Raw genomic sequence first — 72,089 nt, 5'->3', positions numbered from 1 at the left:
CGCCACTTTATGCTTATACCGGGGGTCTAGTAGCGTGGCCACCCAGTACAGGTCGTTCTCCTTCATCCTTTTTATACGAGGGTCCCTCAACAGACATGACAGCATGAAAGACCCCATTTGCACAAGGTTGGATGCCGAGCTACTCATTTCCCGTTCCTCCTCCTCACTGATGTCATTGACGGTCTGTTCTTCCCCCCAGCCATGTACAAGACCACGGGTCCCAGATAGGTGACAACAACGAGCACCCTGGGATGCCTGCTGTGGTTGGTCTTCCTCCTCCTCAAAGCCACATTCCTCCTCTGACTCCTCTTCCTCATACTCCTCTTGCAGCGTTGCAGCAAGTCCGGCAAGCGATGATGACAAGGCTGTTTCTGGTGGTGATGGTGACCACAACTCTTCCTCTTCCTCTTCATGCTCATCTACAGCCTGATCCAGCACTCTTCGCAGGGCACGCTCCAGGAAGAAAACAAATGGGATGAGGTCGCTGATGGTGCCTTCGGTGCGACTGACTAGGTTTGTCACCTCCTCAAAAGGACGCATGAGCCTACAGGCATTGCGCATGAGCGTCCAGTAACGTGGCAAAAAAATTCCCAGCTCCGCAGAGGCTGTCCTAGCACCCTGGTCATACAAATACTCGTTGATGGCTTTTTCTTGTTGGAGCAGGCGGTCGAACATTAGGAATGTTGAATTCCAACGTGTCGGGCTGTCGCAAATCAAGCGCCTCACTGGCATGTTGTTTTGTCGCTGAATGTCTGCAAAGTAGGAACACCTGAAATGGCCACACCTTCCTGGCCTGCTTGAGGACGTCCTGTAAGCCAGGGTACTTAGACACAAAGCATTGTACGATGAGATTCAACACATGTGCCATGCACGGCACATGTGACAACTTGCCTAAATTCCATGCCGCCAACAAATTGCTTCCATTGTCACACACCACTTTGCCGATCTCCAGTTGGTGCGGGGTCAGCCACTGATACACCTGTGCGTTCAGGGCAGACAGGAGTGCTGGTCCGGTGTGGCTCTCTGCTTTCAGGCAAGTCAACCCCAAGACAGCATGACACTGTCGTATCCGGGATGTGGAATAGCCCCTGGGGAGCTGGGGGGTTCAGTTGATGTGCAGCCAGACGCCGCAGCAGAAGAGGACTCAGCCGAGGAGGTTATGGAAGAGGATGGAGTAGGAGGAGTAGAGGAGGTGGCAGTAGGCCTGCCTGCAAGTCGTGGCGGTGTCACCAACTCCGCTGCAGAGCCACGCATTCCATGCTTGGCAGCCGTCAGCAGGTTGACCCAATGCGCAGTGTAGGTGATATACCTGCCCTGACCGTGCTTTGCAGACCAGGTATCAGTGGTCAGATGGACCCTTGCCCCAACACTGTATGCCAGAGATGCCATGACTTCCTTTTCAATCACCGAGTAGAGGTTTGGGATTGCCTTATTAGAAAAAAAAATGTGTCCGGGTACCTTCCACTGTGGTGTCCCAATAGCGACAAATTTTTTGAAGGCCTCAGACTCCACCAGCTGGTATGGTAAAAGCTGGCGGGCTAAGAGTTCCGTCAAGCCAGCTGTCAGACGCCGGGCAAGGGGGTGACTCTGTGACATTGGCTTCTTACGCTCAAACATTTCCTTAACAGACACCTGACTGTGGGCAGATGAGATGGAACTGCTCAAGGTGAGAGGCGGAGTGGCGGGTGGTTGAGAGGGGGCAAGGAGGACAGCAGTGGTTGACGTGGCTGAAGATGCTGGACCAGGAGGAGGATGGTGGCTTTGAGCTTGTGTGCTGCTTCTACTCATCATCATGTGTTGATCCCATAGGCGTTTGTGATGTGCGATCATGTGCCTTCGCAAAGCAGTTGTACCTAGGTGGGTGTTGGATTTCCCACGACTCAGTTTCTTTTGGCACAGGTTGCAAATGGCATCGCTGTTGTCAGAGGCAGACACACAAAAAAAATGCCACACTGCTGAGCTTTGCAATGACGGCATTCTGGTGGTGGCAACAGCATGCGTTGATTGGCGTGCTGTCTGGCTGACCCCAGGTGCCGATACATGCTGTCTGACTATGCCACTAGCTCCTTGCGACGACCTCCCCCTGCTTCCAACTCGTCTCCTCCTTCTCTCTGTCTCCCCTTCTGAACTTTCCCCCTCTTCTTCTTCTTCTCTTCGAGCAGGCACCCACGTGGCATCCATGGACACATCGTCATCATCAACCGCTTCACTTGTATCTGACACCTCAGCAAAGGAAGCAGCAGCGGGTACAACATCATCATCATCATCACCACACTGTACGTCCATGTGTGTAATGCTGCCTGACTGAGACATATCCCTGTTATCTACATCCCCTGGCAATAATGGTTGTGCATCACTAATTTCATCCAACTGATGTGTAAATAACTCCTCTGAGGGATCAAGTGAAGCGGCTGTGGTGGCTGTGGTGGTAGTGGTGGTGGTGGCAGCGGGCGGGAGAGTGGTGACCAAAGCTGAGCTGGAGGAGGATGGTGCGTCAAGGTTCTTAGTGGAAGCTGTTGAAGATTGGGTGTCCTGTGTAAGCCAGTCAACTATTTTCTCAGAATTTTTTGGGTTCAGGGTACGTGGCCTCTGAACACTGGGCATTATTCCAGGGCCAGTGGAAATCACAGCACCACGAACACGACGGCCCCTGCGGCGTGGCCTGCCTCTGCCTGTCATTTTTTATTAGATAAGTGTTACTATGCGTGCAAGGTACTGTGCCACTCTATATAAGTGGTGGGCAGTGGGCACAGTGCAGTCTGTGTGGGCCTGGCTGACACACACGGGCTTGCAAATGTGATTAGATCACAGTTAAATTTTAAATATGATTTTTTTTTTCTGAAAGGCATTTGTGCGAATGACACCCTGTAGCGGTATGAGTGCAGGCCGAACCAGCCACTAGCCAGTGGACACAATACAGTATGTGTGGGGGCCTGACACACATGGGCTTGCAAATGTGATTAGATCACAGTTACATTTTAAATAGAATATTTTTTTCTGAAAGGTATTTGGGCGAATGACACCCTGTAACGGTATGAGTGCAGGCTGAACCAGCCACTAGCCAGTGGACACAATACAGTATGTGTGGGGGCCTGACACACATGGGCTTGCAAATGTGATTAGATCACAGTTACATTTTAAATAGAATTTTTTTTTCTGAAAGGTATTTGGGCGAATGACACCCTGTAACGATATGAGTGCAGGCCGAACCAGCCACTAGCCAGTGGCCACAATATAGTATGTGTGGGCGCCTGACACAAACGGGCTTGCAAATGTGATTAGATCACAGAAAAATATTAAATATTATTTTTTTTTATCTGCAAGGTATTTTCTGTCACACCCTGCATGAATGGTGTGCACACGGTGCTGTCTATGACTGAGCCTGCAGCCTCTCACACACGGGCAGCCAGGCAACTGCAATATATATATATATATATATATATATATATATAAAAATCCTATCGATATGCCTCCATTGTCTGAGATGGAAATACCCCTTTAATTGTACAAAGTGTAAATGTATTTTATATACTGTATGTTGTGTGCAAAATATATAAAAGGAAATAGCTTTGCATACACTATGGCTCAATGTGATGACAATTAGTTGAGTTGTGTCTAACTATAGTTTATTATAAGGCTGGGTTTACACATTCAGGCAGTGGCGTACCGTCATTAGCAGCAGACCACGCAGTTGCTATGGGGCCCGTGAACTTCGGGGCCCGGCCAGGTTAAATGGCCCTGCCCCCTTTCCAACCTGAATACATGCCACATACAGATGCTGGACAGATAAATGCCAGCCCTCCTGAGTACTCCTCCTGAAGCCCCCTGCTACTTGGCCACTAAGCAGGGAGATGCCACCTACCCTCCACTCTTGGCTCTGCTTCTACCTTTGCCTACGGATGTGCCTCAGTCCAGCATCATTACAGGAGTAATGAGAGCACCGTGTGAAGGCTGTTCCTGCTCCAGAGTGGCCTTCAGCTCTGTGTAACTGATTAAGGGTCCATTCGCACGTCTGTGGAATGGGTCCGCATCCGTTCCGCACTATCCGGAACGGGTGCGGACCTATTCATTCTCAATGGGGCAGGAATGGATGCGGAGAGCACACAGTGTGCTCTCCACATCCGCATTTCCAGAGCGCGGCCCCGATCTTCTGGTCCGCTGCCCTGGAAAAAAATAGAACATGTCCTATTCTTGTCTGCAATTGCACACAACAATAGGCAGTTCTACGGGGGTGCTGGCCGGGTGTATTGCGGATCCGCAATACACCACGGACGTGTGAATGGAGCTTAAGGGTACCTTCACACTAGCGTTTTTCTTTTCCGGTATTGAGTTCCGTCCTAGGGGCTCAATACCGGAAAAAACTGATCAGTTTTGGGCCTCATGCACACATTGTTGTGTTCCGTTGTTCCGTGATCCGTTTCCGTTTTTGTTTCCGTGTGTCTTCCTTTATTTTTGGAGGCTCACGAGACATGAAGCAAAGTAAAAAAAAGTCTAAGTCAAGTTTGCCATGCAAATGATATGAAAAAAACGGACACGGATGACAATCTTGTGTGCCTCCGCGTTTTTTCACGGGCCCATTGACTTGAATGGGTTCACTAACCGTTTTCCTTGAAAAAAATAGGACAGGTTATATTTTTTGGGCGGACTGGAACCACGGATCACGGACGCGGATGACAAAAGGTGCATTAGCCGAGTTTTCAACGGACCCATGTCCTATTGCAGACAAGAAAAGGCATTTTCTATGAGAGTGCCGGCGATGTGCGGTCCGCAAAATGAGGAACGTACACTGCCGGTGTCCGTGCTTTGCGGATCCGCTAAACACATAGGGACGTGTGAATGGATCCTAATCTGGTTACATATCCACTGATACTGCTAGCTACACTGAACTGGAAGCAGACACCTAAAACTTACTAACCGCCCCCCGACATGTTTCACCAGCTAGACTGGCTTCATCAGGGGTTTGGGCAGCAATGTTGGTAGTATTGGAGGGATAGTGCACATCGCTGCAGGCTATCACTCCAGTGTTCTACGAATACAAACAGCACACGGACTCGTTACAGCTGATTTTTAATTCCTTCTTGCTCACACAAGGATTTTAATAATCAGTAAAGGTTATGTTTTATAGGGGTAGATTATCTGGGTCAAGTTTGGGTAATTAGCCTTCTGGCTTATTTCGTTGGTAGTATGCACGTACCCATGCCCTGGTGGGGTCCGTTAGGGATTTTCTGGTCGTTCCAGTTCTGCCATTGTAACACTTTAGATGCTGCGGGCTGACATAACAAACATAATACACATACAATTTAATTAAAAGTAAAAAAAAAGACTCACGAAAAACACTTCACAAGCTTTTTTTTTTCTCATCAATATCAGATTAAACCCCACACCCCAAAAGATCAGCTACAATTATTCTATTTTTTATTTATATAAGGGGGGGGGGTCGCCAATTCTGAGTTTTGCTATGGGGCCCCATGCGTTCTATGTACGCCCCTTCATTCAGGTGTTGTTTTTGAAGCCTAAACGAGGGGTGTGGATCAAAAAGGGCGAGAAAGTTAGGCTTCAGGCCTAGTTCACACGATCGTTTTTTTTTGCGAGTGTACGGGCCGTTTTTTTGTGTTCCATATACGGAACCATTCATTTCAATGGTTCCGCATTAAAAACTGAATCTGTTCCGTAAGCATTCCGTTTCCGTATTTCCGTTTTTCCGTTCTGTTGAAAGATAGAACATGTCCTATTATTGCCCGCAAATCACGTTCCGTGGCTCCATTCAAGTCAATGGGTCCGCCAAAAAAACTGAACACATACGGAAATGCATCCGTATGTCTTCCGTATCCGTTCCGTTTTTGCGGAACCATCTATTGAAAATGTTATGCCCAGCCCAATTTTTTCTATGTAATTACTGTATACTGTATATGCCATACTGAAAAACAGAATGGAAAAACAGAACGGAAACGGAAACACAACGGAACTCAAAAACGGAACAACGGATCCGTAAAAAACGGACCGCAAAAAACTATAAAAGCCATACGTTTGTGTAAACTAGGCCTCATGCTCACAGCTGTGTCCATATTTAAGGCCGAATGCACATGGCCGTGAACGGTCCATGGTATCCCGGCCTGGATTCCTGCTGACAGCAGGAGCGCACGGCGTCATTGGTTGCTATGACGCAGTGTGCTTTATGCCGCCGCTGCACTACAGTAATACTATCGTATGATCTATATGAGTGTATTACTGTAGTGCAGCGGCGGCATAAAGCACACTGCGTCATAGCAACCAATGACGCCGTGTGCTCCTGCTGTCAGCAGGAATCCAGGCCGGGATACCGCGGACCGCTCACGTGTGCATTCGGCCTAAGTCTGCAAACAATGGATCCACAAAACCTCTATACCTTCCGTGTGCATTTTGCATTTTTCTCACTCCCCTCAATAGAAATGCCTATTCACGTTCCCAATACAGACAAGAATAGGACATGTTCTGTGATTTACACAGCGGCCACATGGATCAGGAAAAAAAATATAAGGCGTGCATGGCTCCATAGAAATGAATGCACCCGTGTGCTATCCTCCAAAAATACAGATAGCACCTGGATGAAAAATATAGTTGTGTGCATGAAGCTTTAAAGGGGTTGTCCCACAAAAAATATTCTACAGTTTTCAAACCAGCACCTGGATCTGAATTCTTTTGCAATTGCATGTAAATAAAATTTCTGGATAGCCACTGAGTTTTTCAATTAAATGCATCTGGATAGCGCCACCTGCTGTTTTTTTCTTCTTCTTCTTTGTCCGGCTCATTGAGAAGGCCGTAGATGCGCCGTTTTATCCTTCAACTGCCTCCTAAGGCTACTTTCACACTCGCGTTTGGTGCGGATCCGTCATGGATCTGCACAGACGGATCCGTTCAGATAATACAACCGCATGCATCCGTTCAGAACGGATCCGTTTGTATTATCTTTAACATAGCCAAGATGGATCCGTCTTGAACACCATTGAAAGTCAATGGGGGACGGATCCGTTTTCTATTGTGTCATAGAAAACGGATCCGTCCCCATTGACTTACATTGTGTGTCAGAAAGGATCCGTTTGGCTCAGTTCGGTCAGACTGACACCAAAACGCTGCAGTGTTTTGGTGTCCGCCTCCAGAGCGGAATGGAGACGGAACGGAGGCAAACTGATGCATTCTGAGCGGATCCTTTTCCATTCAGAATGCATTAGGGCAAAACTGATCCGTTTTGGACCGGTTGTGAGAGCCCTGAACGGATCTCAGAAATGGAAACCAAAACGCGAGTGTGAAAGTAGCCTGAGCTGTGATGGGGAGAGAGATCCGGCAGAATGGACCCTCCCCTGAGCTGTGATGGGGAGAGAGATCCGGCAGAATGGACCCTCCCCTGAGCTGTGATGGGGAGAGAGATCCGGCAGAATGGACCCTCCCCTGAGCTGAGGCAGAAAAGAGCTGTCAGCTTGATGTAAATCTAGCAGAGCACTGAAGGGGGAGATCCATGGATCCATGTGAGGGACAAGGCTGGTTCTTGCATTGTTGGAAAGAGATTATCATGTACTATATCCGGGATGCTCAACCTGCGGCCCTCCAGCTTTTATAAAACTACAACTCCCAGCATGCCCTAAAAGCTTTAAGCTGTGCAGGCATGCTGGGAATTGTAGTTTTGCAGCAGCTGGAAATCCGCAGGTTGGGCATCCCTGTACTATATGATCTCTGATTTTAATTTTTCACATAAATCATGGGATAACCCCTTTAAGGACATATATTATCAGTTCTCTTCTTTTTTTCCAAACCCCACTCCTGGTTTTGACTTCAAAAACTTCATCTAAAAACTTGACCATGTAAACCCATCCTGCGGTGGAAAATGACAAACCTGTGACATCTGCTGATTACGTATGAGGGTAAACAGACATGGTAAAAAGTAGACATTAGAATTTGAAAGCACCCTAATGACGATGGTCACCTCTAATGAAGCAGCCTGCCATCTCTAGAGGCCCCCCAAGCCCTTGAGATCATACAACTCAAGGCTTCTGGGTATTCCTACTTGCTTGGCACTAATGTTTTTACACTATGTGGATTTCCAGATGATTTGTTGTGTCAACAGAGTGAACATTTTATCTCAATAAGTATGCACAAAGTAATCACACGGTATAGACAGGGAATGGGAAGCAGATGGGAGCACGGAGCTCCTTGTAAGAAATGTGGATTGCATGCAATAGTACTCTAATTTCCCCATCTGCCTCGTTCTCCTCATCATTTTCTCTTTTTGCTTCACTCACTCTATCCATGGGGACATAAACACCTATTAGTGAACTGTTCATAATGAGCTTGTAAGTCCCTAGGGGAATGTGACAAGGTTACACAAGTGTGTATGATGTAACCTGCTTTATATCACAAAAGGCCAACTTTGAGTCTAAAGCTAGCCGTACCTCTACCGAGGTTTTCCTGCTTCTTCCTACAAACATTTTCCACTTTTTACAAACATGAAGTTCTTTGCGTTCTGTTGTCCGAATAGCCACATTCAGCGATTTCTACCATTAGCTCTAGATTACCACCTAGTATGGACCAAAGTAATTCAATAGAGCAGCCCGACAGTCTTCTGTTAAGGCCGAGTGTATTACTGTAGTGCAGCGGCGGCATGAAGAGCACGGCATCATAGCAACCAATGACGCCGTGCGCTCCTGCTCTCAGCAGAAATCCAGGCCGAGTTACCACGGACCGCTCACGGACGTGTGCATTCGGCCTAAGAGTCTAAATCTTAGGCACATGATCAAAAATACAATAAGAATTTTCAGGGACTGTATCAACAAACATGTTTTTTTAATTTATATGTGACTAACCATGTAACAGAAATCATGCAAAATTGCACATTTAACACTGGCATTTCCCTGTTTTGCAGTTGTTTGCTTTACTGTATAGACTGGGACATTGTAACCGGTCATTTCATTATCATAAAAGGACACAGGGGGTTATTGACAGATGTTTTGCTTGAAGCCTAGATAATCCAGCATAGCAGCACTATACCCACAGGCAAGGTGCTGTATTAATCTCTTCTGCCCTACCACATGCCCCTGCTGAGAGGCTGTACTCTATCACTGTATATACTCTCTATAGGCTGTATTAGTCTATTAGGCCTCCTGCACACGACCGTATGGCTTTTTCATTGTTTTGCAGTCACTTTTTTATGGATCCGTTGTTCCGTTTCTTGTTTCCGTTGTGTTTCCGTTCCGTTTTTTGCGGAACCATTGAAATGAATCGTTCCGTATACAGACCGTATACGGCACACAAAAAACGCCCCGTGAACGGAAAAAATAAACGTTTGTGTGCAGGAAGCCTTAGACTGAATCAAAACGCCACGCACTTCAAAGGACAGTTGAACTTTCTTTGGTATCAGTTTATTAAAGCTCCTGTTCATTGTAGCTGCCGTAAAGCGCACATACTACTGCGCTGTCTATACAGACAATATTAGAGAGAAAAGGCTGTTTACAATATTCTTCAGGAAAGTTTTTTTTAATTAAAAAACAGCATTGTTTAAAAGAAATAATAAATATATTACTTTTCTTTTACATACATAATTAGTAAAGGAGTTTTCCAGGCTCTTGATATTGATGACCAGTCTTCAGGATAGGTCATCTATATCCGATCGGTGGGAGTTTGGCACCCCCACCTCCTTCAGTCAGCCGTTTCTTGCAGCCTCCAGCATCAGCACTTTGAATGGAGCCAGAATAACAGCTCCGTGCAAAGTGTAGTGGCCATGCCTGCTTACTGTAGCTCCTCTTCCACTGTAGAAGATACGTAATATAGTTATTTCCAGTACTACCCAGAAAAGTGTTTTTTAAAGAAATAAGAAACATTAACAGCATTTAAAAGAAATAATAAAGATATTACTTATCTTTTACTTACATAAAAATATTTATTAAAAGTGTTTTTAAGGCTCCTGATATTGATGATCTATCTTCAGGATAGGTCATTAATATCTCATTGGTTGGGGCTCAGGATCCTGCACCCCCACTGATCCGCTGTTTCCAAACAAGCACTTTGAATAGAGCCAGAACCACTCCATTCAAAGTGTAGTGGTCATGCTGGGGTACTGCAGCACAACTTCTATTCATTTTAATGGAAGCTGAGCTTCAGTAACCTGGTTACTGGTTGTCTGGTTACTGTAGCTTAGCTCCTATTGAAACAAATAGGCGTTGTGCTGTATTAACCCAGCACAGGCCTTTAGGCTTTGAATAGAGCTGTGGAGTAAACAACTGATCGGTGGGGGGTGCTGGGTGTTGGACTCTCCCCAACTTTTGCTATCCTGAGAATGAGATATCCCCCCCCCCCCCGAGTCCCCTCTCTATGGGATAATTCTCATGGGATAAGCCCTTTAAATACTAGTCACTATACATTTTCAGAGAAGCATCATGGTCCTCCTAAACTTTGATATCAGGCATTTGCGAGTCATTTTCTTTTTTAATAATCTTCATCGCCAAATGCTGTTTCTAATCACCTTGATTGATTAGTATTTCAAATCTGATCTCTAGATTTGCTGGTAAGATGCATTGCAGGGGTTCAGAATGCTAAATGTACACCATTAGTTGTGCTCATTCCAATACTAATAAAAATTATCAAGAAGCTTCATGAAGAATTTATAATCTATTCACCATATCATTTTAAAAAGTGCTACTGAAGACTAGCAGGGTTTGTACTAAGGGCTCCACAACTTCCCCGGCTTCCCCGAGTATTTGTGCAGGAAAGATTGATGGACAAAGACTTATTAGAATACTACTATGGGTGGGCACTATGGGGAAAAAGACACATAAACTGAAATTAATTGTGAAGCTGAACTGATATGGCATGTGACCAATCATATTCCATCTCTTAGGTTAGGAATGCTCAACCTGTGGCCCTCCAGCTGTTGTAAAACTACAACTCCCACCATGCCCTGCTGCAGACTGATAGCTGTAGACTGTCTGGGAATGCTGGGAGTTGTAATTTAACAACAGTTGGAAGGCCGGAGGTTGAGCATGTCTCAGGCCCTTTCAAGACTAAAAGCTGAAACCTGATTGGTAGGTTTGGACAAACGCTCCATCTCTTCCACATCTCCGCCAAAATTCATATGAATTGTGTGTGTGTAAAAATGAAAAATGTATATCAAAATAAATAATTAAAATGGGTTTCCAATGTTGCATTGGTTATATACACAAGAAAAGAGAAGCCTTCTCCTCGTGGACCTGACCTTCTCCTGCTAGACTGCAGGAGAAAAAGCTTTAATCCTGCCTATACATGTAGGGAGAGAAACTATAATCAGAAAGTGATATTTTTTTTAAAAAACTGACAAGAAATATTTTTTCAATTTATTAGAGATACCGGTATATATATATTTTTTATTTGCAGCATCTATGTAAAATGCGTTCAGTTTTCTCCTGCATCTAGAAGCAAAAGAGACTACACTGGAGAAAGAAAGCATTTCATTTTACAGCCTTTGTTATTACTAGTAGGCAGACATTTAAAGGGGTTGTCCAGCATTGGGTAAAAAGATTTTTCCTGGGCTACGTCTGGTATTGCAGCTCTATTGTATCGCTTCAGATACAAAAGGAAGGGAGTACAGGCACAGAGCAGTGAGAGGGCAGGCAATGTCACTGTCCATCTCAGATCCACGTTCCTTGACTGTAAAGCATCTCACTGTTGCTGTGCAGAAAGCATGGCTTCTTATGGAAATGAAGAATCAAAGTCCAATATTAAACACTAGTAAGCTCTTTTAAATAAAACTAATTATTTTTTGTGATTGTGTTCCATTAAGCCCACAAGCCACAATGAATATCATACAATGGGAAAAATATTATTAAATTAATATCATCTATTTATACTGTATGTCAATCTGAAGTGGTGTAGCTGGTCACTGCCTCCTGATGCAGCAAGATCTTGTGACTTCTCGCAAGACCGCACTGTACCATAGGTTCCTACAGGACAGCATTGCACTCACACCAGAATAAGACGCACAAACGCTGCAGAGCGGGCCTTTCTCACTTTGGTCTGAGTGAGATGTTGTCCTGTCGGAAGCTGTGGCACAGAGTGGTTGCGAGATCACTCTGCATCAGGAGAAGAGAAACCTCCCCTAGCAAAGATGAGAAGTGACTACCACACCTAGTCACTTCAGATTGACACGCCTGGTTCCTGAAATCTTGGGGGACATTATTGCAGAAGGGGACAGGGAGCCAGTGTCGGATTGGGGTGCCTAGGGCCCACCGGTAAAATTTATTTTGGGGGTCTACCAAACGGATACAATCAAATATTACCTGCTCACGCAGCAGCAAGATGCTACCAGATGATTGAATATGGGGGTCCCTGCAGCAACTTTGAGAAGGTAGGTCCTGGGGAGAAGAGGACACTGGCAGCTTTCCTCTATACCTAGAAGTCATCTCAGCTCTGGTCAGGTCTATAATAATAAACTGGGGAGTTTCTTATATAATCTATCAAGTTTTTTATATGAACATAGGCTGGTTGAGGTGCTGTACAGTGAATATATGTATGTAGTGCGATAAGTCTACTGTGTTATGTGCCACTTGTGCAGGGGGTGGGAGACTAGGGGCCCATCTTGCTCAGGGGCCCACCGGGGGATTCACCTGTACCCCTGTGGGCCAGTACGAGCCTGGGGGGGGGGGGTGAAACTATGCTCAGGGAAGCCTGGCGAACTAGAATATACAAATATCTCACTTTTTGTGGACTGATGACGGGTCCTCTTTAAGGCTCAGCTGCTAGCGCATTACGTTTATGGTCCAGTGCATTAAGGGGTTACGCATACAATAGCATAATTTTATTAGGCACGGAGGATAAAGGGGGATAGGTCATATCAAGTTCCAGTGCAGCTATTATCTGCGGCTCAAGTGACAACTTGGAATGTTTACTACAAGATGCAGTGGAACAAGATTGCTGGCAGGATAATCTGCCTAATCCTTTTAATGCGGTACATTCATTATACACGCATAGCCTAGTGCTGCATTCATTTTAATATTTTAAGATATTTGAGAATTTTCATAAGCTTCTCACTTCACTAAAGTTCATTTACTGTATTTACACATTGATTCACAGTAATCAGATTTTAGCACAATGTAAATGTATTCAGATTTAAAGTCCATTGAAGCCTAACCATACAAGTCTTCAATATTTCTATTTGATTTTCTTGAGCGAAATTGATCCAGGGCGTCATACTTCTAGGGGTCCAGGAAGGCTAGAAATGTGGTGTTGTTCTTGTCGGCTTTGCTCTAAAACACAACTATACAGTAGCTTTCCCTTTGACTACTGACATAAAAAAGCCTCAGTGCCACATAAATTGACACCGGTATTATAAATGACACATAATGGCTTGCTTTACAATATGTATATCTCCAGAATGCCAGTTTACGGTATGTTGCAAATTTCCACTGTGACGTTCACCCTTTTCAATGCATAGGGTGAAAACCACAGCAAATTGTGCTGCTGAAAATCTGCACAGTTTGCCCATACCCTCACAGTATTTTATTGCACAGTACAGGGAGTGCAGAATTATTAGGCAACTTCCTTTCCTTTGGCAAAATGGGTCAAAAGAAGGACTTGACAGGCTCAGAAAAGTCTAAAATAGTGAGATATCTTGCAGAGGGATGCAGCACTCTTAAAATTGCAAAGCTTCTGAAGCGTGATCATCGAACAATCAAGCGTTTCATTCAAAATAGTCAACAGGGTCGCAAGAAGTGTGTGGAAAAACCAAGGCGCAAAATAACTGCCCATGAACTGAGAAAAGTCAAGCGTGCAGCTACCAAGATGCCACTTGCCACCAGTTTGGCCATATTACGCACCTATCCATATCTCGAGGATTGCAGACCTATTCAAGTCAATGGGTCCGCATCCGTGATACGGAGTGCACGCGGCCAGTACCTGTAAATTGTGGACCCGCTGTTTGCGGTCTGCAATATGGGCACACCGGCTCGTGTGTATGCGCCCTTAAACGTAACATTTTTGTCTAGAAAAGCTACTCCAGTTTTTAAAAAAAGAGACAATGATAAATCTGGGCCAAAACTCAATAACATAGTTAACCATGCCCACTTTTTTACTCACATTTTAAAACTGGAGTGAGCGCAAGTGAGACCAAAAAGTCACAAAAGCTCTATTTTGCAACTTTTTGAAGTCAGAATTCTGGAGTGAAGGCATAATAAATCAGGACCAATGGATTTTTGAGTAATTACTAACTCACAGCCCCCACTGAGTCCCGGGTTTCTTAATCCCGGTGGTATAGACCTACCTCTCTTCTTCCCGGTGGGCCCAGCCACCAAGGTTGTTTAGTTCCTACATGCAGGGTGCCTCCTTGCTGCCAGCAAAGCCTATCCTCATCTGCCTATAGTGAAAGCCAGATATCCCTCAAAGGAAGGAAAACCGAGCAAAGTGGTGTCCCCATTACAGAGATCACCAAATCCACCATATTAAGTGGCCCCTATGTCAAGATCCCACTCTTTTACAAGCTTTAAGGATGTGACAGGAAAGACCTAAGCCAGTTATCCATCCACAGACAGCTGTTTCGGGGTGTTGCCCCTCATCAGTGTGGAGTAGGATTCTGGCTAACCGGGAGCAATGCCTTGGAGACTACTCAAACAAAACAATAGCTGATCTTAGGGAGACCATCCTATTGTTTTGTTTGAGTTCCTCTGCCTATAGGGCAGAGCCACCACACGCTCACCCTAATCTGCTCCAGCCTATGGCTGGCTGCCTTGAGGTACTTAAGGCATCTTCCCCTGTGGAAGGGTGCCTGAACAATAGATTCATAGTTCGCTAATTTCCTGCAAAAGTGTGCTGCTATTGTCGGTCTGCCCCTGTACCGACTTCTGACTCTCTGCTGCCTAATCCTCACTTTGTATTGACCCTTCTTTGCCTGAATTGCACGTACTCAGCCAGCCCTGACCTCAGTCTGTCCCTGACTACTCTCCAGCCATGTCTCTGACTCCCGTGGGTCAGCTTTCAGTCATACAGGGACTACTCCAGGAGGTATATGCATGTACAGGTGTAAAAGGGTAAAAACCAGAGGACTGCCAAGATTGCCCTTAGAAGTAACCCAAAGTGAAATCTGTTGGTTGACACAGTGGTTCCACACTCCCTGCCATAACAGATACAGAGATGCCAGAAGTCCTCCAGGACACAACTGCGTATTGCAGTGTCTCTCTGCACAACAGTAACAGAATGAGGAAGGGGGCGGGGGGGGGGGGGGGGGTATTTATTTATCTCCATATAGTCCATTAGGACATATGAAAGGGTTTGTTCATGGTGTTTTCTTCCCTCATTGGAAAGACTTGAGACTCAAATGGGGCCCTGAGCAACAAAATGTGAACACTATTAGCACATCAAATGACTGGTCAGGTGTGAACTGTCTCTATCACGTCATTACAGCGTCTGCAGCAGGATGTGCAGTTTTCATTCACATAACCAGCCACATTCTATATTTAGAGCAAAAGGTCGTCTTGGATCAGAAGACATTTATAATACCAGTTAAACAAAAATAGCTGTACCAGGACACAGAATGCTTTAGCAGAGAGTCCATCCTGCAAGTTAAGAAGGAGCATGTAGTCTTATTAACATAAATTCATATACAGCAATCATTTTAAATATTGAAATATCACCAAAATGCCATCCATGTTTTATAGGTTCTTCAGGATTCCCTTCATATTTAGATCGTGACTAGAGACCGCGGACTAATTATAGCAGAACAGACGTGATGTACCGCATGTCCTAAGGACAACTCAACGTCATTGTCAGTGATTTCTCTCATTTGTCCTTAGTGCTAAGCTTCATTAACAATTGCCAATATCTAGGACAAGCCACATATTTCACAGCAGTAACACTGATTAGGAAAACTAGTTTGCATATGTCTAAATGTCAGATTGACTCCATGTGAGCAGGATGTGGTCTTAGGTTGAAGTTCCTTTGATTTTTAAGGTTGTGACATTCACATTGTTTACAGCACTAAGCATCAATTTGTCAAGGGACTATTAACACATAGGTGCAAGGCAGTACTTGTCTGGAGCATGGTGTCATTTCATGAAGGTCAAGCTACAGTTTGGTTCAGTGGAACCTAGAGGGTCCAGGTGCAATCTGAAATTGTCTTTAGAGGATTTTCTTGGAAGAACATTAATGGTCTACAGTATGTCATGTATGTCTAGCCTGTGACATGAGTGTGATTCTCAGGGCTTAATTCACTCCGCTCCCTCAATCTTGCACTCACCTTCCAATCAAGCTGCAAATTGAGTATAAAACAACAGAGTCAATGCACCCAAAATCACATCATCTATTGAATTACGGGCCAACATGTAGGTCTTTATTCATATTAACATCTTTTTTTCAACATTTTCCTTTTTTGTTCCCTGAAGAAGTCCTTTAAATGGTGATAAGTAAGACACTCATTACTTTATAAAAAGATTGAACCTGGATAAAACCAATGTAAGACACACTATGGTTGTCACTTTATGAGGCTGAAGAGGGAAAAACTGAAATGACATTAAAGGGGGTTATACAAGCCTGGAAATGTCCCCCCATTTGCCCGGCGCCGCACACTAATTCAACTTACCTAGCGCCCCACTCCCCGCACTGCTCCTCGTCCCCGCATGGCCGCCGCTGCTTCTCCCCGTGTGTGGATGAATACATCCGGTGTCGGGGGGGGGGGGGGTGCAGCTAATGGCAGGCGGTGATGGAGGCGAGCCTTCCTAGCGTCACCCGCAATGCTAGGGAGGCTCATCCCCGTCACCTCCTGCTCGTCCCCGTCACCTCCTGCCTCCAGCCCCACCCTCCCTTCCTGACACTGGCTGTTTTCATCCGCGCATGGGAAGAAGCAGCAGCGGCCGTGTGGGGAGCCACCAGGCAAGTAGAATCAGTTTGAGGGGCCCGGGCATATGGGGGGGCATTTCGTTCGGATAACCCCTTTAAGAAACACCTGGACAGAATATTTAACTTTTGACAGAAGGGGACAACTGTAGGACTGCAGACTATGTGCAGCGATCCGCAGGGGAGGTGGTGGTGGTGGCGAGAATTCTGTATCTGCTCGCACTGATGCAATCTTATCAAATTATCCAAATGTTTTTATCAGTTTATGTGCTCACACTTTGTACCGAAAACTTACATTAGTGTAGAACCCGGTTTTATGGAGTAATGTCATGTGTTTTTATTTAGGGGCAGAATTAGAAAAACATAGATGCTTTCTTCCAAAAACAACACAACAACCATCAAGTTGTGTGTGGTAGTGCAGCTCAGCCTCCTTCATTCTCAATCTGCTACCTCCTTATCTCTATCAGGAGCAGTACTACATGAATGGTATTGCTCCTCTGGAGCCTTTATTGATATTGCATGTGTATATTCTCCTTGTTCCTCTATTGTGCTCCTGCAAATTGGTGCAGTAGTACATTAGGAGGACTTCTGAGTTCGCATTTAGAAGTGTGTGTGGCTCAGAAATACTGGCAATGTATTACAGCACTGATCAGAAGGTGCACAGTGGGGGGGGGCATATACATACAAATTAGCAACCCTAAATCTACAGAAGTATTACTATTCACATATTACCTAGGACCTACTGTACCATAAGTGAATAGGGCTGAGCTGTGCAATACAATATATACCCTCTACACAGAAAGCAGCTGTATTTTTTAAATCCTGATAATCTGTTTAACATTGGAGAAAGACCAGACGGTTGCTATGGGGCCCACTGGGTTGGGGCGCCTGCCTGGACTGCCCAGCCCATTCCCAATGCTGTAAGGAGTCTCTGCCCTTCTCTATGGAGTAACTGTTCATCTACTCCTCCTTTCAGATACTGTTAGCTGTGCTCTAAGGAGTTCTGCTCTTTCCCATGGAGTACTGGAGTCAGCACTCTACATTCTAATTTTGCTTTTATTACTCTTTTTTTTCCAGATTGTCTCTCTGGGTCTTGAACCCAGGACGTCCTGTATGGGAAGCAAGAACCTTAAGTTTAAGTGTAGCCAATGGAAGTATTTCTCAGATTAAAATCTCAATAGTATTCTTCCCATGCATATGGTATTAGTATCTACAGATACATCGCTATACATATATACATTGTATGCTTTTGTTTGTTTTTTTAGAGAATAACAGCAAAAGTTTGGACACACCTTCTCATTCAAAGAGTTTTCTTTATTTTCATGACTATGAAAATTGTAGATTCACACTGAAGGCATCAAAACTATGAATTAACACAAGTGAAATTATATACATAACAAAAAAGTGTGAAACAACAGAAAATATGTCATATTCTAGCTTCTTCAAAGTAGCCACTTTTTGCTTTGATTACTGCTTTGCACACTCTTGGCATTCTCTTGATGAGCTTCAAGAGGTAGTCACCTGAAATGGTCTTCTAACAGTCTTGAAGGAGTTCCCAGAGATGCTTAGCACTTGTTGGCCCTTTTGCCTTCACTCTGCGCTCCAGCTCACCCCAAACCATCTCGATTGGGTTCAGGTCCGGTGACTGTGGAGGCCAGGTCATCTGGCGCAGCACCCCATCACTCTCTCTCCTTCATGGTCAAATAGCCCTTACACAGCCTGGAGGCGTGTTTGGGGTCATTGTCCTGTTCAAAAATAAATGATGGTCCAACTAAACGCAAACCGGATGGAATAGCATGCCGCTGCAAGATGCTGTGGTAGCCATGCTGGTTTAGTATGCCTTCAATTTTGAATAAATCCCCAACAGTGTCACCAGCAAAGCACCCCCACACCATCACACCTCCTCCTCCATGCTTCACGGTGGGAACCAGGCATGTAGAGTCCATCCGTTCACCTTTTCTGCGTCGCACAAAGACACGGTGGTTGGAACCAAAGATCTCAAATTTGGATCATCAGACCAAAGCACAGATTTCCACTGGTCTAATGTCCATTCCTTGTGTTCTTTAGCCCAAACAAGTCTCTTCTGCTTGTTGCCTGTCCTTAGCAGTGGTTTCCTAGCAGATATTCTACCATGAAGGCCTGATTCACGCAGTCTCCTCTTAACAGTTGTCCTAGAGATGTGTCTGCTGCTAGAACTCTGCGTGGCATTGACCTGGTCTCTAATCTGAGCTGCTGTTAACCTGCGATTTCTGAGGCTGGTGACTCGGATGAACTTATCCTCCGCAGCAGAGGTGACTCTTGGTCTTCCTTTCCTGGGGCGGTCCGCATGTGAGCCAATTTCTTTGTAGCGCTTGATGGTTTTTGTAACTGCACTTGGGGACACTTTTAAAGTTTTCCCAATTTTTCAGACTGACTGACCTTCATTTCTTAAAGTAATGATGGCCACTCGTTTTTCTTTACTAAGCTGCTTTTTTCTTGCCATAATACAAATTCTAACAGTCTATTCAGTAGGACTATCATCTGTGTATCCACCTGACTTCTCCACAACGCAACTGATGGTCCCAACCCCATTTATAAGGCAAGAAATCCCACTTATTAAACCTGACAGGGCACACCTGTGAAGTGAAAACCATTTCAGGTGACTACCTCTTGAAGCTCATCAAGAGAATGCCAAGAGTGTGCAAAGCAGTAATCAAAGCAAAAGGTGGCTACTTTGAAGAACCTAGAATATGACATATTTTCAGTTGTTTCACACTTTTTTGTTATGTATATAATTCCACATTTGTTAATTCATAGTTTTGATGCCTTCAGTGTGAATCTACAATTTTCATAGTCATGAAAATAAAGAAAAGTCTTTGAATGAGAAGGTGTGTCCAAACTTTTGGTCTGTACTGTATATATATATATATATATATATATATATATAGGCATCCAATTCTGACCTTTGCTATAGGGCCTTGTGATTTCTGTGTAAATCACTGAATTTCTCTTTAATGACTGGTTTAGTAAGTATAAAGTACTGAATGTTGTGCAATCTGGCTTGTGTTTGTGTGTAAATGTTTGACCGAATAAATCATTTGTGAGACAAGTTTCTTTTGTTAATATCCCAGGTCAGCTTTCACCACGTGTCCTCACTGAATCACATATATTCAGCATTACAAGACTGTCACAGACAATTTATAGCCAGGCTTCATATGCCTGTGCTAAAAACTTCTAGATTCCAAGTCATAGTCATTTTTTTCTGGCAGACTCATCATTTCACCTGTCTACTTTCAGTGCTGTAGTTCCTGAAAGGTAAAGCAGTTTAATTTAGTTAGTACATTGCTTAATATGTTGATTAAAATACGCTTAACGTATTTCTATGATATATTCATTTTTGAGGAATCAGAGATTTACCTATCATATGTATCTGATAAAAGAATCCTATTAAACATCTTAAAAGGGTATTCCTATCTGGGACCTTTAATGGCATATTGCTAGAGGTGGACCCCGCACCTAGCTGACATTGATGGCATATCCTAGTGATATGCCATCAATGTCCCAGACGGGTATAGTCCTTTAACCATGATTGCATTTTTAGATTTATAAGAAATATAATTGAAACAACTTTTAAAATAAATGTAAAAAGAAATCCATAATGATTCATGGTATATTTTTAGAACAAAAATGTGGGGCTTGTGACAACTGTCGAAGAGCTCATTCACAGGAATGAAAGGGCTCCGTGTCCGGAGAATGCAGAACGCAATCGGTGGGTCCGCAATATATGGCCACTGGCCATGTGCACTCCGTGGGCTTTCGGTCTATGCTTCCGCACTGCAAAAGATAGGACATGTGACCACCTCCCATGCTCGATTTACAATCCACAGTGGCAAAATGTCAAGCCCCATTCTCTAGATAGGTGAGACTCACTCCTATGGATTTTTATGGCAAATCCTGTAGATATGCCTTAAAGGGAACCTGTCACCGGGATTTTGGGTATAGAGCTGAGGACATGGGCTGCTAGATGGCCGCTAGCACATCCGCAATACCCAGTCCCCATAGCTCTGTGTGCTTTTATTGTGTAAAAAACCTGATTTGATACATATGCAAATTAACATAAAAGAGTCATATCTTACTTGTGTGACCGGAGAAGAGTCATATTTTCAAGCTCTGACTCATCTCAGGTTAATTTGCATATGTATTACATCGTTTTTACACAAAAAAGCACACAGAGCTATGGGGACTGGATATTGTGGATGTGCTAGCGGCCATCTAGCAACCCATGTCCTCAACTCTATACACAAAATCCAGGTGACAGGTTCCCTTTAAAGAGGTTGTTCAAGAATGGGGAGGTTTCTGTAAAGGTCCTAATTATCTAAGTATGATTTAGAGAAATCCTTGCCCATACTGCAGAAACAACCCCATACAAACATATGGAATGGATATTCAGTCGCAGAAATTTCTATGACCAACATGACGTGTGTGGATATCCCCTTAGGGTTTGCTGACATAAGGCTACATGCACACGACCATATGTGATTTGCGGTTCGCAAATTGCGGATCCGAAAAAAAAAAAAAGAAGATGACATCCGTTTTTTTTTGCAGATCCATTGTAACAATGCCTAAAACGGACAAGAATAGGACTTTTTCTATATTTTTTGCGGGGCTACGGAACACACATACTGATGCGGACAGCACACAGTGTGCTGTCTGCATTTTTTGCGGACCCATTTGCAAATTTTGAAACAAATCTTCATATAACATCCAGAGTTTTACATAGATTTGTTGCAGAATTTGTTGTATATTGGTGGGAAAATCCATGGTGGATACTAATGTTTCTACACCTAAAATTTGTCTAAAGAGTGGCACAAGCTGGCACAACTAGGATTTCAAAAAATTTTCTGACTTAGGTTAGTTTCACACTAGCGTTCGTCGGTCCGCTCGTGAGCTCCGTTTGAAGGAGCTCACGAGCGGACCCGAACGCCTCCCTGATGCAGTCTGAATGGAGCGTATCCGCTCAGACTGCATCAGTCTGGCGGCGTTCAGCCTCCGCTCCGCTCGCCTCCGCACGGACAGGCGGACAGCTGAGCGCTGCTTGCAGCGTTCAGCTGTCCGCCTGGCCGTGCGGAGGCGTGCGGATCCGTCCAGACTTACAATGTAAGTCAATGGGAACGGATCCGCTTGAAGAGGTCACCATATGGCTCAATCTTCAAGCGGATCCGTCCCCCATTGACTTTACATTGAAAGTCTGGACGGATCCGCTCAGGCATCTTGCACACTTGCACAAAATTTTATGTTACTGAACGGAGCCTCCGTCTGCATTAATATGATCGGATCCGTTCAGAACGGATCCGATCAAGCGCTAGTGTGAAAGTAGCCTCACTCGAAAAGGGGTATGGGCCTACCAGAAGTAGGGGGAGCTTTGCTGAAAAGGCGTGTTTCCTAAGATGAAGCGCATATTCTGGCATAAAATTCTGTCTCAAGTAAGCAAGCCAATAGTTGTGAAAAGTTGGTGTTAATTCACACACAAATGGAAAGTTCAATTTGTACAGACCAACATGTCACATTGCAGTCTTTGGTGTTAATTCACACACAATGGAAAGTTCATATTGCACAAGTCACCTTGTTGGCAGTTCTGCCTCCAGTAGTCCACAGCAGGCTTTAGAGGGCCTGTTCCCCCTGCACACGGGTCTCAGCCCTCCAGTCTGGCACAAGACCTCAGATCCCAACCTCCTGAGCTCCACTGTCAGACAGAGGTAATCCTCTCCACCTGGCAGTGCTGGCTGGTTTTTATGCCTGGCAAATCCCGGGCTGGAACATGGGGAGTAGTCACCCACCCTGCACTTTGACTACTCCCAGTAAGAGCCGTGCCGGATCAGCTATTACAGCCATACTTAGTATCAAGGTGTCAAAAAGCAACTGCTGCTGACACATAAAAAAACGGCTCTTACTCCACCAAGGCCAGGAACCTTGGTCACACGTACCTATCATCCACAATGATTCCTTCTACCTTCTTACAATATATACATATATATATATATATATATATATATATATAGTGATCCCTCAAGATACAATGGCCTATGGATACATTAGGTTCAGCTTATAATGGTATTTTCTGGGCCATCATAACCTGAAACAAGGCTTAACATACAGTGCCTCATATCCAACCAATCAACATGGCCATTTTACTGGTAAACCATCTTTATTGGTTGTCTAGTAGCAACTCTGCGGTACTACATGCTCTGTACTGCCCCCTGCCTGTGCCAGGATGAGCTGCTCCTTTGGACATCAGTTGAGCGGCGACTCAATTTTATTTTTCTGGTACATCTATATACTCTACAATACTCTGAAGAAGCTCCTGTTACTTAAGTTATAATGGTTTCAACTTACAATGGTCGTCCCGGAAAAAAATAAAAATTGTATATATATTAGCAGAATTACCCAGCTTTGCACAGGTCTATTACCCCTGTTGTTTGTGTGTGGCTAAAAGATATCCACAGTGCTCCGGTAACACTGACATCCACAGAACCCCATAAATGGCACCCACTGAGCCCCCATAACAGTGACATCAACAGCACCTCATACCACAGCACCTCAAAAGTGACATCCACAGAGCCCCTATAACAGTGACATCCACAGTGCTCCCATAAAAGTGACATCCACAGTGCCTCCATAATAGTGAAATCCACAGTGCCCCCATAACAGTGACATCCACAGTGCCTCCATAACACTGACATCCACAGTGCCTCCATAATAGTGACATCCACAGAGCCCCCAAAACAGTGACATTCACAATGCACCTATAACAGTGAAATCCCAAGTGCCCCAATGACATTGACATCCACAGTGACCCTGTAACAATTACATCCACAGTGCTCTCATAACAGTCCACAATGCTTCCATAACAGTGACATCCACTGTGCTCCCATAACAGTGACATCTACAGTGCTCCCATTACAGTGACATCCACAGTGCTCCCATAGCAGTGACATCCACAGTGTTCCCATAATAGTGACATTCACAGTACCTCAATAATAGTGACATCCACAGTGCTGCCATAACAGTGACATCCCCAGTACTCCCATAAAAGTGCCATCCACAGTGCCCCAATAATAGTGAAATCCACAGTTCCCCATAATAGTGACATCCATAGCGTTGCCATAAAAGTGACATCCACAGTGGCCCATAACAGTCCACAGTGCTCCCATAACAGTGACATCCACAGTACCACCATAACAATGCCATATATAGTGCCCCCATAACAGTGTCATCCACAGTCCGCCGATAACAGTGACATCCACAGTGCACCCATAACAGTAGTGACAACAGTGACATCCACAGTACCAACATAATACTGACATCCACAGTGGCACAAACAGTGGTATCCGCAGTGCCCCAGAAAAAATGGCTGGGCTGTTATGGAAACCTGGTGTAAAACTGTGTGTGTATATAAGTGAGGCTAAGAATTAAGGACCTGTGAGCTTCTATTGGCTAATACGGGTTGTGATGGTGCAATATTTGCTTTTTTGTGAATATCTCGAGAACTGTAGGTCCTAAAGAGCTGGAACCTGATCTAAAATCTTCGGAAGTACCTTGTTTAGATATGTGGCAGATTTGGTGCAGATTGATCCAGACAGACAACAGAAATTAATTTTTATATATAACAGATAAGAGATATATATGTATATACCATATTTCTTGCTTTATAAGATGCATTTTTCCCCCAAAAGTGGATGGAAAAAGCAGTGTGCCTTATAAAGCAAATAGAGAGCTGGTATTTCAACATCTAATTGTTACTAATGAACGCTTCCATTATGAAGTATTGGGGAGCAGTGAATATAGTGCCCCTGGTGCTGGCTTTACTCAACTCTTCCTGGTCTTCTTCTTTGGCTGGCGTGCTGTGATGTGTCCTAACAGCGTCAGGACGTAGTGCTCGTACGTGCGCACTATGACCTAATGCTGTATGATGTCAGGTCACAGTGCAACCCTGCAAGAAGAGATCACTGGATCTCCCCAGTGGTGCCGTTTAGAGCAGGAGAGGTGAGTTGTTCTATTTATTTTTTGTTTGATCTGAGGTCTGATGATTATTTGGGGTCTGATCTGAGGTCTGATGAAGATTGGGGGTCTGGACTGAGGTCTGATGAAGTTTGGGGGTCTGATTTAAGGTCTGATGAAGACTGGGGCTCTGATCTGAGGTCTACTGAAGATTGGGGGTTGATCTAAGATCTGATGAAAATTGGGGGTCTAATCTGAGGTCTGATGAAAAATATATGGGCAGATGCGTCTTATAGAGCACAAAATACAGTTTATACTACCGAAAATGAAAAAGAACACACCAGAAACTTTATGCTATTGAGTTAAAAGTGATAAAGTATAAACTGCTAGCAGTGCTTGATCAATGATCACACAACTAAGGTGTTATACTTTATCAATGTTAGTTTTTTCCAGGTGTTCTTTTTTTATTTTTCGTTATTAAATATATATATATACACATATACTTCGTCTCCGATTTCCTGGTCGTAAACTTAGTTGGACTTTTTGGACCTGCACCAGATTTATCACAGTGGCTCAGTCTGCATGACAGATTTGGTGCATGGCGGTCCAGTAGTGAATATATACAACCCCAATAAAAAATAAAAAAAGTTGGGGCACTGTAAAATTTGAAGAAATGTAAATGAAAGCAGCATGTAATGATTTGGAAATCTCATACACCCATATTTTTCTTTACAATAGAACACATATCAAATGTTGAAAGTGAGACATTTTATAATTTTCATGAAATTTTTTTACTCATTTAGAACTAGATGGTAGCAACTTGATGGCTTTGGGTTGTTATATATATACAGTACAGACCAAAGGTTTGGACACACCTTCTCATTCAAAGAGTTTTCTTTATTTTCATGATTATGAAAATTGTAGATTCACACTGAAGGCATCAAAACTATGAATTAACACATGTGGAATTATATACATAACAAAAAAGTGTAAAACAACTGAAAATATGTCATATTCTAGGTTCTTCAAAGTAGCCACGTTTTGCTTTGATTACTGCTTTGCACACTCTTGGCATTCTCTTGGTGAGCTTCGAGAGGTAGTCACCTGAAATGGTCTTCCAACAGTCTTGAAGGAGTTCCCAGAGATGCTTAGCACTTGTTGGCCCTTTTGCCTTCACTCTGCGGTCCAGCTCACCCCAAACCATCTTGATTGGGTTTTGGAGCCCAGGTCATCTGGCGCAGCACCCCATCACTCTCCTTCATGGTCAAATAGCCCTTACACAGCCTCGAGGTGTGTTTGGGGTCATTGTCCGGTTGAAAAATAAATGATAGTCCAACTAAACGCATACCGGAGGGAATAGCATGCCGCTGCAAGATGCTGTGGTAGCCATGCTGGTTCAGTATGCCTTCAATTTTGAATAAATCCCCAACAGTGTCACCAGCAAAGCACCCCCACACCATCACACCTCCTCCTCTATGCTTCACGGTGGGAACCAGGCATGTAGAGTCCATCCGTTCACCTTTTCTGCGTCGCACAAAGACACGGTGGTTGGAACCAAAGATCTCAAATTTGGACTTATCAGACCAAAGCACAGATTTCCACTGGTCTAATGTCAATTCCTTGTGTTCTTTAGCCCAAACAAGTCTCTTCTGCTTGTTGCCTGTCCTTAGCAGTGGTTTCCTAGCAGATATTTTACCATGAAGGCCTGATTCACACAGTCTCCTCTTAACAGTTGTTCTAGAGATGTGTCTGCTGCTAGAACTCTGTGTGGCATTGACCTGGTCTCTAATCTGAGCTGCTGTTAACCTGCGATCTCTGAGGCTGGTGACTCGGATGAACTTATCCTCCGCAGCAGAGGTGACTCTTGGTCTTCCTTTCCTGGGGCGGTCCACATGTGAGACAGTTTCTTTGTAGCGATTGATGGTTTTTGTGACTGCACTTGGGGACACTTTCAAAGTTTTCCCAATTTTTCGGACTGACTGACATTCATTTCCTAAAGTAATGATGGCCACTCGTTTTTCTTCACTTAGCTGCTTTTTTCCTGCCATAATACAAATTCTAACAGTCTATTCAGTAGGACTATCAGCTGTGTATCCACCTGACTTCTCCACAACGCAACTGATGGTCCCAACCCCATTTATAAGGCAAGAAATCCCACTTATTAAACCTGACAGGGCACACCTGTGACGTGAAAACAATTTCAGGTGACTACCTCTTGAAGCTCATCAAGAGAATGCCAAGAGTGTGCAAAGCAGTAATCAAAGCAAAAGGTGGCTACTTTGAAAAACCTAGAATATGACATATTTTCAGTTGTTTCACACTTTTTTGTTATGTATATAATTCCACATGTGTTAATTCATAGTTTTGATGTCTTCAGTGTGAATCTACAATTTTTATAGTGATGAAAATAAAGAAAACTCTTTGAATGAGAAGGTGTGTCCAAATTTTTGGTCTGTACTGTATATATAAGACAGGTGACAGTTCTGGATAATGTATAATCCATAAACCTTTATTCTCCATTTTTCTTAGTTAGCCGATAACCCCCACTGACAATTCAAACTTGACTATAGTGTCTTGACTACTAATAATAATAAATTCTTCTGGTTTCATATAGTTAAACAAACGGTCGTTGTGAAGGTTAATGTAATTATTCATGACTGCTGTATCACCCCTTGTGGATTGTACAACCTGCGCTTGAATCATGTGCACAGTGTGAGACTGACTAATTATATAATGTTAAAAATCACACATTGTATGTGCTGTGCATTGCAATTTCTAGAAGAGCCTTTTTTATATTTTTTTTATTTTTTAGACATGTCCACTTTAGGAACTTTTTTTTCTAGGATTTCGCATTAAACACCAAAGGGGAGATTTCTCAAACTAGCAACCAATCAGATTCCACCTTTCATTTTCACAGCTCCTTTGGAAAATTAAAGGTGGAATTTGATTGGTTGCTATGGGCAACTAAGCAGGTTTTCCTTTACACTACTCTTGATAAATCTCCCCCCATATTCCTAAACTTCTCTATAGCTAAGAGAAGGCCTGTTTTCACATGAGCATGTTTGGTCCAGGATAGAGCAGGAAGCAGAAAATGCCTTCCACTGTTCTGTCTCCAGTCTCGGCAGCTGCCCGCAACAGCTGATCAGTGGAGGTGCTGGGTGTTAGACCTCCAGATTTTGGTAAAAAACAAAAGCCGGACTAGGGGTTGGCCACTTCATGATACAAATTCCTAATTGCCCATAAACTGAAGGCTCTGGTGCTGTCTCTCAGGTGCAGCTCAGAGCCCTGGAGGGTTGTCCATAATGTAGAGCCCATGGCAGCCATGTCCATGGGTAGTGAGTTGGTAGTGGTCACTTGATTTACTCATGAGACTTGTCTCAGCTGTCCCTCCTGCCACATTCTCCTCTATGCAAGTGCTGGACAGTAACTGAATGGGTCCAGCACCTACACAGAAGAGGATGCACCAGGAAGACAGCTGAGAAAGCCATAATGTATGTAAATCATTTGACTGCCATCAGCTTGCTTCCCATGGCCATGGGCTGTACACTATAGACAGGCACCTGGGGGACTTCTGAGACAGCACCTAAGATGAAGTAAAATCAGGTGTACATTCTATTGTGCAGTGACATTCAGTTTATGTTTTTTATGAAGTGACCAACCTCTTTGGTTACAAATTGAGCAGTCAGAAGCTCCTCTGATGAATTTTATTGTGAAGGAGAAAGAACAGCCTACGCTATATGTGGAAAGATTATAGCTGGAGAGGACATGTTTTAATAAAGACCTATTAGGAAACAGTTTTTAGCCCTTACTACTACTAATAGCAATATAAATTTTTTTTTTAAGTGTCCATAGGCTTTAACTCTTCTGGGATATCCAAATGTTTCCTGATATACGGGGAAAACATCTTTAAAACATTAACCCATAGATAGATTTTCTATGGTTTCTCTGCTCTCCACCACCAAAATTTCCCTCGGGGTGTTCTGAAAACATATTAAATGCATAAGAACATTACAAACATTAAATCCTTATTGGTCATCTCATGCAGAATATCAGCAGAGAACATTACTTGGAGAAAGACAGAACTTTATCATCAAAAATAAAAAAATTGCAGTTTAATAAACCCTAATAAATGTGTACAGTATTTAGAAAATAATTGAATCTAGACCTACGGCATCTCAAACTTGACAGCTCAGTGTCTACATTTTGACGCCTGAACAGTTTTCAGGTTCTGTGTAATTAGTGTGACAATTGAAACTTGAATATTTTCATTTTATAGATGCTCCTGTCACCTGCTCACAATTGGTGATGGCAGTGACTAGGCAATATGTAAATTTAGAGGAATGGAATTGCAAAAAAAGACAATTCTTTGTTACAATGGTTCAGTTTATACTCTACTTTTTATCCATATTTCTGCCTATATAATTTGTATTATGGTATTAAATCTAACCATTCCCCCCCAGACAGCTAGCCTCTCTGTGGTTATTCCTGATAGCTAAAGAAGTCTGGTATTTTCACTACTGGCACTCTGGTTGTTCAAGTGGCATACATACACGAAGACAATTTGCATGCATATGGAAAACTGTTTTATATTGTTTTAGCTATAACTTACATTCATTGTCACGCAGGTGTTTTCCTGTACAGCTAAGGCTACTTTCACACTGGCGTTTTGAATTCCGTTTGTGAGATCCGTTTCAGGGATCTCACAAACGGTTCAAAACGGATCAGTTCAGCCCCAATGCATTCTGAATGGATAAGGATCCGTTCAGAATGCATCAGTTTGGCTCCGTTCCGCCTCCATTCCGCTCTGGATGCAGACACCAAAACGCTGCTTGCAGCGTTTTCGTGTCCGCCTGGCGATGCGGAGCCAAACAATATAAGTCAATGGGGACCGATCCGTTTTCACTGACACAATATGGTGCAGTTGAAAACGGATCCGTCCCCCATTGACTTTCAATGTAAGTCAGGACGGATCTGTTTTGATTTAGACTTTAAAAAAAAAGAATAATGCAAATGGATCCATTCTGAATGGATACAAGCGTTTGCATTATAGGTGCGGATCCGTCTGTGCAGATACCAGACGGATCCGAACCTAATGCAGGTGTGAAAGTAGCCTAATATCTGATAAAAGTGAATGGTTTTCTTTATGCATAGTGCACACTATACAGTATTACCCAAAATAAAATACCTTTCCCAGATATACCCATAGAGTGCCCCCATAAAGCTAAATAGTTTACACAAATAGGGACATTTATTAAGACCAGCTTTTTACAAGTTGGTCTTAATATGTCCCAAACTGGCATTATATGCGCTATAATTATTAACAGGCCCATGCCTCTTTATAATTGTAGCGTGTGTATGTAGGTCCTTGCACCAGAACTGATATCTACACCAGCAAGAAAGATACTTTAGATTTCAGGTATAATCTAGGCCAGCTTCCTAGTGTACATTATAAGAAAGCTGGGCTGAGCTGGGCTATCTATGCCTGGCTTCACACCGCCCACTCAACCGACATTTTGGAAAAGTGGCGAATGGGGCTAAAAGTTTTGTGCCAGTGGGGTATGTGCCAAACTTTCCAACTTTTTACACTAATTTTGACATCAAGCACTGATATAGGGCCAACAGTCCTGGAGTTCCTCCATTACTGAGTCACGGGCGCCAATTGTCTCTTAATCGGTCCCTCAGGGCAATGCACCTCTTACACCATGTAGAGTTGGTGGTTTTGTCCTCTATTGGCAGCAGCCACCAATAACACTATTCATGCTTTGGTGACCTTTGTAATTTTACTATACAGTTAAATAGTTATTTAGGTTGAAAAACAAAATCTTCTTGGCAATAGTACCTAAAAATTAAATAAAAACTACAGAACAGTACCTTATTATGTCTAAATGTTCAGCAAATGATGGCAACATAGCTCAGAAGTTATTATTCTTTATTTTCATAATCTGATCTGTGTAGCACCTTTGGTTTGATGCTGACATGGCTTGCTGTGGCTGGGATTATCACCATGAAGGACTAAAGTTCCCAAAAATCTTCTTTCCTCTCACAGACATTGCATATGACTACAGCAGCATGCCTGCAAAGTATAAGTTAGCACTGTCTTTACATACAACATAGTTTTGGTGCTGACACATTGCTCTGCTGTTCCCCTACTCAATACTACTGCCCAGCATGTGAAACACAATCCCTACTAAAGAAGAGAGGAATGGGGCAGAGTCAGACAGCAGTCAAGATAAGAGACATGTGATCTGGGACTCTAGTACTCCAGGGAGGGAAGAGAGGAAACCATATGTTCAGAGTGCAGAATATCACAATGTCACGGGTCAGCGGGTGTGAACCCACTGTGCCACTGACTGGCTATACTCTGGAGGTGCGTGTCTTAGCAACTACCTGGTTTTCACTAGAGCCTCAGATGGTGAGTATAGACTTGAGATGTTAGGGTAATTGCCAGGGGCTACTCCAGAACAATCCCCGAGTCAGTGGCAGCTGCTCCAGGTGGACCAGGAGATACCTGGGTAAGTACCAAAAGTACACATGTATTCAGGCAGGCGGGGTCATTACCAGGAGCAACTGTGCGGTACTGAAGGATGGGGCAGAGGCGTAGTCAGACAGGCAAAAGGTCAGGGCAGGGGGCACAGGTACAGGTCAGGCAATCCGGGTCGGCAACAGGAGAGACAAGTCAAGCAGGCAGGGATCAGACGATAAGCAGAGTCCAGGAATGAAGCATAAATCAGGAACACATGAGAGTATCAGGAACCAGCAAACTCAAGAACCTTGACACTGAGGCATCTGGGAAGAGGGCTGAGTCACTTATATACCTGCAAGAGAGCCAGAGTTGGTCAGCGAGGTCACCTGACCTAACCCACACAGCCCAGTGAGTGATGCACTCCGCCCTTAGAGCAGTGTAACACAAAACCAGCCGACCCAATGCTGTGTCCAGGGCTGAGTGGAAGCTGTGGAGCGGAATCCTCAAAAGCAATACAACCTAAAGAAACAGAGCCCAGGACCACAGCGGTGAAATGGGAATCACCGAACACAGGTTACCTCTGAGCGTGGCGCCCGGGACCATGGCGATAAGCGGGGGAACAGCAGTGTACAGCAGCCGCTGTTACACACAAAAGCAGAAAAAAAAAACATCAGGAGCCTCTGACTGCATCTTATACTGACTTACAGAGCCATCTCAACTGTAGAGACTGTACATTAGTACATGATTAACCTTACTGCAGTTAAACCGTTTGCACATTAATTTTAAGCAGTTTAGAGAAGGTTAAACTTGGTCTTCAAGACTAGACACAGTCTACTTGTTTTTTGTTAGTTTAATCCTTTTTTCAACATCTGCTGCACATGTACGGTGGAACCTAAGTCTTTAAAGATGGCACCGCTCAGCTCCTGAGCAGACGCCATCTTTAAAGACCCAACTTCCAGGGTTTTACACAGCAGACACCTGCCATCAGTGGCTGTGATTGTAGATAACTCAGATTACAGATATTAAGCCCCTCAGATGGCTGCTCTCAATGCAGAACCTTATGACAGCTTCCAGGCCTGTCATAGTTCTTCCTATTAAGCCCTCCCTCAGGAAGGACTCAATAGAAATACAGCTTTCTCCGCTGGTATTCCAAGGGTTATTTCGGGATCAAGTAGTTAGCACAGGAAGAACAGCATCAGTAATAAATAAAAACCATCCACGAATATCCCATCACTCTTCCCAATAACTGGACGACACACAGTATCAGGAGAAGAACACTGTTTAATGCCACATACCCTGCTTTTATCAACTCTCCCATGCAAGGGAGACACCCACAGAAAATTATACATACTTCAATCACAAACTGGTTACAGCCCACACATCCCCTCCCCTCAGCCTGAGAAGTAATCCAATCAACAGTACAGTTGAAACATACATTGTAGCCATTGTGTTTCTACCGGACAACCAGATGAATGCTCAGCAGGTCACTGATTACTTTTTGTATTACAAGTAACGAACCATAGGGAATTGAATATGATATTGCAATAATAAACGTTATGGGCAGCTAAAATTAAGGACGGTGGATAGTAGCAAAATGCAATCCGCTACAACTGTAATAAAAAAAACCCATCAATCTAATGATCACATATTCAAGTTCCCTAGGAGGACTAAAAATTATTTAGTTTAGAAAATTTTAAGTTCTCTCTCTTTCCTAACTTTGCATATAAAAATAAGCAATAAAGAATAAACATCATTGGTATCACCACTTCCAACAAAGCCCTAAATATAAAAATATAAAAGTTTTTATGCCATATGATCAACTCCATAAAAGGAAAAAAATCTAAATGGACAATTTTGAATAAAAAGTGATCAAAAAGTTAGAAAACTACAGATCATCCCACATAAAGAGATCCTGTACACAGCTGCATACATAATAATACACTATAAATAAACTGTAAAATGATATGGGTGTCAGAATATGGTGAAGCAAAAAAATAATAATTTTAACATTCTTTATATGTTTAAAGGTATTAAAACATAACAAAAAAGTGTAACTATAGTCGTAAGGGGCCCAGAAAAAAGTTTGAACCTGGGCCCCCACACCCTTGCCCCACCACTGCCAGACCATAAAGACAAATTACTACCACATAGTAACTAATTATTACCACCAGTATCAAGTGTCTTTCAGGTGACGTCCTCTATGATGAGAGTTGTTCACATTCACTTTTTTCGCTATCCGGCACAGACCACCAAGAAGACTTCTTCCAGTCACAACTTTGTATCTGCTAGAAGTTACGCACAAACATTTTTGATTCCTTAACCTCCAGCATTCTGCCCGCCTTCATGCCCTCTTTGTAACAATAAAAAAATTAAACTCACCTAATACCATTCCCACAACGAACAGCTGGACAAGCATTTCACTGCCTCCACCCAGCACAGGTGGTGGGATACAGTGACATCATCTTTCTGCCTGATGCCTTCTATATTAACTTCTGTCAGGCAACAGACCTAAAGCAGCAGGCTGCTTACCAGTAGAGATGTCCCAAACTATTCGCCTGCGAACAGTTCCCGGTGAACATAGCTTGTTCGCGTTTGCCGCGGCGGGCGAACATATGCGATGTTCGATCCGCCCCCTATTCGTCATCATTGTGTAAACTTTGACCCTGTACCTCACAGTCAGCAGACACATTCCAGCCAATCAGCAGCAGACCCTCCCACCTCCTGGACAGCATCCATTTTAGATTCATTCGGAAGCTGCATTCTTAGTGAGAGGAGGGACAGTGTAGCTGCTGCTGATTTAATAGGGAAATCGGTAGCTAGGCAAGTGTATTCAGTGTCCACTACAGTCCTGAAAGACTCATCTGATCTCTGCTGTAAGGACAGCACCCCAAGGCCCCCTGCACACGATCAGGATTGCGTGCGGATTTTCCGCGCGGATTTGCGTGCGGTAAATCCGCACCGTAGGTCATGTCCATTGTATTCTATGAGAATTTGAAATTCTCAATGCACACGATGCGGATTTTTCCGCGCGCGGATTTTGACCTGCGTGCGGATTTTAAAATCCGCGACATGTCAATTAATTTTTTTTTTCCTGTCCGGATATCTTGCGGATTTTCTCCATTCACTTCAATGGAGAGGCTAAAATCCGGATGGTACACGCACACAGTGCGGATTTTGATGCGGATCCGCATCAAAATCCGCATGTATGTAATAGGAAGGGGAATCAGCCACCATTTTGTGTCTGTTCATTGCAGCAAGAGAAGGAAGCAATATACTACATATAGTATATGGAGACGCAATATACGTCTCCGTATACTAGAATGTACTGTCGGATTTGAGAATTACTGTACGTTGAAATCGCGATGCGATTAATTTAACACAAAATAATCGCATGGCGATTTCAACTTAGTACTGCTATATTCCATATTCGCCGAATATGGAATATAGCAGTACTAATGGAGCGTCCCCATCACCATGGGAACGTCTCCATATACTAGAATGTACTGTCGGATTTGAAACGTTGAAATCGCGATGCGATTAATATAACACGAAATAATCGCATGGCGATTTCTACTTAGCACTGCTATATTCCATAGAAGGCTAGAATTAACGAATATGGAACATAACAGTGCTTAAGTTGAAATCGCCATGCGATTATTTCGTGTTAAATTAATCGCATCACGATTTCAACGTACATTAATTCTCAAATCCGATTCTCAAATGATGTCACAGGAAATGATGTTAAAAAAGGGTGTATTTTTGTTCTAGAGAGATGTTGAAAAAATCCGCATGCAAATCCGCATGCAAATCCGCACCAATTAATGCGGATTAACCGCACGGATTTGCCTGTGAACACCTGCGGATTTCAGTGCGGATTCTCCGCACATGAATCCTGAACGTGTGCATGTACCCCAATAAGCTCTTTTTAGGGCTAGAACATCAGTCTGCTTTTTTTTTTTCTCCTGTGTAATCTAATTGCAGTTGCCTGCCTGCCAGCGTGTGTGTCAGGCTCACAGCGTATACTGTGCCCACTTGCCTAGTGCCACCACTCATATCTGGTGTCACAGTAGCTTGCATTTAAAAAACAAACAAACTTTTTTGACTGTAATATAATAGCAGTCAGTTGCCGTCACGCGCGTGTGTTTCATGCCCTGCAAGTGCATAGTGTCACCAGTGCAACTCATATCTGGTGTCACATTCGATTCCATTTAAAGAAAAACAACAATTTTGACTGAATAAATAGCAGTCAGTTGCACACACATGTTTGTATGTTTAAGGCCCAGTGCCAGTGCATAGTGTCACTGCAGCGCAACTCATATCTGGTGTCACATTCGATTCCATTTAAAGAAAAACAACAATTTTGACTGAATAAATAGCAGTCAGTTGCACACACGTGTTTGTGTGTTAAAGGCCCAGCTGCAAGCGCATAGTGTCACTGCAGCGCAACTCATATCTGGTGTCACAGTAGCTTGCACGCATATTACAACATAACTAATCTATAAAAAAAAATGACAGGCAGAGGCAGGCCATCCCGCAGGGGCCGTTGTGGTCGTGGTGCTGTGATTCCTTTTGGCCCTAGAATAATGCCCAGTGTTCAGAGGCCACGTACCCTGAACTCGAAAAGTTCTGAGGACATAGTTGACTGGCTAACACAGGACACCCAATCTTCTACAGCTTCCGCTCGGAACCTTGACGCACCATCCTCCTCCAGCTCAGCTTTGGGCACCTCTCAACTTACCACTCACCCGCCTGCCACCACCACCAACACTAGCACCACAGCCGCTTCACTTGATCTGTCAGAGGAGTTATTTACACATCAGTTAGAAGAAATGAGTGATGCGCAACCATTATTGCAAGAGGATGTAGATAACAGGGATATGTCTCAGTCAGGCAGCATTACACAGATGGACGTATGGTGTGATGATGATGATGTTGTACCCGCAGCTGCTTCCTTTGCTGAGTTGTCAGATACAAGTGAAGCGGTTGATGATGACGATGTGTCCGTGAATGTCACGTAGGTGCCCGCTCGAAGAGAAGAAGAACAGGGGGAAAGTTCAGATGGGGAGACAGAGAGGAGGAGGAGATGAGTTGGAAGCAGGGGGTTGTCGCCACAAGGAGCTAGTGGCACAGTCATACAGCATGTATCGGCACCCGGGGTCAGCCAGACAGCACGCCAATCAACGCATGCTGTTGCCACCACCAGAATGCCGTCATTGCAAAGCTCAGCAGTGTGGCATTTTTTGTGTGTGTCTGCCTCTTATAACAAAGATGCCATTTGCAACCTGTGCCAAAAGAAACTGAGTCGTGGGAAGTCCAACACCCACCTAGGTACAACTGCTTTGCGAAGGCACATGATCTCACATCACAAACGCCTATGGGATCCACACATGAGTAAAAGCAGCACACAAACTCAAAGCCACCATCCTCCTCCTGGTCCAGCATCTTCAGCCACGTCAACCACTGCTGTCCTCCTTGCCCCCTCTCAACCACCCGCCACTCTGCCTCTCGCCTTGAGCAGTTCCTGCTCATCTGCCCACAGTCAGGTGTCTGTCAAGGACATGTTTGAGCATAAGAAGCCAATGTCACAAAGTCACCCCCTTGCCCGGCGTCTGACAGCTGGCTTGTCTGAACTCTTAGCCCGCCAGCTTTTACCATACAAGCTGGTGGAGCCTGAGGCCTTCAAAAAATTTTTTAGCTATTGGGACACTGCAGTGGAAGGTACCCTGCCGAAATTTCTTTGCACAAAAGGCAATCCCCAACCTGTACTCGATTGTGCAAAAGGAAGTAATGGCATGTCTGGCACACAGTGTTGGGGCAAGGGTCCATCTGACCTCTGATACCTGGTCTGCAAAGCACGGTCAGGGCAGGTATATCACCTACACTGTGCATTGGGTAAACCTGCTGACGGCTGCCAAGCATGGAATGCGTGGCTCTGCAGAGGAGTTGGTGACACCGCCACGACTTGCAGGCAGGCCTGCTGCTACCTCCTCTACTCCTCCTACTCCATCCTCTTCCATAACCTCCTCGGCTGAGTCCTCTTCTGCTGCTGCGTCTTGCTCCACATCAACGGCACCCACCCAGCTCCCCAGGGGCTATTCCACATCCCGGATACAACAGTGTCACGCCGTTTTGGGGTTGACTTGCCTGAAAGCGGAAAGTCACACCGGACCAGCACTCCTGTCCTCCCTGAACGCACAGGTGGATCAGTGGCTGACTCCGCACCAACTGGAGATCGGCAAAGTGGTGTGTGACAACGGAAGCAATTTGTTGGCGGCATTGAATTTGGGCAAGTTGACACATGTGCCGTGCATGGCACATGTGTGTAATCTGATCATACAACGCTTTGTGCATAAGTACCCATGCTTACAGGACGTCCTTAAGCAGGCCAGGAAGGTGTGTGGCCATTTCAGGCGTTCCTACGCGGCCATGGCGCACTTTTCAGACATTCAGCGCCGAAACAACATGCAAGTGAGGCGCTTGATTTGCGACAGCCCGACACGTTAGAATTCAACACTCCTAATGTTCGACCGCCTGCTCCAACAAGAAAAAGCCGTCAACGAGTACTTGTATGACCGGGGTGCTAGGACAGCCTCTGCAGAGCTGGGAATTTTTTTGCCACGTTACTGGACGCTCATGCGCAATGCCTGTAGGCTCATGCGTCCTTTTGCGGAGGTGACAAACCTAGTCAGTCGCACCGAAGGCACCATCAGCGACATCATCCCATTTGTTTTCCTCCTGGAGCGTGCCCTGCGAAGAGTGCTGGATCAGGCCGTAGATGAGCGTGAAGAGGAAGAATTGTGGTCACCATCACCACCAGAAACAGCCTTATCAGCATTGCTTGCTGGACCTGCAGCAACGCCGGAAGAGGAGTGTGAGGGAGAGGAGTCAGAGTAGGAATGTGGCTTTGAGGAGGAGGAGCAAGACCAACCACAACAGGCATCCCAGGGTGCTCGTTGTCACCTATCTGGTACCCGTGGTGTTGTACGTGGCTGGGGGGGAAGAACATTTCTTCAGTGAGATCACTGAGGACGAGGAACGGGACATGAGTAGCTCGGCATCCAACCTTGTGCAAAATGGGGTCTTTCATGCTGTCGTGCCTGTTGAGGGACCCTCGTATAAAAAGGCTGAAGGAGAACGACCTGTACTGGGTGTCCACGCTACTAGACCCCCGGTATAAGCAGAAAGTGCCTGAAATGTTACCGAATTACCGGAAGTCGGAAAGGATGCAGCAGTTCCAAAGTAAATTAAAAAGTATGCTTTACACAGCGTATAAGGGTGATGTCACAGCACAACGGGAATCTAACAGGGGAAAAGGTGAAAGTAATCCTCCTCCTACCACGACCACGCCGGCAAGGGCAGGACGCTTTACAGACGTGTTGTTGATGGAGGACATGCAGAGCTTTTTCAGTCCTACGCATCGCCACAGCCCTTCGGGGTCCACCCTCAGAGTACGACTCGACTGACAGGTAGCAGACTACCTCGCCTTAACTGCAGATATCGACACTCTGAGGAGCGATGAACCCCTTGACTACTGGGTGTGCAGGCTTGACCTGTGGCCTGAGCTATCCCAATTTGCGATAGAACTTCTTGCCTGCCCCGCTTCAAGTGTCCTGTCAGAAAGGACCTTTCAGTGCAGCAGGAGGTATTGTCACTGAGAAGAGAAGTCGCCTAGGTCAAAAAAGTCTAGATTACCTCACCTTTATTAAGATGAATGAGGGATGGATCCCAAAGGGACTGACATTGGGCGATACATTCGACAAAAAAAGGCCTGGTGATGAGCTGCCTTGGGCTAAAAATGGTCCACACGCTGCTGTATTTTATCTCTGAATGCCAGATGACTTGCGTGACTTATCCGCCACCAACTAGGGTTCAAGCCGTAATGTTTTAGGGCACTTTCTGCCTGGGAAACAAACATAAATTTTTCTGGCCGCTGCTACAGCAGCGCAACAATGAGTGCAACAATACCAAATTTTTCAGGCATGTGTACATGCCTAATTTTTCTGGCCTCTGGTGCTGCACTGTGGCGTCAAAAAAAAAAGAAAAAAAAAAGGCACTAACGTGTCAATTCCCCTTCGTGATCGTTACCTGGTTGTGGTGAAGGGGCTTGTGTATCACAATTAGACGACCACCTCTATGAGTGTGTTGGCAATGGCAATGTTGGCACACCCCAGATGATAAGGTTGTTGCTTCATTGTGAACAGACCAAAAGCGATCGGCTGGATAATTTTGCATAGAAAAAACATGAATTTTCTTTGTGATCATCTAAGGTGATCATTAAAGCCTACTAGGCCAACAATGGGCCCACACTGCAGAATCATTGTTTTCTGGGTCACTTAACTGTCACTGAACTACCTCAGCACGACCATAGGCTTTGAAAAAAAACCATCGCCAGCAATCTCCCAAACGTGCGCACGAGCAGAGTCATCACTACACCAAGATTGACGCATAGAGGTATAAAATTTATGTCATGAGTGTCTCAACTATTGACAACTCTTTGCGGTTGTCTAAAATCTATTCCATACACGTCCCCTGATAGGGATTAAACTGATAAGAATAGTACTACTTAACACACCACTCCTATCTGGTGGAACATTCGATTGCACGCGCAGTGCCCCAAATTTGAAGTAGGAGGACCGACTAAGCATCTTTTTCCATCTCCCGGTTCCTAAAATCGATGCCATATACACGTCCCCTGATAGGGGACGTAACAGGGATTAAACTGATAACAATAGTACTACTTAACACACCGCTCATATCTGGTGGCACATTCGATTGCACACGCAGTTCCCCAAATTTAAAGTAGGAGGACCGACCAAGCATCTTTTTCCATCTCCCGGTTCCTAAAATCTATGCCATATACACGTCCCCTGATAGTGGACGTAACAGGGATTAAACTGATAAGAATAGTACTACTTAACACACCACTCATATCTGGTGGCACATTAGATTGCACGCGCAGTGCCCCAAATTTTAAGTAGGAGGACCGACCAAGCATCTTTTTCCATCTCCCGGTTCCTAAAATCGATGCCATATACACGTCCCCTGATAGGGGATGTAACAGGGATTAAACTGATAAGAATAGTACTACTTAACACACCGCTCATATCTGGTGGCACATTCAATTGCACACGCAGTGCCCCAAATTTGAAGTAGGAGGACCGACCAAGCATCGTTTTCCATCTCCCGGTTCCTAAAATCAATGCCATATACACGTCCCCTGATAGGGGACGTAACAGGGATTAAGCTGATAAGAATAGTACTACTTAACACACCGCTCATATCTGGTGGCACATTCAATTGCACACGCAGTGCCCCAAATTTGAAGTAGGAGGACCGACCAAGCATCGTTTTCCATCTCCCGGTTCCTAAAATCAATGCCATATACACGTCCCCTGATAGGGGACGTAACAGGGATTAAACTGATAAGAATAGTACTACTTAACACACCGCTCATATCTGATGGCACATTCGATTGCACACGCAGTGCCCCAAATTTAAAGTAGGAGGACCGACCAAGCATCTTTTTCCATCTCCCGGTTCCTAAAATCGATGCCATATACACGTCCCCTGATAGGGGACGTAACAGGGATTAAACTGATAAGAATAGTACTACTTAATACACCGCTCATATCTGGTGGCACATTCGATTGCACGAGCAGTGCCCCAAATTTGAAGTAGGAGGACCGACCAAGCATCGTTTTCCATCTCCCGGTTCCTAAAATCAATGCCATATACACGTCCCCTGATAGGGGACGTAACAGGGATTAAGCTGATAAGAATAGTACTACTTAACACACCGCTCATATCTGGTGGCACATTCGATTGCATGCGCAGTGCCCCAAATTTGAAGTAGGAGGACCGACCAAGCATCTTTTTTCTTCTCCCGGCCGGCCATCCACAATCCCATGTGCATACGACTAGCCTGATGAAGGGCATTCTTTCTGCCCGAAACGTTGTTACAAAAAGGACCACTATGTCCGGCTAAGCAAATAAAAATCACTTAAGGAAAATCTGGAGTGCTGTCTAAATTGTTGTATATTTATACGTTCCAAGAGGTGGAGCCAGGAACATACCACGACGTGCACCCAAACCGGTCAGAATCGATAGAGTGCTGTGATGACTACGAGATTCCAAAAAGAAAAATATATACGCAGTTCACTTCTGCAGCTATATGTGGTGAAAGCGTTTAGTGGCGCATTTCAGTACAAAAAGAAAAATATATTCTCAGTTCATTTCTGCAGTTATATGTGGTGAAAGCGTTTAGTGGCCTATATCAGTACAGAAAGAAAAATATATACGCAGTTCACTGTTGAAGTTATTTGCAGTAAAAGCATTTAGTGAAGTATTTCAGTAGTAAAAGAAAAATATATACGCAGTTCACTGTTGCAGTTATTTGTGGTAGAAGCGTTTAATGGCCTATTTCAGTACAAAAATAAAAATATATTCTCAGTTCGCTTCTGCAGTTATATGTGGTGAAAGCATTTAGTGGCCTATTTCAGTACAAGAAGAAAAATATATTCTCAGTTCACTTCTGCAGCTATATGTGTTTAAAATGTTTAGTGGCGTATTTCATTACAAAAAGAAAGATAAATACGCAGTTTACTTCCGCAGCTATATGTTGTGAAAGAGTTTAGTGGCCTATTTCAGTATAAAAATAAAAATGTACTCGCACTTCACTTCTGAAGTTATATGTGTTAAAAGTGTTTAGTGGCCTATTTCAGTATGAAAAGAAAAATATATATGCACTTCACTGTTGCATTTATTTGTGGTGAAAGCATTTTGTGGCCTATTTCAGTACAGAAAGAAAATATTTTTGTTCTAGAGAGATGTTGAAAAAATCCGCATGCAAATCCGCATGCAAATCCGCACCAATTAATGCGGATTAACCGCACGGATTTGCCTGTGAACACCTGCGGATTTCAGTGCGGATTCTCCGCACATGAATCCTGAACGTGTGCATGTACCCCAATAAGCTCTTTTTAGGGCTAGAACATCAGTCTGCTTTTTTTTTTTCTCCTGTGTAATCTAATTGCAGTTGCCTGCCTGCCAGCGTGTGTGTCAGGCTCACAGCGTATACTGTGCCCACTTGCCTAGTGCCACCACTCATATCTGGTGTCACAGTAGCTTGCATTTAAAAAACAAACAAACTTTTTTGACTGTAATATAATAGCAGTCAGTTGCCGTCACGCGCGTGTGTTTCATGCCCTGCAAGTGCATAGTGTCACCAGTGCAACTCATATCTGGTGTCACATTCGATTCCATTTAAAGAAAAACAACAATTTTGACTGAATAAATAGCAGTCAGTTGCACACACATGTTTGTATGTTTAAGGCCCAGTGCCAGTGCATAGTGTCACTGCAGCGCAACTCATATCTGGTGTCACATTCGATTCCATTTAAAGAAAAACAACAATTTTGACTGAATAAATAGCAGTCAGTTGCACACACGTGTTTGTGTGTTAAAGGCCCAGCTGCAAGCGCATAGTGTCACTGCAGCGCAACTCATATCTGGTGTCACAGTAGCTTGCACGCATATTACAACATAACTAATCTATAAAAAAAAATGACAGGCAGAGGCAGGCCATCCCGCAGGGGCCGTTGTGGTCGTGGTGCTGTGATTCCTTTTGGCCCTAGAATAATGCCCAGTGTTCAGAGGCCACGTACCCTGAACTCGAAAAGTTCTGAGGACATAGTTGACTGGCTAACACAGGACACCCAATCTTCTACAGCTTCCGCTCGGAACCTTGACGCACCATCCTCCTCCAGCTCAGCTTTGGGCACCTCTCAACTTACCACTCACCCGCCTGCCACCACCACCAACACTAGCACCACAGCCGCTTCACTTGATCTGTCAGAGGAGTTATTTACACATCAGTTAGAAGAAATGAGTGATGCGCAACCATTATTGCAAGAGGATGTAGATAACAGGGATATGTCTCAGTCAGGCAGCATTACACAGATGGACGTATGGTGTGATGATGATGATGTTGTACCCGCAGCTGCTTCCTTTGCTGAGTTGTCAGATACAAGTGAAGCGGTTGATGATGACGATGTGTCCGTGAATGTCACGTAGGTGCCCGCTCGAAGAGAAGAAGAACAGGGGGAAAGTTCAGATGGGGAGACAGAGAGGAGGAGGAGATGAGTTGGAAGCAGGGGGTTGTCGCCACAAGGAGCTAGTGGCACAGTCATACAGCATGTATCGGCACCCGGGGTCAGCCAGACAGCACGCCAATCAACGCATGCTGTTGCCACCACCAGAATGCCGTCATTGCAAAGCTCAGCAGTGTGGCATTTTTTGTGTGTGTCTGCCTCTTATAACAAAGATGCCATTTGCAACCTGTGCCAAAAGAAACTGAGTCGTGGGAAGTCCAACACCCACCTAGGTACAACTGCTTTGCGAAGGCACATGATCTCACATCACAAACGCCTATGGGATCCACACATGAGTAAAAGCAGCACACAAACTCAAAGCCACCATCCTCCTCCTGGTCCAGCATCTTCAGCCACGTCAACCACTGCTGTCCTCCTTGCCCCCTCTCAACCACCCGCCACTCTGCCTCTCGCCTTGAGCAGTTCCTGCTCATCTGCCCACAGTCAGGTGTCTGTCAAGGACATGTTTGAGCATAAGAAGCCAATGTCACAAAGTCACCCCCTTGCCCGGCGTCTGACAGCTGGCTTGTCTGAACTCTTAGCCCGCCAGCTTTTACCATACAAGCTGGTGGAGCCTGAGGCCTTCAAAAAATTTTTTAGCTATTGGGACACTGCAGTGGAAGGTACCCTGCCGAAATTTCTTTGCACAAAAGGCAATCCCCAACCTGTACTCGATTGTGCAAAAGGAAGTAATGGCATGTCTGGCACACAGTGTTGGGGCAAGGGTCCATCTGACCTCTGATACCTGGTCTGCAAAGCACGGTCAGGGCAGGTATATCACCTACACTGTGCATTGGGTAAACCTGCTGACGGCTGCCAAGCATGGAATGCGTGGCTCTGCAGAGGAGTTGGTGACACCGCCACGACTTGCAGGCAGGCCTGCTGCTACCTCCTCTACTCCTCCTACTCCATCCTCTTCCATAACCTCCTCGGCTGAGTCCTCTTCTGCTGCTGCGTCTTGCTCCACATCAACGGCACCCACCCAGCTCCCCAGGGGCTATTCCACATCCCGGATACAACAGTGTCACGCCGTTTTGGGGTTGACTTGCCTGAAAGCGGAAAGTCACACCGGACCAGCACTCCTGTCCTCCCTGAACGCACAGGTGGATCAGTGGCTGACTCCGCACCAACTGGAGATCGGCAAAGTGGTGTGTGACAACGGAAGCAATTTGTTGGCGGCATTGAATTTGGGCAAGTTGACACATGTGCCGTGCATGGCACATGTGTGTAATCTGATCATACAACGCTTTGTGCATAAGTACCCATGCTTACAGGACGTCCTTAAGCAGGCCAGGAAGGTGTGTGGCCATTTCAGGCGTTCCTACGCGGCCATGGCGCACTTTTCAGACATTCAGCGCCGAAACAACATGCAAGTGAGGCGCTTGATTTGCGACAGCCCGACACGTTAGAATTCAACACTCCTAATGTTCGACCGCCTGCTCCAACAAGAAAAAGCCGTCAACGAGTACTTGTATGACCGGGGTGCTAGGACAGCCTCTGCAGAGCTGGGAATTTTTTTGCCACGTTACTGGACGCTCATGCGCAATGCCTGTAGGCTCATGCGTCCTTTTGCGGAGGTGACAAACCTAGTCAGTCGCACCGAAGGCACCATCAGCGACATCATCCCATTTGTTTTCCTCCTGGAGCGTGCCCTGCGAAGAGTGCTGGATCAGGCCGTAGATGAGCGTGAAGAGGAAGAATTGTGGTCACCATCACCACCAGAAACAGCCTTATCAGCATTGCTTGCTGGACCTGCAGCAACGCCGGAAGAGGAGTGTGAGGGAGAGGAGTCAGAGTAGGAATGTGGCTTTGAGGAGGAGGAGCAAGACCAACCACAACAGGCATCCCAGGGTGCTCGTTGTCACCTATCTGGTACCCGTGGTGTTGTACGTGGCTGGGGGGGAAGAACATTTCTTCAGTGAGATCACTGAGGACGAGGAACGGGACATGAGTAGCTCGGCATCCAACCTTGTGCAAAATGGGGTCTTTCATGCTGTCGTGCCTGTTGAGGGACCCTCGTATAAAAAGGCTGAAGGAGAACGACCTGTACTGGGTGTCCACGCTACTAGACCCCCGGTATAAGCAGAAAGTGCCTGAAATGTTACCGAATTACCGGAAGTCGGAAAGGATGCAGCAGTTCCAAAGTAAATTAAAAAGTATGCTTTACACAGCGTATAAGGGTGATGTCACAGCACAACGGGAATCTAACAGGGGAAAAGGTGAAAGTAATCCTCCTCCTACCACGACCACGCCGGCAAGGGCAGGACGCTTTACAGACGTGTTGTTGATGGAGGACATGCAGAGCTTTTTCAGTCCTACGCATCGCCACAGCCCTTCGGGGTCCACCCTCAGAGTACGACTCGACTGACAGGTAGCAGACTACCTCGCCTTAACTGCAGATATCGACACTCTGAGGAGCGATGAACCCCTTGACTACTGGGTGTGCAGGCTTGACCTGTGGCCTGAGCTATCCCAATTTGCGATAGAACTTCTTGCCTGCCCCGCTTCAAGTGTCCTGTCAGAAAGGACCTTTCAGTGCAGCAGGAGGTATTGTCACTGAGAAGAGAAGTCGCCTAGGTCAAAAAAGTCTAGATTACCTCACCTTTATTAAGATGAATGAGGGATGGATCCCAAAGGGACTGACATTGGGCGATACATTCGACAAAAAAAGGCCTGGTGATGAGCTGCCTTGGGCTAAAAATGGTCCACACGCTGCTGTATTTTATCTCTGAATGCCAGATGACTTGCGTGACTTATCCGCCACCAACTAGGGTTCAAGCCGTAATGTTTTAGGGCACTTTCTGCCTGGGAAACAAACATAAATTTTTCTGGCCGCTGCTACAGCAGCGCAACAATGAGTGCAACAATACCAAATTTTTCAGGCATGTGTACATGCCTAATTTTTCTGGCCTCTGGTGCTGCACTGTGGCGTCAAAAAAAAAAGAAAAAAAAAAGGCACTAACGTGTCAATTCCCCTTCGTGATCGTTACCTGGTTGTGGTGAAGGGGCTTGTGTATCACAATTAGACGACCACCTCTATGAGTGTGTTGGCAATGGCAATGTTGGCACACCCCAGATGATAAGGTTGTTGCTTCATTGTGAACAGACCAAAAGCGATCGGCTGGATAATTTTGCATAGAAAAAACATGAATTTTCTTTGTGATCATCTAAGGTGATCATTAAAGCCTACTAGGCCAACAATGGGCCCACACTGCAGAATCATTGTTTTCTGGGTCACTTAACTGTCACTGAACTACCTCAGCACGACCATAGGCTTTGAAAAAAAACCATCGCCAGCAATCTCCCAAACGTGCGCACGAGCAGAGTCATCACTACACCAAGATTGACGCATAGAGGTATAAAATTTATGTCATGAGTGTCTCAACTATTGACAACTCTTTGCGGTTGTCTAAAATCTATTCCATACACGTCCCCTGATAGGGATTAAACTGATAAGAATAGTACTACTTAACACACCACTCCTATCTGGTGGAACATTCGATTGCACGCGCAGTGCCCCAAATTTGAAGTAGGAGGACCGACTAAGCATCTTTTTCCATCTCCCGGTTCCTAAAATCTATGCCATATACACGTCCCCTGATAGTGGATGTAACAGGGATTAAACTGATAAGAATAGTACTACTTAACACACCACTCCTATCTGGTGGCACATTCGATTGCACGCGCAGTGCCCCAAATTTGAAGTAGGAGGACCGACTAAGCATCTTTTTCCATCTCCCGGTTCCTAAAATCGATGCCATATACACGTCCCCTGATAGGGGACGTAACAGGGATTAAACTGATAACAATAGTACTACTTAACACACCGCTCATATCTGGTGGCACATTCGATTGCACACGCAGTTCCCCAAATTTAAAGTAGGAGGACCGACCAAGCATCTTTTTCCATCTCCCGGTTCCTAAAATCTATGCCATATACACGTCCCCTGATAGTGGACGTAACAGGGATTAAACTGATAAGAATAGTACTACTTAACACACCACTCATATCTGGTGGCACATTAGATTGCACGCGCAGTGCCCCAAATTTTAAGTAGGAGGACCGACCAAGCATCTTTTTCCATCTCCCGGTTCCTAAAATCGATGCCATATACACGTCCCCTGATAGGGGATGTAACAGGGATTAAACTGATAAGAATAGTACTACTTAACACACCGCTCATATCTGGTGGCACATTCAATTGCACACGCAGTGCCCCAAATTTGAAGTAGGAGGACCGACCAAGCATCGTTTTCCATCTCCCGGTTCCTAAAATCAATGCCATATACACGTCCCCTGATAGGGGACGTAACAGGGATTAAGCTGATAAGAATAGTACTACTTAACACACCGCTCATATCTGGTGGCACATTCAATTGCACACGCAGTGCCCCAAATTTGAAGTAGGAGGACCGACCAAGCATCGTTTTCCATCTCCCGGTTCCTAAAATCAATGCCATATACACGTCCCCTGATAGGGGACGTAACAGGGATTAAACTGATAAGAATAGTACTACTTAACACACCGCTCATATCTGATGGCACATTCGATTGCACACGCAGTGCCCCAAATTTAAAGTAGGAGGACCGACCAAGCATCTTTTTCCATCTCCCGGTTCCTAAAATCGATGCCATATACACGTCCCCTGATAGGGGACGTAACAGGGATTAAACTGATAAGAATAGTACTACTTAATACACCGCTCATATCTGGTGGCACATTCGATTGCACGAGCAGTGCCCCAAATTTGAAGTAGGAGGACCGACCAAGCATCGTTTTCCATCTCCCGGTTCCTAAAATCAATGCCATATACACGTCCCCTGATAGGGGACGTAACAGGGATTAAGCTGATAAGAATAGTACTACTTAACACACCGCTCATATCTGGTGGCACATTCGATTGCATGCGCAGTGCCCCAAATTTGAAGTAGGAGGACCGACCAAGCATCTTTTTTCTTCTCCCGGCCGGCCATCCACAATCCCATGTGCATACGACTAGCCTGATGAAGGGCATTCTTTCTGCCCGAAACGTTGTTACAAAAAGGACCACTATGTCCGGCTAAGCAAATAAAAATCACTTAAGGAAAATCTGGAGTGCTGTCTAAATTGTTGTATATTTATACGTTCCAAGAGGTGGAGCCAGGAACATACCACGACGTGCACCCAAACCGGTCAGAATCGATAGAGTGCTGTGATGACTACGAGATTCCAAAAAGAAAAATATATACGCAGTTCACTTCTGCAGCTATATGTGGTGAAAGCGTTTAGTGGCGCATTTCAGTACAAAAAGAAAAATATATTCTCAGTTCATTTCTGCAGTTATATGTGGTGAAAGCGTTTAGTGGCCTATATCAGTACAGAAAGAAAAATATATACGCAGTTCACTGTTGAAGTTATTTGCAGTAAAAGCATTTAGTGAAGTATTTCAGTAGTAAAAGAAAAATATATACGCAGTTCACTGTTGCAGTTATTTGTGGTAGAAGCGTTTAATGGCCTATTTCAGTACAAAAATAAAAATATATTCTCAGTTCGCTTCTGCAGTTATATGTGGTGAAAGCATTTAGTGGCCTATTTCAGTACAAGAAGAAAAATATATTCTCAGTTCACTTCTGCAGCTATATGTGTTTAAAATGTTTAGTGGCGTATTTCATTACAAAAAGAAAGATAAATACGCAGTTTACTTCCGCAGCTATATGTTGTGAAAGAGTTTAGTGGCCTATTTCAGTATAAAAATAAAAATGTACTCGCACTTCACTTCTGAAGTTATATGTGTTAAAAGTGTTTAGTGGCCTATTTCAGTATGAAAAGAAAAATATATATGCACTTCACTGTTGCATTTATTTGTGGTGAAAGCATTTTGTGGCCTATTTCAGTACAGAAAGAAAATATTTTTGTTCTAGAGAGATGTTGAAAAAATCCGCATGCAAATCCGCATGCAAATCCGCACCAATTAATGCGGATTAACCGCACGGATTTGCCTGTGAACACCTGCGGATTTCAGTGCGGATTCTCCGCACATGAATCCTGAACGTGTGCATGTACCCCAATAAGCTCTTTTTAGGGCTAGAACATCAGTCTGCTTTTTTTTTTTCTCCTGTGTAATCTAATTGCAGTTGCCTGCCTGCCAGCGTGTGTGTCAGGCTCACAGCGTATACTGTGCCCACTTGCCTAGTGCCACCACTCATATCTGGTGTCACAGTAGCTTGCATTTAAAAAACAAACAAACTTTTTTGACTGTAATATAATAGCAGTCAGTTGCCGTCACGCGCGTGTGTTTCATGCCCTGCAAGTGCATAGTGTCACCAGTGCAACTCATATCTGGTGTCACATTCGATTCCATTTAAAGAAAAACAACAATTTTGACTGAATAAATAGCAGTCAGTTGCACACACATGTTTGTATGTTTAAGGCCCAGTGCCAGTGCATAGTGTCACTGCAGCGCAACTCATATCTGGTGTCACATTCGATTCCATTTAAAGAAAAACAACAATTTTGACTGAATAAATAGCAGTCAGTTGCACACACGTGTTTGTGTGTTAAAGGCCCAGCTGCAAGCGCATAGTGTCACTGCAGCGCAACTCATATCTGGTGTCACAGTAGCTTGCACGCATATTACAACATAACTAATCTATAAAAAAAAATGACAGGCAGAGGCAGGCCATCCCGCAGGGGCCGTTGTGGTCGTGGTGCTGTGATTCCTTTTGGCCCTAGAATAATGCCCAGTGTTCAGAGGCCACGTACCCTGAACTCGAAAAGTTCTGAGGACATAGTTGACTGGCTAACACAGGACACCCAATCTTCTACAGCTTCCGCTCGGAACCTTGACGCACCATCCTCCTCCAGCTCAGCTTTGGGCACCTCTCAACTTACCACTCACCCGCCTGCCACCACCACCAACACTAGCACCACAGCCGCTTCACTTGATCTGTCAGAGGAGTTATTTACACATCAGTTAGAAGAAATGAGTGATGCGCAACCATTATTGCAAGAGGATGTAGATAACAGGGATATGTCTCAGTCAGGCAGCATTACACAGATGGACGTATGGTGTGATGATGATGATGTTGTACCCGCAGCTGCTTCCTTTGCTGAGTTGTCAGATACAAGTGAAGCGGTTGATGATGACGATGTGTCCGTGAATGTCACGTAGGTGCCCGCTCGAAGAGAAGAAGAACAGGGGGAAAGTTCAGATGGGGAGACAGAGAGGAGGAGGAGATGAGTTGGAAGCAGGGGGTTGTCGCCACAAGGAGCTAGTGGCACAGTCATACAGCATGTATCGGCACCCGGGGTCAGCCAGACAGCACGCCAATCAACGCATGCTGTTGCCACCACCAGAATGCCGTCATTGCAAAGCTCAGCAGTGTGGCATTTTTTGTGTGTGTCTGCCTCTTATAACAAAGATGCCATTTGCAACCTGTGCCAAAAGAAACTGAGTCGTGGGAAGTCCAACACCCACCTAGGTACAACTGCTTTGCGAAGGCACATGATCTCACATCACAAACGCCTATGGGATCCACACATGAGTAAAAGCAGCACACAAACTCAAAGCCACCATCCTCCTCCTGGTCCAGCATCTTCAGCCACGTCAACCACTGCTGTCCTCCTTGCCCCCTCTCAACCACCCGCCACTCTGCCTCTCGCCTTGAGCAGTTCCTGCTCATCTGCCCACAGTCAGGTGTCTGTCAAGGACATGTTTGAGCATAAGAAGCCAATGTCACAAAGTCACCCCCTTGCCCGGCGTCTGACAGCTGGCTTGTCTGAACTCTTAGCCCGCCAGCTTTTACCATACAAGCTGGTGGAGCCTGAGGCCTTCAAAAAATTTTTTAGCTATTGGGACACTGCAGTGGAAGGTACCCTGCCGAAATTTCTTTGCACAAAAGGCAATCCCCAACCTGTACTCGATTGTGCAAAAGGAAGTAATGGCATGTCTGGCACACAGTGTTGGGGCAAGGGTCCATCTGACCTCTGATACCTGGTCTGCAAAGCACGGTCAGGGCAGGTATATCACCTACACTGTGCATTGGGTAAACCTGCTGACGGCTGCCAAGCATGGAATGCGTGGCTCTGCAGAGGAGTTGGTGACACCGCCACGACTTGCAGGCAGGCCTGCTGCTACCTCCTCTACTCCTCCTACTCCATCCTCTTCCATAACCTCCTCGGCTGAGTCCTCTTCTGCTGCTGCGTCTTGCTCCACATCAACGGCACCCACCCAGCTCCCCAGGGGCTATTCCACATCCCGGATACAACAGTGTCACGCCGTTTTGGGGTTGACTTGCCTCCAAGAGGTGGAGCCAGGAACATACCACGACGTGCACCCAAACCGGTCAGAATCGATAGAGTGCTGTGATGACTACGAGATTCCAAAAAGAAAAATATATACGCAGTTCACTTCTGCAGCTATATGTGGTGAAAGCGTTTAGTGGCGCATTTCAGTACAAAAAGAAAAATATATTCTCAGTTCATTTCTGCAGTTATATGTGGTGAAAGCGTTTAGTGGCCTATATCAGTACAGAAAGAAAAATATATACGCAGTTCACTGTTGAAGTTATTTGCAGTAAAAGCATTTAGTGAAGTATTTCAGTAGTAAAAGAAAAATATATACGCAGTTCACTGTTGCAGTTATTTGTGGTAGAAGCGTTTAATGGCCTATTTCAGTACAAAAATAAAAATATATTCTCAGTTCGCTTCTGCAGTTATATGTGGTGAAAGCATTTAGTGGCCTATTTCAGTACAAGAAGAAAAATATATTCTCAGTTCACTTCTGCAGCTATATGTGTTTAAAATGTTTAGTGGCGTATTTCATTACAAAAAGAAAGATAAATACGCAGTTTACTTCCGCAGCTATATGTTGTGAAAGAGTTTAGTGGCCTATTTCAGTATAAAAATAAAAATGTACTCGCACTTCACTTCTGAAGTTATATGTGTTAAAAGTGTTTAGTGGCCTATTTCAGTATGAAAAGAAAAATATATATGCACTTCACTGTTGCATTTATTTGTGGTGAAAGCATTTTGTGGCCTATTTCAGTACAGAAAGAAAAATATATACGCACTTCACTGTTGCAGTGATTTGTCGTGAAAGTGTTGGGTGGCCTATTTCAGAACAGAAATAATAATATATACGCACTACGCTGTTGCAGTTATTCGTCATAAAAGCGTTTAGTGGCCTATTTCAGTACAAAACGCACTTTAGTGTTGCAGTTATTTGTGGTGAAAGCATTTAGTGGCCTATTTTAGTACAAAACAAAAAATATATTCTCAGTTCACTTCTGCAGTTATTTGTGTTGAAAGCGTTTAGTGGCCTATTTCAGTACAAAAAGAAAAATATATACACATTTCACTATTGCAGTTATTTGTGGTGAAAGTGTTTAGTGGCCTATTTCAGTACAAAAAGAAAAATATAGACGCACTTCAGTGTTGCAGTTATTTGTGATGAAAGAGTTTAGTGGCCTATTTTAGTACAAAAATATAAATATATTTTCAGATCACTTCTGCAGTTATTTGTGTTAAAAGCGTTTAGTGGCCTATTTCAGTACAAAAAAATATATATACACATTTCACAGTTGCAGTTATTTGTGGTGAACGTGTTAAGTGGCCTATTTCAATATGAAACGAAAAATATATATGCACTTCACTGTTGCAGTGATTTTTCGTGAAAGTGTTTAGTGGCCTATTTCAGTACAGAAATAATAAAATATACGCACTACGCTGTTGCAGTTATTCGTCGTGAAAGCGTTTCTTGGCCTATTTCAGTACAAAATATATATATATATATACACGCACTTCAGTGTTGCAGTTATTTGTGGTGAAAGCATTTAGTGGCCTATTTTAGTACAAAAATAAAAATATATTCTCAGTTCACTTCTGCAGTTATTTGTGTTGAAAGCGTTTAGTGGCCTATTTCAGTACAATAAGAAAAATGTATAAGCATTTCACTGCTGCAGTTATTTGTGGTGAAAGCGCTTAGTGGCCTATTTCAGTACAAAAATAAAAATATATGCGCATTTTACTGTTGCAGTTATTTGTGGTGAAAGAGTTTAGTGGCCTATTTTAGTACAAAAAGAAAAATATATACGCATTTCACTGTTGCAGTTATTTGTGATGAAAGCATTTAGTGGCCTATTTCAGTACAAAAAGAAAAATATGTACACATTTCACTATTGCAGTTATTTGTGGTAAAAGTGTTTAGTGGCCTATTTCAGTACAAAAAGAAAAATATAGACGCACTTCAGTGTTGCAGTTATTTGTGATGAAAGAGTTTAGTGGCATATTTTAGTACAAAAAGAAAAATATATTTTCAGATTACTTCTGCAGTTATTTGTGTTAAAAGCGTTTAGTGGCCTATTTCAGTACAAAAAGAAAAATATATACGCATTTCACTGTTGCAGATATTTGTAGTGAAACCGTTTAGTGGCCTATTTCAGTAGAAAAAAGAAAAATATATAAGCATTTCACTGTTGCAGTTATTTGTGGTGAAAGCGTTTAGTGGCCTAGTTCCGTACATAAAGAAAAATATATTCTCTGTTCACTTCTAGTTATATGTGGTGAAAGCGTTTAGTGGCCTATTTCAGTACAAGAAGAAAAATATATTCTCAGTTCACTTCTGCAGCTATATGTGTTGAAAATGTTTAGTGGCGTATTACATTACAAAAAGAAAGATAAATACGCAGTTTACTTCTGCAGCTATATGTGGTGAAAGAGTTTAGTGGCCTATTTCAGTATAAAAATAAAAATGTACTCGCACTTCACTTCTGAAGTTATATGTGTTAAAAGTGTTTAGTGGCCTATTTCAGTATGAACCGAAAAATATATATGCACTTCACTGTTGCAGTGATTTGTCGTGAAAGTGTTTAGTGGCCTATTTCAGTACAGAAATAATAATATATATGCACTACGCTGTTGCAGTTATTTGTGGTGAAAGCGTTTTCAGTGCAAAAAGAAAAATATATACACATTTCACTATTGCAGTTATTTGTGGTGAAAGCGTTTAGTGGCCTATTTCAGTACAAAAAAATATATATAAGCACTTCAGTGTTGCAGTAATTTGTGGTGAAAGCGTTTAGTGGCCTTTTTCAGTACAAAAAGAAAAATATTTAAGCATTTCACTGTTGCAGTTATTTGTAGTAAAAGAATTTAGTGGCCTATTTTAGTACAAAAAGAAAAATATATTCTCAGTTCACTTCTGCAGTTATTTGTGGTGAAAGCGTTTAGTTGCCTATTTCAGTACGAAAAGAAAAATATATACGCATTTCACGGTTGCAGTTATTTGTGATGAAAGCGTTTAGTGGCCTATAACAGCGCAAAAAACATATAAGCATTTCACAGTTGCAGTTATTTGTGGTGAAAGCGTTTAATGGCCTATTTCAGTACATAAAGAAAAATATATACGCACATTTAGTGTTGCAGTTATTTGTGGTGAAAGCGTTTAGTGGCCTATTTTAGTACAAAAAGCAAAATATATTCTCACTTCATGTCTGCAGTTATTTGTGTTGAAAGCGTTTAGTGGCTTATTTCATTACAAAAAGAAAAATATATACGCATTTAACTGTTGCAGTTATTTGTGGTGAAAGCGTTTAATGGCCTATTTCAGCACAAAAAAAATATATAGTCATTTCACTGTTGCAGTTATTTGTGTTCAAAGCGTTTATTGGCCTATTTCAGTACATAAATAAAAATATATACGCATTTCACTGTTGCAGTTTTTTGTGGTGAAATCGTTAAGTGGCCTATTTCAGTGCAAAAATAAAAATATATACGCATTTCAGTGTTGCAGAAATTTGTGTTGAAAGCTTTTAGTGGCCTATTTCAGTACAGAAAGAAAAATATATACACATTTCACTGTTGCAGTTATTTGTGGTGAAAGCGTTTAGTGGCCTATTTCAGTACAAAAATAAAAATGTATACCGTATTTTTCGCCACAAAAAAATTATTTTTTTGTCTTATGGGGTGAAAACTAATGAGCACTTCCATTATGGAAGCGCCTTTTAGTACCGGAGGACCAGGAAGCGGTGAAGACTCTGTACTCACCGCTTCCTGGTCCTCGGCTGTCAGCTGTGAAGGCTGCGCACAGCGTGCGGGCACTCTGTCCAGGAGCAGTGGAGGTAAATGTTTTTTTATTTTATTTATTGAGGCTGATGGGGCTAATATAACATGGCTGGGGGCTGAAGGGAGGCTGCTGGGGCTGAAAAGAGGCTGATGGGGGCTAATATAACATGGCTGGGGCTGAAGAGAGGCTGCTGGGGGTTGAAGAGAAGTTGCTGGGGGCTAATATAACATGGCTGGGGGCTGAAAAGGCTGCTGGGGGTTGAAGAGAGGCTGATGGGGGTAATATAACATGGCTGGGGGCTGAATAGAGGATGATGGGGGCTAAAGAGGCTACTGGGAGCTGAAGAGAGGCTGCTGGGGGCTGGTGAGAGGCAATGAGTCTGATATGAGGCTGCTGGCGACTAATGAGACGTAATGAGGGCTGAAGAGAGGCTGGTGACAGGCATATGGGGGCTGATATGAGGCATATGGGGGCTGATGAGAGGCATAGGGCTCTTATCTGAGGTCTGATTGGGGTCATTCACATTGGGGTCTGAGCTGAGGTCTGATTTGGGGTCTGAGCTGAGGTCTTATTAATATTGGGGGTCTTATTCGAGCTGTCAGATGAGGTCTGATTAACATTGGGGGTCTGATTGGTGGTCTGACCAGAGGTGTAATGAAAAATATTTTTTTCTTATTGTCCTCCTCTAAAAGCTACGTGCCACTTATGGGCCAGTGCGTCTTATAGGGCAAAATGTGGAGAGACTGACATTTATCAAGATGAATCAGGCCTGTATCAGCCAGGAATTCCACCTGATTAGATCATCCATGCCGCCTCACCCAAACCTTGAAAGAAAAAAAAAACGGTTTCTTCTGGCTACCTGCCTCAGCTACTACTCTGATGCTGTCACGCCTGATGCCACACATCTGATGCTAAGTGCTCCTGCTTTCACCCACCTTCGTCAGCAAGTACTGGTATTCCCACCCACCGCCCTACTCTGTCACCGGGTAACTTTGTGGTCTCCTGATGCTGCTGCTGCCGTCTCCACACTATGTCACCTTCACACTCTGTGGTCTCCTGATGCTGCTGCTGCCATCTCTACACTATGTCACCTTGCCACTTTGTGTCATCCTGATGGCGCTGCTGCTGCTATATCCACACTATATCACCTTGCCACTCTGTGGTATCCTGATGCTGCTGCTTTCATCTCCACACTATGTCACCTTGCCACTCTGTGCTATCCTGATGCTGCTGCTGCCACCATATCCACACTATGTCACCTTGCCACTCTATGGTATCCTGCTGCTGCCATCTCTATACTATGTCACCTTGCCACTCTGTGGTATCCTCCTGATGCTGCTGCCATCTCCACACTATATCACTTTGCCACTCTGTGGAATCCTGATGCTGCTGCTGTTGCCACCTCCACACTATGTCACCTTGCCACTCTGTGGTATCCTCCTGATGCTGCTGCTGTCGTCACTTCCAGACTCGATCATTGTGCCACTCAGTGGCCTTCTCCTGATGCTGCTGCTGCCGCCACCTCCGGACTCTGTCATTGGGCCACTCAGTGGCCTCCTCATACTGCTTCCACCAATAGACCCTGTCATTGGGCCACTCTGTTGTCTCCTCATGCTGCTTCCACCTCACCACTATGTCATAGGTCCACTCTGTGGACTTCTCATGTTGTTCCCAACCTCCCCACTTCATGACTGGTCCACTATTTTAGCTTGCAGCTTGGCTGACATCATTGTTTATTTGACCTTTCTTCTGATCTGTCAGAAGGAAGGAAAAATGAGATGCACAACGGATCCTGTCTGTTTAGCAGCTGTAAGGCCTGTATGGTCCCATCAGAATTGGCTTATGATTTGGTAGCCAAAAGCAGGAGTGGGTAGAAAAAACAGAAGACATGCAAATATTGGGAATTAGCAATGCTGATTGATTATTGAGCAAATGCTGACCGAGTGAAGGTTTATGCTCCACGGACAGGATCCGTTTTTTGTGGGTTACTGTTCTGACGGATCAGAGGAAGGACAACTTAATCAGTGACGTCAACACTAGGGTTGAGCGAACCCGAACTGTAAAGTTCAGGTTCATACCGAACTTTACGACTTTTTGACCCCGGAGCCGAACCCGAACATTTCAGTAAAAGTTCGGGTTCGAGTTCAGTGTTCGGCGATTTAATGGCGCGTGTTGAAAAGCTGCAGGGCAGCCAATCAACAAGCGTTTAACTCATGTGCCCCTAGAATCCATCACAACAATTCGTCTGTTCCATTGGTGGTGGGCGACATTAACCCATTTTCGCCATCGAAAAACCCCTACTCTGCATAGGTGACAGGGGTCGAACTTTCTAAAAATCGTCTGTTCCATTGGTGGGTGACATTAACCCATTTTTGCCATTGAAAAACCCCTGCTCTGCATTGCTGACAGGGAACTAAATTTAGTAAAATCGTCTGTTACTTCGGTGGGTGACCGAAAAAAATGAGGAGACCGTCAAATATGGGACGTGGCCCTGGTCGTGGTGATGCTGGTGTTGGTGGAGCTCCTGTTGCAGGGAGAGGACGTGGTCGATCTGTGCAATCTACACGCCAAAATGAGACACCTTCCTCAAGTGCAGGTAGTCCACAGAGCCTACAGCATTATTTAGTAGGCCCGAATGCCGCTCTACAAATGGTGAGGCCAGAACAAGTACAGGCGCTAGTAGATTGGGTGGCTAACAGTGCCTCCAGTTCCTTCACATTGTCTCCCACCCAGTCTCCTGCTGAAAGATCAGAGTTAGCACCTGCAGCCCATGGCCATCAGTCTTTCACCTCACCCCCTTGCAAATTAGCCAAGCAGTATGATCCCCAAGTCATGCAGCAGTCTCTTCTGCTTTTTGATGACTCTGCTAGCAGGGTTTCCCTGGACCATCCACATAGCCCTGCCTCAGAAGTAGAAGAGATTGAGTGCTCCGATGCCCAACCACTTATGTTTCAGGAAGAGTACATGGGAGGACCACCGCAGCATGTCTCGGATAATGACAAAACACAGGTGCCAACTGCTGTGGCTTTCTGCAGTGTGCAGACCAACAAGGAGGGCAGGGGTGAAGACTGGGTGGAAGATGATGCGGAGGACGATGAGGTCCTCAACCCAACATGTAATCAAGGTCATGCGAGTGACCTGTGTAGTTCAGAGGAAGAGGTAGTGGTCGCACAGAGCCACCAGCACAGCAAAAGAGGGAGCAGGGTGCAAAAGTGGAGCGACCGTCACCTAGACAGTACGCCTGCTACTGCCCACTGCACCAAGGGACCGAGCACACCAAAGCCAGCTCCAAGGAGTTCCCTGGCGTGGCAGTTCTTCAGACAATGTGCTGACGACAAGACACAAGTGGTTTGCACGCTGTGCAATCATAGCCTGAAGCGAGGCATAAACATTCTAAACCCGAGCACAACCTGCATGACCAGGCATCTAAGTGCAAAGAACGAGCTGCAATGGAGTAGACACCTCAAAAACCAGGCTCCTCCTGCTTCCTCTTCTGCTGCAGTCTCGGCCTCTTCATCCCCCCTGGAGTGACAGTGGCACCTGCCACCCCGCAAACAGAGGATGTGCCAGCAACGCCACCACCTCTGTCACCAAGCATCTCCACAATGTCCCATGGAAGCGTTAAGCTGTCTATCTCCCAAACACTGGAGCGAAAGAGGAAGTACCCTCCTACCCACCCGCAATCCCTGGCCCTGAATGCCAGCATTTCCAAATTCCTGGCCTTTGAAATGCTGTCATTCCGTCTGGCGGACACAGACATTTTTCAGAATCTGATGGCGGTGGCTGTCCCACAGCACGTTGTGCCCAGCCGCCACTACTTTTCCAGGTGAGCCATCCCTTCTCTGCACAACCAAGTCGGGGACAAAATCAGGTGTGCACTGCGCAACACCATCTGTGGCAAGTCCACATAACTACAGATACGTAGACCAGTATGCACGGTCAGGGACGTTATAGCTCCCTAACAGCACACTTGGTAAATGCAGTGGCGGCTGGGCCTGTGGCGGATAGCAGTTTGGCGCATGTCCTTCCACCATCGAGGATTGCAGGGCGTTTCTCTTTGCCTCCTGTTGCTTCCTCCTCCTACTCCACTTCCTCATCCTCGTCCTCATCCGTTCAGCGTAACACCTTCACCACCAACTTCAGCACAGCCAGGGGTAAATGACAGCAGGCAGTTTTGAAACTTATCTGTTTGGGGGACAAACCCCACACCGCGCAGGAGCTGTGGACCGGCATGGAACAACAGACCAATGAGTGGTTGGTGCCAGTGAGCCTCAAGCCAGGCCTGGTGGTGTGCGATAATCGGCGAAATCTCATAGAAGCTCTGGGCCTAGCTGGTTTGATGCACATCCCTTGCCTGGTGCATGTGCTGAATTTAATTTAATAACTTGACCCATCCTCTCCACCCAATCAGATTTCAGCCATTGACCTCCCTTAGATGTGGTATCCCTTTCTCAGGCTCCCTCTCCGGCATGGAACCATGATTCCCCATTACCCATGATCACCATGGTAGGCGCATAAAAGAACATCGAAAGTTGATAGGGAAGATATCCAAATGGATCGTGGACGTCATGGGGACGAGCGATCAGGCAGAAGTTATCTAGAGTCAACAAAGCAACAGCAGGGCCTCTCATGTATAACGTTTCCTAATCCAAAATACTGCAGTGACATTCCCTGTAATTTTTTATTACTCATTCCAATAACAGGGCATCTTAGGAGACCTGTATTGTTATTTATCGTCACTACCTCCCTGAGTCGGGAGTGGGTAATTTCCGCGTGCCTCCTGCCTTCCTTTTATTTTCTGCTTTAATAATTTGTCCCACATCTCCACCCAATCAGATTTCAGCCATTGACCTCCCTTGGATGTGGTATACCTTTCTCAGGCTCCCTCTCTGGCATGGAACCCTGATAAAAGAACATCGAAAGTTGATAGAGAAAATATCCAATTGCATCGTGGACGTCACAGGGACGTGCAACATGGTGGAGCAGTATATGTGCACACGCCTACACGTACTGACTGATGGGTCTGCCCCCTTCAACTTCTGGGTCTCCAAATTGGGCACATGGCCTGAGCTTGCCCTTTACGCCTTGGAGGTGCTGGCCTGCCCTGCAGCCAGTGTATTGTCTGAATGTTTGTTTAGCACGGCAGGAGGGGGTTATCACAGACAAGCGCAGCCGCCTGTCCACAGCCAATGTGGACAAGCTCACGTTCATTAAAATGAACCAGGCAGGGATCCCACAGAACTTGTCCGTACCTTGGGTAGAATAGACATGTATACCGGCCTCACCCAGCCATTGTTGTACTCCAGCCATTGTTGTACTCTCTCTGTTTCCTCCTCCTCCACCGCCGCTTTCACCTACACCGCTACATCCACCGCCTCCTCAACCTACTACTCCATATGGACCTCCTCCTCCTAGATCAAGATTTATTTTTTTTACGGCAAACCGGCGAATCGATATTTTTTAAAATTCACTCATTTCCTGTACTTAGTATTAATATACTCATACTAGTTTTTCCATCCAGCTTATGGTTCTTTAAAAGACAACTGACCTTGGAGCATAAGGATTTAGAATCTCCTTCTGAGTTTTACCCTGTGCAGCTACAGACTGCAATTTATTTTACAGTAGTCTGTAATCAAAAACAGTGGGAGATTTGGAGAGCTGTTGCAGAGATTTGTAGCTTTGTTTCTCTATTTCTGAAATTGAACCTTTTGAGTGATACATACGTTTATTATGGAATTGCCATTCAATAAAAGCTGAACTTCTGAAACTCTGAGGCAGAGAAACACATTAAAGGGTCACATAGCTTTCATAAAACTTTTGATATGTCATAGAGGTATACCAAACATAATTTGATCAGTGGGGGTTTGAGTGCTAAGACTTCCACCGATCGCTAGAATAAGGAGAGTGTAGCACGCATATAGAGGCAGACTCAATAGAAAGTCTGAGGGCCCATCTCTCCATCTCCTTCAGTGAGCAGAAAGAGAGCTATATGTGAGCAATTCTCTCTCCTCGTTCTAGCGATTGGTGGGGGTCTCAACACTCAGACACCCACCAATCAAAATTTTTGATATTCCTCTATGACATATAAAAAGTTTTATGAAAACTCAGTGGCCCTTTCATTCTTGTAATAATGCAGATTAAAGCACCATGATGGTTATTTACCAAGGCTTTAAGCCAGGTTTTTGGAATAAAAATTTGGTGCAAAAATTCCATGTGACTTTTCATATTTTATGCTGTTCTTGCCACTGTTTGAAAAAGTGGGCATAGTGTAACAGAAAGGGTCAGGGCCACCTCAGCAGACAGATTTACTATATTTTACTCTAGAAAAATAGGGTAAATTATAAATGAACTATACGCCAGTTCATAGCTGGAGAAAATTTCAGTTTCAGAAGATGTAACAATTTATTAAGGTATGCATGCACCTCGTGTTTTTTTTTTTACTAAGATTCGTGCGTGAAATGCCATTCTTTGGCAAATGACCCCCAAAGGGTTTGCATTAAGCTACTTTCACACTAGCGTTAATATTTTCCGGTATTGAGATCCTTCATAGGGTCTCAATACCGGAAAAAAACGCTTCCGTTTTGTCCCTATTCATTGTCAATAGGGACAAAAGAGAACTGAACAGAATGGAATCCTCCAAAATGCATTCTGTTCCGTTCTCATACCGGAGAGCAAACCGCAGCATGCTGACACAATAGAAAACGGATCCATCCCCCATTGACTTTCAGTGGAGTTCAGGACCGATCCGTCTTGGGTATGTTAAAGATAATACAACCGGATCCGTTCATAACGGATGCAGATGGTTGTATTATCAGTAATGGAATTCTTTTTTGCTGAACCCTGCCGGGTCCAGCAAAAACGCTAGTGTGAAAGTAGCCTTCTGTGGGTATAGTATCTGCCCAAAAGATCTAAAATAAATTGCAATAATAATGACCTAATTGATTAACACTTGCTGTTGACCTATACCAGTCAAAGGAAATCATATTTTGTTCAGTATTGCAAATACTGTTGAACTGTGAAAATAATTTACTCTGTTTGTTTTCCACATATTACAGAACTGTCTGGCAGAGGTACAAATGTCGTTCAGTTCTTTTTGAAGAGCAAACACAATTGTAATACTGTCATTGTGCTGCCTAGAAAGGTCCAGAATTTCCATTCAGTTCAATTTCCTGGCTTTAGACCTGAATATAACAATGCAAAATCTTGTGTTGCAGATTCCAGTAACGTGACTGCAGCTAGAGATGGGACAGAATGAAGAAAATATTAACATGAAAGCCACTGCTAAGTGATGAAGACACCATCTGTCCTGTGTCAAATGTTTGCCTGTGTCTCTTCCTACTATGTGTGCAGTCTATGGCTGCTTGTAGGCTTTAAACTTGGACAATCATCGTATGGGTTTTGTGAATGTTTTGCAACTTGTTGAAGGGCTTGCACTAAGGCACCATGACTGGTCAACTAAGTGAAGATACTTCAGAGTCTCCAAACCTAAACTCCGATGAGCTGGAGTGCAAGATATGCTATAACCGTTACAATTTAAGACAAAGGAAACCAAAAGTTTTGGGCTGTTGTCACAGAGTATGTGCCAAATGCCTTTATAAACTTGTGGACTGTGTGGAGTCTCCACAGTGTGTCATAGTGTGCCCATTTTGTAGGTTTGAGACACGTTTGCCTGAGGATGAAGTCAGCAGCCTCCCGGATGACAACAATATTTTACTCAACCTGGCATGCGGTGGGAGGGGAAAGTGCTCTGGAGACAATGCAACAGAGTTGCTGCTAACCCCAAAACGTCTTTCAACGCTGGTTACACCTTCGCACAGTTCTACAAACTGCCTGGTAATCACTATCATGGAAGTCCAGAGAGAAAGTGCTCCAGCCCTCAATGCTACTCCTGTGGTAGAGTTCTACAGGCCTTCCACATACGATCCTGTTTCAATGCCTCACAACTGGACAGTGTGGAACTGTACATCCTTAATCTGCCAAACCTCTGTGCGTGTCTTTGTTTGGTTACTAGGTCTACTCTACTTTAGTTCCTTGCCTCTAGGGATTTATCTGCTAGTTTCGAAAAAGGTAACTCTTGGAGTCGTTTTTGTCAGCCTTGTCCCTTCCAGTCTTGTTATACTAATGGTATATGGCTTCTGTCAGTGTGTCTGTCACGAATTTTTGGATTGTATGTCCACCTCATAAAATTTATGACCAGTACCCCCAATTACGTAATACCCCAAGTTATTGTGAGACAGACACACTATGTGCATTATGAGGAATAACATCTTACTACTTTACCTCTTGAGCAAGCACAACAAAGAAGACAAAGAATGAACAAATCTGTTCCTTTACTACACGACTAAAATTCTGAGAAAACGTTTATCCTGTAAGTCAGAAGGAAAATGGCATTTACTGTATAAATACTGTATATCTTATACTAAAATATGTTGGTTAGTCTAAGAAGTCTCTTTTATTATGGCACAATTGTTCTTTGCTACTTGAATTGCATTTTGTACTTTTATTGTAAATGAGTTAAGCTTTTCAATCTCTTGAAATGAGCAGTTGTTTTTTGCTAACATTTATTTTAGGATGGGATGTCCTCAGTGATTCCTGTCATTTTGAGCTAAAAAAAAGAAATATTACAACTTTTCTTTCTATGACATATTTTTCTAATTTTGCATTGTCAAACTGAGTTTGCAGACACATCAGGGTATCTGTCGTTAATACAGCAATACTCTAGACACATGACTTTTACTTGATGATAACTCAGGGAAAATAATGTCTATTCCTAACCTAGGAAATATGATATTATTTGCTCTAATTTAATAGAGCTAGATGGACTTTGGCCTTGTGAAAACAGTGATGATTGTATGTTTGCATAGAATTCAGTGGTGTTAAGAATGTACTCTTCATAAAAGTTCTACACCAGGGATCTGCAGACCACCATCTAAATAAAACGAAAGGTTATCTCCACCCAAATCATAGACAATTCAGAATTCTGGCCAATGAACAAATGGCCAACTGTGCTGGATACAGATAAGGGGCTTTGAAAAAGGTCTTTTTCCAGAAACAAGGCTACTCTTGTCCATATTTGGGAGGATAAAATCTCTCCTGGTGGAGAGTGAGCACCTAGTAGGCGTGAGGAGTCTTATAGGCAAGGCAATGATCATCTGGATTCTGGGGAAAGATATGAAAATAATCTACCTTTCAAAAAAGAAAAGAAAGCTGAGCCTCTGATGCCACCAGATGTAAGGTAGTCATCCATGTTATGCTTCAAGGTCTGTTTATAGGATAGGCACTATATCTGGTAATATCAGAGGCTCAGTTGTGTTTTCTTTTAGGAAAGGGAGCTAATTGGCATACTATTATCCAGTAGTAAAATAGAGAAGTAAGGGCCCCATAGCAAGGATCAAACCAGGCCAACCACATAGGACAGAAAGGTTTCTGCCTAAACCCTTTTCAATGACCCTTGGGACATTTTTCCACTGCTTCATTTGCTAAAAGTTGTTCCTTTAGAGGTTAGCATCCTTACCAGGGTTTCACCTCCAGTAGAAAAGATAATCCCAACTAAGACTGGGCCCACTCTTTCCCTTGGCCCTCTAGCAGTCGCATCGTCTGCCACTATGGTAGTTACGCCCCTGCTCTTATCCATAGGCTGTTGCTGGTATTACAGTTTAGCTCCAATCACTTGAATGAGTAGCACTTTTTCTGGAATAAAAAACTTTTCCTAGGCAACTTGTATGTGCTACGAATGGAAATACTAATGTAATTTGCTCTACACTGGAAACACCACTATAACCACCGACAGCAGGATGCAGACCCCTGCACTGTGTGACATTGTCATTTCCTGTTTACTTGGCTGCAATTATCGCATAATACTCCAATGTATTCTGCCACTGGAGGGGACAATTCTTAATTCCTTAGATGTATTTTAAATCTTGTTCTGCTGTGGAACTGTATTCACTGCAAATGGCACCCGCTAAAACAATATCATGGAAAATTCCATTAATATAAAATGGTTTGTGTCCTATATATGTATGTAAAATTAATGTTGCACATTAGATTTGATATGTACAGAGATATGTAGAGATCAAATTGCTAGCGCATTTTTCCAATCCATTTAAAATATTAATAATGTGCAGTGAGCTGGAGCATCATCCGCTCGAAATACCGTGACCTTGGATGGGACAGATTATATATATTGTTTAGGACAGATTTCTTAGTAATTAATCTACAATAAAAATTCCAAGTAGTGTATATGTTTCCCAAATGTACCATCATGGCCCTGGCCCTTATCTTATACTAGTGATCCATATAATTGGAATATATACTGAACAAAAAATATAAACACAACCCTTTCAGTTTTGCTCCCATTTTGCATGGGCTTAACTCAAAGATCTGAAACATTTTCTACATACACGAAAGACCCATTACTCTCAAATATTATTCACAAATCTGTCTAAATCTGTGTTAGTGAGCACTTCTCCTTTGCCGAGATAATCCATGCCACCTGATTAGACAGCATGAATATTGCAAAGGTGTGCCTTAGACTTCCCACAATAAAAGGTCACTCTGAAATGTGCACAGTTTTGCCGTACTGGGGGGGGGGGGGGGGGGCAGAAAACCAGTCAGTATCTGGTGTGGCCACCATTTGCCTCACGCAGTCCAACACATCTCCGTCGCATAGAGTTGATCAGGTTGTTGATTTTGGCCTGGGGAATGTTGGTCCACTCTTACTTCAATAGCTGTGCGAAGTTGCAGAATATTGGCAGGAACTGGAACACGCTGAACATTTGCTCACTCAAGTCGGTTACGACGACGAACTGCAGTCAGGTCCAGAACCCGATGAGAACAACAAGCATGCAGATGAGCTTCCCTGAGATGGTTTCTGACCGTTTGTGCAGAAATTATTTGGTTATGCAAACTGATTATTGCTGAAGCTGTTTGGGTGGGTGGTCTCAGACGATCATGGAGGTGAACATGCTGGATGTGAAGGTCCTTGGCTGGTGTGGTTACACGTGGTCTGCGGTTGTGAGGCAGTTTGGATGTACTGCCAAATTCTCTGAAACACCTTTGGAGATGGCTTATGGTAGAGAATTGAACATTCATTGCAAGGGCAACAGTTCTGGTAGACATTTCTGCAGTCAGCATGCCAATTGCACGCTCCCTCAAACCTTGCGACATCTGTGGCATTGTGCTGTGTGATTAAACTGCACATTTCAGAGTGGTCTTTTATTGTGGGCAGTCTAAGGCACACCTGTGCAATATTCATGATGTATAATCAGCACCTTGATATGCCATACCTGTGAGGTAGGATGGATTATCTCGGCAAAGGAGAAGTGCTCACTAACACAGATTGAGGCCTCATGCACACGACTGTTGTTGTGTCCCGTGTCCGTTGTTCCGTTTTCCGTGATTTTCTGCGGACCCATTGACTTTCAATGGGTCCGTGGAAAATTCGGAAAATGCACCGTTTGTCATCCGCGTCCGTGATCCGTGTTTTCAGTCCGTGAAAAAAATAAGACCTGTCCTATTTTTTTGACGGACAACGGTTCGCGGACCCATTCAAGTCAATGGGTCTGTGAAAAAACATGGAGGCACACAAGATTGTCATCCGCGTCCGTGATCCATGTCCATTTTTTTTTTCTGTCATTTGCAAGGCAAACTTGACTTCATGTCTGGTGATCCTCCAAAAATCAAGGATGACACACAGAAACAAAAACGGACACGGATCACGGAACAATGGAACCCCGTTTTGCGGACAGTGAAAAAATACTGTTGTGTGCATGAAGCTTTAGACAGATTTGTGAGCAATATTTGAGAGTAATGGGACTTTTGTGTATGTAGAAAATGTTTCAGATCTTTGAGTTCAGCTCATGCAAAATGGGAGCAAACCAAAAGTGTTGAGTTTATATTTTTGTTCAGTGTAATTAAAGGGGTTCTTCTATGATTAATGTAAAAAATGAAAATCATAAATCATATAGTACATGACATTCTCTTTGTAACAAAGCTAGAACCAGCCCTGTACCTCACGTGGATCCAGAGATCTCCCCATTCATTGCTCCAATTGCTTTGCTAAAATTATATCAAGCTGGCAGCTGAAAGGGAGTGTCCTTTCTGCTGCATGTTGGGGAAAATAAGGACTGGACATTGTCTTTCTTCCTTCTCCTCATTCAGAACACATGCAAGCTTGGTGGCAATGTATGGCCAGCTTTTCACTGAACACTTCAAAGTGGTTGGGAAGTGCAAAGATAATAATGACCTATCCTTGTGATAGGTCATCAATATCAGATTGGCAGGGGTTCAACTGCTGGCACCCCGACTATCATCTGTTTAATGGGGTAGCGGCACTTGTGCTAGTGCTGCTTCCGCTACCTCGTCTCACTTGTAGAGGCGGTGGAGTGTAATTACAACTGCTCGTCCCATTCAAGTGAATAGGAAAAAGAGTTGTAACTACACTGCATGGCTGGTACAAAGGAGACGGCGCACTGGTAATTTTAAAGTGGAAGTAGCACTTGCATAAGCACAAACAACTTATCGGTGGGGGTGCTGTGAGTTGGACCCCTGCTGATCTGATATTGATGACTTATCCTGAGGATACGTCATCAATGTCTTTGAATTGTACAACCCCTTTAAAGGGGTTCTCCAGGAATTATATAAAAATACTTAAATATTACTTCATTATACATATATTCCCAAATACCTTTCATTAGTTATAATGGCTTAGTTTGTCTAGGGAGCAATCATTAGAAGAAATAAAATGACTGCCGTCCTATTAGTACACACAAAACCTGTCCTAATCACATAGCAGGACAAGTTACTTCAGAGCACTGAGGTAAAGAGCTGCCTCATCCTCCTCTCTGCTCTGCTTGTCAGGGATTATGATCCTAAATACAGCTGATAAGACCTTTAGCTGAATCTCTGTAGGAATGGAGTTCACGAGAAGACATGATGTACAGAAAGGACAGACTGCGGTAATGTGGGGCTCTGGTAATAGAGACTGTATACAAGGGCTGCTGCTGCTAAAGGCCTTATTAGCCATATTCACAATCATAATCCCTGGCAAACAGAGCAGAGTTGAGGATGTGGCAGCTCTTTAGTTCAGTGTTCTGAAATAACTTGTCCTCCTATATGACTAGGACAGGTTCTGTGTGTACTAATAGGACGATGCCCATTTTGTTTCCCCTGCTGATTATTCCCTAGACAAAAACAAGCGATCATAACTAATGAAAGGTATTTTGGAACATATTGATAATAAAGTAATATTTACGTATTTTCAGTAATTTACTTTTCTTAATTCTTAGAGAACCCCTTTAATCATGACTTGAAGCCAACATAATAATTAAAAGCTGTTTCTTCAACTTTGTATGGGAAACATTTATAGAGTAAGCAAAGTTACAAAAGTTCTGTTAATGCATCAGATGTATGCTGGAGCTATACATGAGGAATATTCCCTGACGTATTCCTCTGACATATGCCACTACATAGTGATAAGGTTGGCAATTGGGCACAATGTAAAAAAATATGTACTGTTCAGTACAAATTATTTTGTGGTGTCCCACTGTATAGGAAAGGGCATACCTCCTTGATGGAGGCAAAAAGGGCACAAAAGAGGACTTACTTATTTCACCAAACGTGTTTACATATTGTGATATGAACACAGCCTAAGAAGACAATGTATGGCTAAAACAAGCATAAAGCATAAAACAAGCATATTGTGTCAGATTGTGTCACAAGCATATTGTATCAGATTGTGTAAGAGAAAACGGATCTGTCCCCATTGACTTGCCGGATCCGTCTTGCTGCTCATCCCAGGACAGTTTGCTCTCTGGTATGGGAACGCAACTAAACGAAACGGAATGCATTTCTGAGCATTGCGTTCTATTCAGTTCAGTTTTGTCCCCATTGTCAATAAATGGGGACAAAACTGAAGTTTTTTTTTTCTGGTATTGGGCCTCTATGATGGATCCCAATACCGGAAAACTAAAACGCTAGTGTCAAAGTAGCCTAATACATTAATACAATGATTTTCCCCTAAAAAGGTAAGAAATTGGCAATTTACCAAACAATAAAAAATTACTTTTCCAGCTGGTCTACCAGCAATGGTAAAGTGGTTCTTCTCAGCTGTGGTAAGTCTACTAGATGTCTGCTTTACACCTTACAAGTACTTTAGAAAAGAGTTATTGTGACCTACAGCAAATATATTTTGTATGGTGCAAAATCTTTGCTGGATACAGTCATATGGATTAGATAGCTAATAAAATATGTTCTAGATTGATAGTATCTTCATGCATTTCTCCTTAAAAATAGCATTATTAAGCTTTGCTAGCCATTGATGTAGTTGAAGTACTCTGTACCACATTTGATTACAGACTTTACTATACTATACTTACTGGTATACACTAGTGTGATAGTAGTACAAACCTGTTCTTGTGTTGAAGTGTATGAGGATAACCTTGAAACTGTGATATGCAATATGTGAAAGTTCCAGTTGTAATAAAAATGTTGTATGTGATGTCTTACAATCCTCCAGTCGTCACAGTTGTAGTATGGTCTATTTGCTTTTATCTATTTTGTGATTTGTAATAAAAAATAAAAAAATTAAAAAAAGACACGTATAAAACCAACTGCTGAAATTACATGCTGAACGTGAATATGTGTATAAAATATTTATTTGTACATGAATGGCCTATTGTGTGTTTATTGTGCGTTCATGATGTGCTCTTATGGATGCTTGAGCATGTTAGTATGTATGACTGTGTGTCACGGCTGTAAGTGAGCAACAAGAGCCTACACAGTGAATAGCAACTGACCGGACCCAAACTAGGGAGGATAAAGGGTGACCCCTGTCAGACCCTAAAAGCTCTTTCTAAGCTGCTAAGCACATGTCCGGATCCGGATGGTGGATCGAGACATGCCCGCGTACATAAGGCTGATGACCACTGAAACCCCTACAATAGTGGAAGGGGCACGGCCACCGGTGCCCTGCTCAGTATATGGACGGAACCGGGGTCGCCTCGGATCCAGTCAGCAAAGAAACAGAAACACACAATGTCTGAACACTTAACTGAAGGAGCTGCAGATGCAGTGAAAACAGATCCAAAGTCAGCAAACAATATCCGAAGAACTTGCTTCAGCAGAACACAGGTCCAGTGAAAAGATATCACACAAGTGAAGATACTCAAGCGAGAGATACAGCTCAAATGAAAAGTATAATCTGCACCTCTACAAAGGAGGAGGGGTGATTTAAAGGCAGCAAGATCAAACACAGGAGGGACAGCTGGGAGGAAGGAAACAGAAAGTGAAGACCTCATCACAGGGGCGGAGAAACAGGGCAGAGGGAACTCCTCCAAGCTCTAGTAGTGACATCATCACAGGGGTGGATAAACAGAGCTGTGAGAACGTCTCAAAGCTCTGGTAGTGACACTGTGTAGACCATAAGAACTCAATTAGATTTTGCTTTGAGAGGGAAGTACAAAACAGAGGCAGAATCTTCATCACGAAGCATAAGTTTAAGGGATCCTTCCTTAATCACTACGCTGTATTCCACCATCATGGCATGCATGACTGTGTCTGATCTGCACAAAAAAATAAAATTTAAAGAGGTTTTCCAGGGTTTTCATATTGATGGCCTATCCTCAGGATAGGTCATCAGTATAAGACTGGCAGGGATCCAACTCACGGCACCCTCATTGGTTAGATGTTTCAGGAAGCTGCAATGTTCCCCAGAGCTCTGGTGTGCACTGCGGCCTCCTCGCAGCTCACCAAGCACAGTGCCGTCCATTGTATAGCAGCTGTGCTTGGTATTGCAGCTCAGTCTCATTCAATTGAATGGGACTGAGCTGTGTCTAAGCCATGTGACTGATGAACGCAACATCACTTGGCCTAGGAAGAAACTTAGGCCCCTTGCAGATGAGCACCTGGCCTGAACTTCCAGCACTTTCATTTTTAATGGAGGCAAACAGAGGTCTATTCTTAAAGGATAACTGTCATATATTATTATTATTTTTTTGCTAAAGTGTAGAGCAAGTGATAGGTAACAATTTTGCAATAGACTTTATTTAGCCAAAACGTTTATTTTTGGTAGAAAACTGGGGCTGAAATGGCCCTTAGCAGCACTCTTCAAAAGAGCGTTGCTAAGGGCCATCCGTCTGTGCAGCCAGACGCTGTGCTTCTGCCTCGTGCTTCCTGGGAGACAGAAGGCTGGGCACATGAGTCTTAGGAGTTAAAATTACATATATATTTCCCCTTTCTATGCAATCTAATGCTCCGTTACATTCACTGACTTGCGATCCCTGTGATAATAATTCATGAAGCAGCCGCCGACTCACTGCGCACAGTGATTCTACTTCATGAATTATTATCACAGGGATCGCAGGTCAGTGAATGTAACGGAGCATTAGATTGCATAGAAAGGGTGAATATAAATGTAATTTTAACTCCTAAGACTCCTATGCCCAGCCTTCTGTCTCCCAGGGAAGCACGAGGCAGAAGCACAGCGTCTGCACAGCCCGTCTTTTCTAATCGGAGACGGATGGCCCTTAGCAACGCTCTTTTGAAGAGTGCTGCTAAGGGCCATTTCAGCCCCAGTTTTCTACCAAAAATAAACGTTTTGGCTTAATAAAGTCTATTGCAAAATTGTTACCTATCAC

The 72,089-nt window shown here is 44.0% G+C and overlaps 1 protein-coding gene across 1 annotated transcript; it reads left to right on the top strand.

The window, feature by feature from the left end:
* The first annotated feature begins 20,027 nt into the window (after window positions 1-20,027).
* Window positions 20,028-63,639, top strand: LOC122939227 (E3 ubiquitin-protein ligase RNF182-like). Its single transcript, XM_044295264.1, has 2 exons — window positions 20,028-20,115; window positions 62,670-63,639. Exon 2 carries the CDS (start codon window positions 62,899-62,901, stop codon window positions 63,637-63,639), a length of 741 nt encoding a protein of 246 aa, XP_044151199.1. The 5' UTR covers window positions 20,028-20,115; window positions 62,670-62,898.
* Window positions 63,640-72,089: the final 8,450 nt, after the last annotated feature.

This window comes from Bufo gargarizans, chromosome 5, assembly GCF_014858855.1.
Source record: "Bufo gargarizans isolate SCDJY-AF-19 chromosome 5, ASM1485885v1, whole genome shotgun sequence".
Lineage (NCBI taxonomy): Eukaryota > Metazoa > Chordata > Amphibia > Anura > Bufonidae > Bufo > Bufo gargarizans.
This window is presented reverse-complemented; position numbering and strand designations above follow the sequence as displayed.

Excerpts from the sequence above, each read along its gene's own strand:
- LOC122939227 (XM_044295264.1), top strand. The coding sequence starts at position 62,899 with ATGACTGGTCAACTAAGTGAAGATACTTCAGAGTCTCCAAACCTAAAC.